Source organism: Cantharellus anzutake (assembly GCF_015039405.1).
Source record: "Cantharellus anzutake strain C23 chromosome Unknown EI90scaffold_69, whole genome shotgun sequence".
NCBI lineage: Eukaryota > Fungi > Basidiomycota > Agaricomycetes > Cantharellales > Hydnaceae > Cantharellus > Cantharellus anzutake.
Window position 1 is genome coordinate 220665 of NW_024067019.1, and position 70437 is coordinate 291101.

General features: G+C 49.3%; 7 protein-coding genes across 7 annotated transcripts; 4 read left to right on the forward strand and 3 right to left on the reverse strand.

Annotated features, from left to right (window-relative positions):
• Positions 1-10956: 10956 nt before the first annotated feature.
• EI90DRAFT_3077481 (EXS family-domain-containing protein) lies at positions 10957-12548 on the reverse strand. Its single transcript, XM_039061726.1, has 7 exons — positions 12459-12548; positions 12152-12311; positions 12086-12110; positions 11885-12022; positions 11735-11821; positions 11667-11684; positions 10957-11517 (listed from the first exon to the last, which is right to left on the reverse strand). The coding sequence occupies exons 1-7, from the start codon at positions 12517-12519 to the stop codon at positions 11452-11454; spliced, it is 555 nt and encodes a 184-aa protein (XP_038910998.1). The 5' UTR covers positions 12520-12548; the 3' UTR covers positions 10957-11451.
• On the reverse strand, positions 12450-13516 carry EI90DRAFT_2400601 (uncharacterized protein). Its single transcript, XM_039052973.1, has 7 exons — positions 13480-13516; positions 13340-13429; positions 13204-13285; positions 13018-13152; positions 12916-12968; positions 12677-12752; positions 12450-12619 (listed from the first exon to the last, which is right to left on the reverse strand). Exons 2-7 carry the CDS (start codon positions 13349-13351, stop codon positions 12564-12566), a joined length of 414 nt encoding a protein of 137 aa, XP_038910999.1. The 5' UTR covers positions 13352-13429; positions 13480-13516; the 3' UTR covers positions 12450-12563.
• Positions 13517-13993: 477 nt separating this feature from the next.
• Positions 13994-15144, reverse strand: EI90DRAFT_2400697 (uncharacterized protein). The gene is made up of 2 exons (XM_039052974.1): positions 14099-15144; positions 13994-14035 (listed from the first exon to the last, which is right to left on the reverse strand). The coding sequence occupies exon 1, from the start codon at positions 14816-14818 to the stop codon at positions 14174-14176; it is 645 nt and encodes a 214-aa protein (XP_038911000.1). The 5' UTR covers positions 14819-15144; the 3' UTR covers positions 13994-14035; positions 14099-14173.
• Positions 15145-43069: 27925 nt separating this feature from the next.
• EI90DRAFT_3020002 (uncharacterized protein) lies at positions 43070-45270 on the forward strand (the record flags this gene model as incomplete). Its single annotated transcript, XM_039057449.1, has 8 exons — positions 43070-43238; positions 43355-43446; positions 43523-43778; positions 43867-44170; positions 44233-44299; positions 44355-44392; positions 44620-44752; positions 44929-45270. 8 exons carry the CDS (start codon positions 43070-43072, stop codon positions 45268-45270), a joined length of 1401 nt encoding a protein of 466 aa, XP_038911001.1.
• A 1674-nt stretch (positions 45271-46944) lies between these two features.
• EI90DRAFT_3077524 (uncharacterized protein) lies at positions 46945-50399 on the forward strand (the record flags this gene model as incomplete). Its single annotated transcript, XM_039061727.1, has 10 exons — positions 46945-47073; positions 47147-47363; positions 47426-47592; positions 47645-48133; positions 48192-48350; positions 48407-48664; positions 48722-48870; positions 48928-49012; positions 49105-49476; positions 49531-50399. Coding segments are annotated over exons 2-10 (2699 nt in total), but the record flags the coding sequence as incomplete, so codon positions are not given.
• A 2146-nt stretch (positions 50400-52545) lies between these two features.
• On the forward strand, positions 52546-53886 carry EI90DRAFT_3077547 (Alpha/Beta hydrolase protein). Its single transcript, XM_039061728.1, is given in 6 exon segments — positions 52546-52673; positions 52729-52747; positions 52803-53242; positions 53311-53327; positions 53382-53743; positions 53754-53886. 5 exon segments carry the CDS (start codon positions 52613-52615, stop codon positions 53673-53675), a joined length of 831 nt encoding a protein of 276 aa, XP_038911003.1. The 5' UTR covers positions 52546-52612; the 3' UTR covers positions 53676-53743; positions 53754-53886.
• A 1368-nt stretch (positions 53887-55254) lies between these two features.
• EI90DRAFT_2401505 (uncharacterized protein) lies at positions 55255-57351 on the forward strand. Its single transcript, XM_039052975.1, has 6 exons — positions 55255-55663; positions 55716-56186; positions 56245-56403; positions 56460-56717; positions 56776-57067; positions 57121-57351. The coding sequence occupies exons 1-5, from the start codon at positions 55382-55384 to the stop codon at positions 56920-56922; spliced, it is 1317 nt and encodes a 438-aa protein (XP_038911004.1). The 5' UTR covers positions 55255-55381; the 3' UTR covers positions 56923-57067; positions 57121-57351.
• Positions 57352-70437: the final 13086 nt, after the last annotated feature.

Here is a 70437-nt window from a genome sequence, read left to right on the forward strand (position 1 = left end):
CCAAGTATCGCAAGACTCGCGGAGGAATATAATTCCCCAGAGAATAAGGGAAAAATCTCCTGGGAAAGTCTAGGCAAAGCTGCCTACTTAAAGTCCCAGTTCAAACCACTCAGGACTCCTGAGGAACATGCCACAAGAACTGTGGAACGGGAAGCGAAAGCTTCCAAATACTGGGAAAGAGATGCAAGTCTCCGTGCTGGACAACCAGCCCAACGACCACCCTTCCCCACGGGAAGAACGGTAGACCTACCATACTCTACACCTGAGCCAAGCAGCTCAGGAACACAACAACCTGCTCCCACCCAGGGAGCACCCACTTCGTCGAGCCCACAGCCCAACAATGTAGCCCAGGCTACATCATCACATCCGACGCAGCAATTGGATGTCCAGATGAACAACCTGGAGGAAAACCCTCCTCCGGGGCAATGACTCCACCCTTGAGAGAGGGGAAAGTGACACGGTAATACGCCATCGAGGCACCCGTGAAAACACCTTCCCCCAACTCGAGGCCCCGCACACAATACTGTATGCGAGGAACCGCAAGTAACAATTGCGGAAATCTCCACTCCATCAAAAGACCCACATCCACCACCACTCGTGTGTAAACACCACTTACAGTGCCCCAAAAAACCGTTGCAATGTTGTGCACCTTTCACTTTATAAGCTTATTGCACTCTGGGAAGGGATCCTAAAATTGCATAAAAATATGAAAATAATGCGCTAGTAGCTTATTAATAACTCCACCAATTCTCTAATAAATATGTCCATTTTTGGTAAAGTTATTTACTTTACAAAGGACCCATGTCATTGCAACAGTTTTTTGGTGTGCATTTTGGAGAAAGGAAAATCACATCAACTAGTATTTAGTATAGCCACCTTTTTCCCTAAGTACTGCCTCAATCCTCCTAGGCATACTCTCCATAAAATTCTGGCAGACACTTGGTTCTATCCTCTCCCACTCCTCCTGAAACCGATCCCACAGCTCATGAACACTACTTGGAGGTTCTTCATACTCCCCAAGCTTCCTCTTTACATGGTTCCATAAATGTTTGATTGGATTAAGGTCTGGGGGCTGGGAGGGCCACTCCATGACCCTAGTACCATGGTTATTGAACCAGTTCTGGGCCCTTTTGCTGGTGTGTTTTGGGTTGTTGTCCTGTTGGGAAAGGATGTGGGCTGGGTTCTTGTCATAATATGAGAGGGTTTGCTGGAAGTCCTCTTCCAAGATTTGGCAATAGAGCTTAGCATCCATCTTCCCATCAATATTGCATGCCATTCCAACTCCATCCAATGTAATACATCCCCAAACCATGACAAAACCACCACAAAACATTTTTGTTCCTTGCACCAGCCTGTCTGTAAGAGGTTCATCCACCCATTTCCACACCCATTTCCTCCCATCTGAGCCCAGGCGATTCACCTTAGTCTCATCAGACCACACCACTCTCTTCCAATCCTCCAGAGTCCACTCTTTGTGGCTGATTGTGAAGTCCATTCTCTCATTATGACATCTGCTGAGGAGTATGGGCTGCTTCTTCTTCGCCACTGCTTTCCAACCAGCCTCCTTTAGTTGCAGACGAACAGCCTCAGTTAAGAGGCTAGTGCTGGTGACTTTTTGAAGAATTCAGGTCACTTGTGCAGCATTGTTGGCTTTACCAGAGTTGATAAGATGCATTGCATGACAGATATTGGTGTCTGAGAGCTTAGATGGGCAACCACCACCGGCTTAGGAGTGTCAGGACAATGTTTAGACCAAATATGGGTAACAGTGGAATGGTGGACAGCAGTAATTGATAAGCACTGTGGCCAGAATCAATGAGAAAAAGCACTTGTTCAATTTTCAAAGCAGCCAATTGATGCATTTTAGAATTGGGGATTACAGCTTGAAATCCATGTGCATTTATGCTCCAGCAATGTTTATTTGTTTACTAGTGTATAGTAAACAATATTACATGACCTATCACATGATATTTCCAGTTTTAGTTCATTCTGGCAGCACACCAAAAAACCGTTGCAATGACATGGGTCCCTTGTGAATTAGATAACTTTACCAAAAATAAACATATTGCTTACATAATTGGTGGAGTTATGGACAAGATACTAACACATGTTTAACATATTTATTTGAAATTTTAGAACCCTTTCCCATTGTTTAATAAGTTCTTGAAGTCAAAAGTGCAAAACATTGCAACAGTTTTTTGGGGCTCACAGAACAAGTGAGGAACACCAAAGACATACAACCTTTGGGTCGAAATTCATTTTCGACAAACTCCACCAATTTTTTTTTCTCTCTCCCTGCGATACCAATGTATCGCCGTTCACTTCAAAGTAACAGCCCACACTCATTCATTCCTTAAACCCCCTCTCTTTTCTTCACCGACATGTACAAAATCGCCCACTTTAAAGTGGTGACAACAAAACACTCATTGATAATTCCAAACTCAATGTAAATCAATTATTAAAACTCTGTTTTATTCACTATCAACCTTGTATGCATCGCAAATGCAACGCAAGGGGGAGAATGTCAGGGCAATAGCCCCGAACCCCGAGCCACATGTAAATTAGATACATATAGTCACATGGGCAAGCGGGAACCTCTGGGTAACTGCTTACACACCACTGTAAAATACACAAACTTGTATCACTTACGGCCTTGTGTGCTAAGCTACCCTAAGACCTCACAATGTGAGCCCAAGAAAATTTGAGCCATTCACCCCTGTACTCGACATACTAGGGTGTAAAGTGGACTCAAATGGAATCCATGCAGATTCCGATAAACTAGACAAAATAAGGAACTGGCAGACACCAGAGAACCACACCAAGGTTCTTAGATTCCTAGGTCTCATAGAGTACCTAGCAAAATTCCTGCCCAACGTCAGTGCATATACTGGACCGTTGCAATCCATATGTACCAGCCATATGCCATTCCGCTGGAGCGCCCTACATGAAAAGTGTTTCATGCAAATCAAAGTAATTGCGTGCAAGACGCCGATTCTAAAGCCAATAATCCAGATTCAACTCCTTCGGAAGACTGAGACAAGTTCCGTGTCTGGGTCATCACCGACGCCTGCCCAGCTGGTGTCAGGGCCATGCTCGCACAGGGTGAAGAGTGGCAAACCTCTAACCCTGCTGCATTTATGTCAAAGAAATACACCCCAACTCAACGGGCGTATTTCGCCTATGAGCTGGAAGCTCTAGGCATTCTGGAAGTGCTCACCAAGTGGCTCGACGAGCTGACTGGTGGGCGAAAATTCACTGTGGTCACTGACCACAAGGTGCTTACTTACTTCAAAGAGAAGAACCATACTGTGCCATGTCACATTCACTGGCAAAATTTCTTTCACGGTTTCAATTGTGACATTGTGTATGTACAGGGCCACACAAACAAAGTGGCTGACACCCTGTCGTGGTACTATGAATCCTTGTCAGACAAGGATGTCCACTACGATGATTACATATCCGCAGATATACGGATTGATAAAGAGGGCGATGACTTGCCCTTGGCATGTGCTGAAGAAGCATGAGAATTGTTACACCTGCACAGGTTAAAACTGCAGTGCATACACCTGGCTGCGTCTCACTCTATCGGAGATGCTGAGGAACCACGAGATCTCGAGGCATCCGAGCTCAATCCCCCTGACAATCGTCAAGGGAGGAGGGAGCTTTCCCTCAAAGATGTACTACCACCATTGGCAGAACTACGTCCTCATGTAGAGGACAACGCTTTCATCACAAGTGTGAAAGACAGCTACTCCAGGCACACTGCTTGGAAAGGAATCCTCACAAAACCCGAGGAGTTTCCTAAGTTCTCAATCGTCGATGGCCTGATTTTTTGTCTGAATGATTCAGGCAAACCACGGCTTGTCCTCCCTGAATCTATTCATAAAGGGGAGAGGATCACGGGCATCGCAATCAAGCATGCACACAGAATCCTTGGTCACCTTGGCGTCAAAAAGATGCTCAAGTATGTATGCAAACACTACTGGTGGTCTTCAATGTCAAAAGACTTCGAGAAATTCTGCATGTCCTGTGGGACGTGCCAGACAACCAAGAAAAGCAAACTCAGATATCCGGGACTGCTGCACCAGCTCCCGGTCCCTGAGAAACCTCGGGAGTCAATTGCCATGGCATCAGACCATTCCCGATGAGCCTGAGTTATAACTACCTTTGGGTAGTTCTGTGCCGTCTAACATGCCAGGTTCACCTAGTGCCTGTGACGACCCAGGTCAAGACAATTGAGCTGGCACATCTGTTCCTGCAACATGTCATGCATTTGCACGGCATGCCAACATCCATCATGTCAGATCGCAACACAAAGTTTGCATCTCAATTTTGGACTGAGTTACACCGACTAATGGGTGTTAAACTCAAGTTAACCACTGCGTTCCATTTTCAAGGGGATGGCCAAGCAGAACGAGCAATCCAGATGGTGGTCCAGATCCTTCGGTCATTCGATCAACCTGATCAACGAGATTGGGCTGTGCATATGCCCATGGTAGAATTTGCATTGAACTCAAGTGCGAATAAATCAACGGGATTCACCCCATTTGAGTTGGTATACAGATATGTACCTCCCACAGATGACCAGTCTCTGCCATCATCCGAATTGCTGGGGGTAAAATCCTTTGCCCAGCAGGCCCTGGACAACATCCAGGCTGCTCACAATGCTATTATTAAGAGTCGTGTAGAACAGGCTATCCAGGCGAACCAACATCGGCACCCTGATCCCCCCAAACTGAAGAAGGGGGACTATGCATATCTTTCAACGAAAGATCTGAACCTCCCCAAGGGGAGGGCACACAAGTTGTTGCCAACTTATATTGGCCCTTACGAAATACTGGAGGTATTTGAGGATTCATCAAACTACATCCTCAGGCTTCCCCCAGTGTTGACGCAAAGAAATATCTTTGCGAAGTTCCATGTCTCATGGCTCACACCCCATGAGCCAAATGATTCTGTGTTATTCCCTGGGCACACTGTAGAAGTATTTTACAACTTTGGCAACGACCCAGAATGGGAATACCAGGTTAAGGAAATCGTCAACCATTGGTGGGACGACAATAAGTCTTTATGGTTCCGTGTCCGATGGGGACTTGGTGACCTTACTTGGGAACCCTTGGCCAACGTAAACGATCTAATTGCGTTGGATGACTACCTAACAGTACAAGGGGTAGAGAACGTCAAGGAACTGAACCGTCAATGACAGGATCAGATGCCGGACAATAGATCCAGCGGACCATCAAGACCACGGCATGAACGTTGCCTACCGGTCCGATACCAGTGGATATCAATGCCTTATCATGGCCAACTATGGCGTTGAAGCCATGAGTTGCCTAAACTGGCAAGTCCGGGAATATCTGAATAATAGCAACGAAAGCGGGATCAAATCCTGCTTCCTACCATCAAATTTGAAATCGCTCAAATGAACACGACTGAATCCCCCCTCACTGATTCTTCCCTCAACCTTTCCCCCATCAAGGAGGCCCTTGTAGACACCAGCCCAAATTCCCCACCTGTAAGTCCCACCACGAATGCTGCCATGTTGTCAATGGACGATAACTCCACAGTCGCTCAGACTGTCACCCCTGAAGCGCCCAGCACGGGTGTTTTAACCCCAAAACAGGACCCTTTGGTCCTGCCCACTTGCGTAAGCGCGAGTGAGAAATACCCCCACCTGCCACGTTCCATGCAGACAGGGCTCGATCAACTCGAAATGATTATGGAAGTTGTGTGGGCCCGCATTGAGAAGAAACTCGAGAAACGTAAAGAGACTACGTTCGAAGATGAACATAGGAATGATGAGCTCAATGAGCTCAGGAATAAGTATGAGATGCTGCAGAACGAGGCCAACAACCTGCATTCTGAAAACGACCGTCTTCATTGATGGATCGAATCCCTCCAAAAGGCCAACGATGAACTCAACGAGGACATCTTTAGAGTCGCACACATGGCAAGGGGACGCCCTGCGTCTCCCAAACCCACCCCGATTCAATCTTCTGCTCCCTTGTCATCACGGCCCACTGTCCCCCAAACCATCGTTATCCCCGGGGTTGGCCTGGTGGATCCTGCGTCAGCCAAGTCTGCGCCGTCGTAAAAAACCACCTCTTCCAAGAGATGGGCTCCCACATCTGACGATGACGAGATGGAAGGCGAATGGGTCGTTGACCCTGATGCCCCCTTCGAAGAATTCATCACGAACCGTCCACCTGGTTACCACTACTATGAGTACTACGATGCCAAACTCACTGAAGTGCATGGCAAACCCCTACCCCCATGTCAGGGATGCATCCGGGGTGGAGGGAGCCCAGATGTGGTGCCCGGCAGAGGGACCCTCTTGGGGTGCAAAGTGAGTGTGCGTGCTGGCGGGCCCAATGCAGGACAACAGTCCCTGGCCACTTATACTGAAGTGGAAAAGGTGAATTATTATTGAAAGGGAAAACTATGCTAACTTACCTGAAGTGGAAAAGGTGAGAAGGTTACTTCTTCAGTTCTGTCAGGGCACGGACGGTTATCCGGCTGGCCCGGACCTCTATCCGGATAGGTTGAGTACCCGTAAGCCGATATCTGCGTGTGATTTGCCGTAGTTAGAATGCAGGCTGTATTCAATGCGCTATTTCCGCTATCGCATCATCCCTCACCCGTTATCGCCCCCTTATCCGCATGATCTATTCTCCTATTTCATGTCGCTTCTCTATCGGCTACCATGTGTTCCCAGTGTAGCCGCGCTCTTATGAGTTGCGGAACTCATGTATATAAGGCCTTATCGCCAGCTGGGTTGGCCCCCCCAGCTTTTACAACGACTAGTTTCCCGGGGAGATTCTTACGCACGAACTGATGCGCGGACTCTGACAAGTTCCCACTTCAGGTACATTTATGTACATGCGGCTTGAGTCACATGATGGGTGCCACATCATCCTCGGAGACAGCCGCAGCCATCCAGGTGTCCCCTTGGGGGATCCCGAGGGCATCCAGTGCAGGCGCGCATGCTGGGCACAGCGGGGAGCCATCCAGGGTGTCTGGGCCAGATGGGTCAATAGTACATTGATGCAAGGGAAAGTGGTCCATGTAAATAGAAGGAATAAACAGGAAGAGAATGGTGGGAAGAGTGAAATAAAGAGAAGGGAAGAAAGAGAGAAAGAGGGGGAAGGAGGAAAGAGAAGGATGGGCAGCAGGGTAGCAGGTGAGGTGTGGCCAGGTGGACCCGGGTCAGGCGGGTGTGCCCTGACACCCCACCGACATATTGTCGATCGGTGGCCCTTCCTACCCGCTTCTACAACATTGACCATGTCGATAGAATCAAATTCCCAGACGCGGCTGCACTCCTCCGCAACAAAGAACCTAAGTGGTTTGAGTTGGTTCGAAACTACATACACACCGAAGAAGGTGTGAGATTCTACGCTACAATGTACCATCTTGCCTGGTCGTTCAAGATGGGCAAGCCCTCACAAAAGGACATCGACACCTGTACCAACTGGTACAGGGTGGCTACAAACAACCGCACCTCACAAATGCGTATGTCGCACAATGACATTGAGACGGAGGCGAAAAGACTTCCTGACCAGTACCCCCCAGCTTGTATTGCACGGATGTACATCCTTGCATGTTGATGGATAAAACCAATGACTGACGACACTCATGAGCGTTGAAAGAGGGCTCGCGGCTCTCTATGCTGACTAAGCTCGTGGGGCCAAACTCTCCAAAACCTCTACTTTCTCTCTTGACTTCGCTATGCTCAATCCTAAAACTCCGTGGTGGGTTCTCCGGGATTTCCGCAAGGTCCGGGCTCAGCGTCCACTACTCACTCGTTGTGAGCTAGATCACTGCCCTTATTCCTACTGTTGGAATTCCACACACTCACACCCACTCTAGCGTGTCCTAGCACCTTAGAGAAAATGGGGGAGGGGAGAACTTCTCTTCAAAAATCCGGTATGTACAGGATTATAAGAAATAATTATTTTTAGAAATAATAGATGGTGAATATTGGTACCATATGGCACCTGGGTACCTTATTAGGCAAAATAATAAAAAGGGTAACAGTAACAATAAAAGAATATCAATCAATAACTGAAATGATGGCAAAATATGAAAATAAAAGAAAATAAGCGATATCTCAATGGATTTGCGGAATTAAAAGCCTAAATTGGAAATGTAGCCGGAGATAACTCTCACGCAGCCAATGGGCATTTTTACCAATTTATTAGACGCCGTGGGAACGAGTGAGGCTGGAATTCTGGGTTGCCGCTTGAGATTCCCACGCCCGCACATGCCCGTGACCTGCTGTGCCTAACTTGCCCAACATTGAACTCCGTCAATTCTCCACCGATTGGGACGTTCTTGGTATCGTCAGAATTGTACGAATTAGGACTATTTTTGGATACCAAATTCGTATCGAGTTGTCGCATGAATGGAAGCGGTTTCTGAATGTTGGAAGCGGGTATCCAAGCCGGCTCTGTGCGTGGGCGATTATCCCGCCTACAGCGTCGTAAAATTCAACGTCAGGAACGAGCACTTATGTACTCGAACCCTCCCCCAATGTCGTACTCAAACCCACCTATGATGTACACGAGCCCACACCCTGTGGTGTATTCGAACACCCCACCTCCGCTGCAGTACTGTCAGGGCACGCTGCTGCTGCCGCCACCTCCTTTCCTTTTGTCTCATCCTCTCATTCTCTCTTCTCTCCTTCTTCTCTTTTTCTATCTTTATACAGATGACCTCTCTTTCTTTCCTACACTTGTAGCACAGATGTGTCCAACGCTGAGCACCCCGTAGGGGCACCACAACGCCAGACGCGCCACGCACTCCTACTTGTATTTCCCCTCCAACACTTGGGATCGACTGTGGAGCCACCCATGGTAACCCGGCTTCGTCTGAGGGTGACGTGGCACCTCCATGTGACCCATTCACACATGTATATAAACTAAGCCGAAGCAGGACCGAAGAAGTAACCTTCTTCTCATTTCCCGCTTCAGGCAAGTACCCTAGTTTAGTCTAGCTTCCCACCCTAATAACAATACATTTCCCGCTTCAGCCTAAGAAGCCACACAGGGATGTAAGCCCGAGTGAGGGCTGCCCACTATATGGTCCCACTGCCCCGCTGCTGTCTGGGCCGCTAGCGCCGAGCGCTACACCGCTACCTCTGCCTTCCTCGAGCCATCCCTGACAAGTACCCCCCTCCAATGTATGCACACTCATCGGTGTACGAATCCGCCCACACACCACCAGTGCGTGGGCATGCTCCCTCCACTTCCCATGGATGAGGCCATCCCACGCACCATGCCCATTACTCGCACCGTCATCAAGATGAGGATTCATCCATGAACAATGCTGACATCGAGACTCGTCACTACAACAACAACTATCTCAGTGACGATGTCACTGTTGATGCAGCTAGGTCCACATCAACTCATAGGACTACGTCGAATCGCCCATCCGGCTCTGGCCCATCCGGGTCCGCACCGTGTAAACAGATGAGGAACTGATCCCCTCATATCCCTACCTTCGTCAATGACAATGCCGTCATTGATTACCCACTTTCATCAACAACAAGGCCGTCGTTGATTAATAACTTCTTACCTTCATCAACAACAATGCTGTCATTGATTATCTATTTTGTACCTTTCCTCTTTCGTCAACGACACCATCGTTGATTATTCATTTTTCTCTTCGTCGACGACAACTCTGCTGTCGACGACCTCCACTGTCAACATCGTCACAGTGGACGATGGTATTTAATAAACTCACAATGACGAGAAAGTCGTTTCATCGTTGACAACTCTGTCGTCGAGATCTGGGTGCATATGTTCCAGGAGAAACTCTGAGTGGGCTTCGCCTACAAACTACTATTATAGCCTCCTGCAATGAGTGTGCCCCCGTTTGCATACATCTTTCATATGTAGAACGTTAAAATTCGATTTCTTTAAAATGCTTGCTTTCCCTTTGTGTATGTATGCTTGTACCCTGTCTGTGATTTAATATCGCAAGGGAGGAGGATGTGAGGCCCCAGCCCATGTCTATATTCCGCCCACAACATCAGTTGATGTTGTGTTGTCTAATAGTTATGTCGCGACGCTAATTTAGCATCACGGAAGCTTCTCTATTTATTTGTGCCGAGAATGCATTAGATTGTATATAAACCCTCGGGGTAGCTGTAAAAGGCAGATCAGCCTTTTACCTCTACCCCGTTGAATATACAGCTCATCAAAGCTTATGTTTAGACGGACTAACTGAGGCCTGAGGCAAATGGGGGAACGGAACGTTACCGTCCCCAAATAGTAAGCAGAACCTTTCAGAGATTCATCCAACGCCACCATATGAGAACGAAGATTTTGTCTCCTATCCTGACTTTTATGAAGTCTGACACATTACTGTGCACCCAAATCACGTTCAAACTGTATGCAATGTTGATGCAGCCTGAGTTCATCTTTGTCTCATGTCCCCAACTTCACTTGAAAACCTGAGATGGTTTGGTTACACTGCTAGAATCCTACTATAAATTCAACTGAGCCCATGTCTATTGATAACACAAGTGATAATTGCTTCGCCTTTGGTGTCTCCGAAGTACAATCAAAGGGTGTCACTGTCGGAAATTAGGTAATATATATCTAAGAATTGCGAAGCAGCAAAAAGAACCTGGGAGCAAATTCCTTACAAGCTCGACCATTGAGAGCCTCAAGTCACAGCTTACATCATAGCGTGGGGTGGTGGGGGCCCCTGTTGAAAATGCCCTGTTTGGGTGGACCCAGCCATGCAGAACAGGTACCTTCGAAATAATATTACATTAAATCAAACAAAGCAAGACAATGGAAAGTCAGAAATATCAGAAGAATAGCGGTTGTAAAGTAGCATGTTATTACGCTCAGTATAGTATCAAACACAGTGGAGCTTTATTGCTCAGGCGGCTCTTGTGATTATCCAGAAATTGAAATGGCTAGAAATCGGGTCAAATCTAAGTCCCTAATATCTCAGATGTTTTAAGAATCTCTATTTACAAAGAGTATTTTTATAGCGCATACGAACAGTTTCAGAGGAACATGTGGGTCTGCAGAGAGAGAGTAGACGCCATCATAAAGCTCTTGTGGTTACACATGATAGTTGGGTGAGTGGTCACGGCACGGCTTGTGATGACTAGTTGCATGCTTCGGTCAATCAACACAAATGCCCAATCTACACATGCAACATCCGCGAAGCGAAGAGTTAGTTCACACAAGTTTGTCTTATGGAACCTCGTGGATGTGCCCTGTATTCATCTGCGGTAAACGCACAGATGGGAGATTGAAGTCCCGCAGGCGTCCCGAGAAGGCCTTTTTCAAGCCAGTCGAGGCTCGATTGTCGTCCTCGCCTTCATCTTGGAAGGTGTACAGCAGTGGAATCTCCCGCGTTGCCTGGTACTGGTCCATGTTACCCAGCTGTTCATTTTCCAGACGGTCTTCATGTGTCAAAATGTCAAGTTTACAAATTCAGACAGATGGGGCACCAGGGATGCACAGATATTCCAGTGGGCCCTGCGAAGAATTCCTAGAAACACAACAATGAACATTCTCGGCGTGATGTTCAGCCCCGAAGGCACCAGAGAGTGAGAGAACCAAATAAAACAAATAAGCACGTTGGATACCTAGCAACTACCATCAGGACATATCCAGTAATAATACTGCCTTAGTGCTCACGATTGCAAAATAATAACGCTGTCCGATGAAACGTGAGCAAGTTACCATAGCTGGGCCTGGTGGCGCACCGGAATATAGTTCCTGTATAAGAGCTCGGTGCGGAGGAACCTGTACTCTGCCATCGGATCAAGTAAGGACCAGTCTACGAGCAGGTCCTAGGGAACGTGACATTCAGATCAGAGAGCTTGATGAAATGTAAAACCAGCGATAAACTGTACCCATGCTGATGTGTAGAGTGACATGACTGATCCACTAAGGCAAAGCAGAATGAAGGCAGTGTCTCCGATTTTTGTGCCGTTGTGCCTCCACAGGTAGTAGAAAACATAGTACATCACACTCGATAGATAATTTCCGCCCTGAGGATACCCACATCAGAAGACCAGGCAAGTAAATGACTGCTATGATGGAGTCAGACTGACATTGATCATGTGCATGCGAAGTCCGCTGTCGGAATAACGTTTAGGCATTGAACAAAACGTATCAACGACAGCATGCAGCTCAAAACAAACGGTGTCTGCCAATGATGCACAAGTCCGCATTTTTCATAGCTATCGGGAGCCCAGTCATTGTGGACTGAACATGCAAGAGTCCAGAGGGAAGCAAGGGAGAATGTAAGACTGCAGAATTGGTCACCGAGCCAGAAGTCTGCGAAAGTATGGATCAGAGCTGATTAGCATTGGGAGTAGTGACATTTCTGCTTGCCTGAAAACTTAGAAGATGGACACCCCATTACATTCAGCATGTCTGTAGGCTAATTCCCAACAAGAGGATGTACCTCGACAGGGACGAGACCAGAGTCGAACAATGTCAAGAATTTCTTCAAAAACCAATACCTTGATGATCTTGCGAACATAGGCAACGGGTTCAGAACAAAACAAATCGTGAATCCAAGCCAGACTATCGCGCAAGTATGAGCAAATGGCAAATATTAAGCGGATAAAAACAGGGAGTACCTAATGGCCAGGTAGTTGCAGCAATGTTGCCAACACGACTGAACGAGAGTAGCGCACAGTAGGATAACGTAAGGAATGCAAATGAGGGTATCTCGACGTATTGACGAGGATCGATCATTGTCCGGACATCAAGCTCTAGGCAACAACATAACAGGGTGTCAAAATATGGGTAGGATAAGTTTTGTGGTGAGCTTACCGAAGATGAAACCGTAGTTGATCCGATGTCGTTTCCACACAAGCATGTTGACTCCAATAAGTAATGCTAGAACGACCGGTAGCAGGAATCCACCTTAAACCTGTAAGAGCGCAGCCCAAGCAGGGATTGCTTCCCGAGTCTCCTCTTGGAAGCCTACGACCGAGTCAGTTGAAGTCAGCAATGTGATTATATCGTATAGCACTTAGGAATATCACGCGAGAAAGCGCAGCAATGCCCAGTCCGGTGTATAATCCGGACCGGAAGGATCGAGTGTGTTGGGGGTTTCCCTGCATCGTGTCTCGAAGTCTCTCTCGTGCAACTTTCTTATCACCATCAGCTGACGGGGAATTGAGTTTCTGAAGTGCGCGGTAAAGCATTCATCACTTACTGAAATGCAAAGCATATAAAGATTCGATGTTGGAGATCATTTCAAGCATCTTCGTCTCTGATGCAAATGCGCAGTTGTCAACCTATCACCGCACCAATGAACGGGCATCAAACTAGGGAAGACGGAAGGTAATCACTTTCTCAGTCATGTAGGGCTGCTGTGCGGGAATACGGGTCACTTTCTGGGACTTCTTCAACGCTTTCCGGAACCCAGTTAAATTGAGAATCTACATGGATGTTAACACACAGGATGAAGTTAGCTCCAGACCTTGCGCACCCGATAATCATTCAATAGTTCGATTCCACTGTATGAACGTAATAGGTTCGGAAATCTGACGATTGGAATAAGAACATACCGGTAATGTTCGCGAGTGGCTTTCTTGAGTTTCTTCTTATTCTGATGATACAGATCAGGATCACGAGGGGGTGGAGCTCCGCCGATTTGCTCTTGGGTACTAGAAAACTCGTCCGAGGGTCCCTCGGCCCGTGTCCCACCCTGCGAAGTGGTGATAATATGCAACGCATCTCCTACAAGACCCCAATGTCGGGAGGCTGCAGCGGAATTGTCCTGTACCTCCTACCTCTATCGTCAACTCAAGAACGACAAAGAATCTGCAAGCCTTTACACACGTGATAAACTTTACGATGAGCCTCGAGTTCGCGCAGTTGCTCATTCAGCAAGGACGAGAATATGACGAGTTCCTCTAACTTTTCAAGGTGGAATCTTTCGACTTTATCCAACTCTTTGTCTAGAATATCGAAAAAACGTAGCTCTGGGGGCGGCAAAGTGTGATATATTTCGTTTAAGCTGCAAGTCCTCTGTACGGATGTGCCTTTATATGCGAGTGAGTAATAATGATTCAGCGCCAAAATATAGAATGAGAACGTGGTCTAACCAGTAGTGGTAGAGGCTCGATGACGAGCGTTTGCAGGGGATACCCGAAAGTAGGTACTTATTTGTGCACTCAGACTCAGACGGCACCTAGACGTGTTACGTGGGTCTGTCTGCCAGTCCTGCCAGATGAAGTGGGTACTCTCCCATCTGCAGGGTCCTGCAAAGCCGGTGGTAGCTCCGTCATAGGAGACGTAGGCTCTGGTTCCCGCGCAGAAGACATTCTCGTCAAAGGTGGGGAATGCCTGTGCGAGCCATACGTTGGGAAGGGGAGTCTGTTGTCGCTCAACCGATCCGCTTCTCTGCCTGCTCTAGACGGGGTGAAGGAGTGTTCAGAGGCGGGAGGCAGTGGATTGGCGCCGCGGAAAGTCAACGGAGAACCCCTTGGCGTTCGCGCACTAGATACCACTACGCCGTCTGGTCCTACCCCTGGAGCCGTCGCTCCTGATCTTACCGAGGTTCGTGAAGATGGGCCAGACCTTGAGCGCTCCAGCTGGACACCGGAAATTTCGCGAACACATCTCTTAAGTTTGCGATAGTCGCTGAGAAGCCATATTAGTAGTCGATTTCCCACAACCAATCTGTTAGCCAAAAGCGCCCACATATAGGCCCGTTTCCATTCCGGAGTCTTGGCAGGGGGAAGCAAGTTGTCAATACGACGATACTGACTCTGTGCAGTTTTCCAACGCACCTGGGTGTCCTCGAGATAGCGCGCAAACTTCATCGCATAGCAAAAAACAGCAAGATCGAAACGAGTGACCTCTTTCCCATATCGTCTGATAGCCAGGCATGGTCGGAGTCAAATTTCGAAAACAACTGAGCGCAACCATATCCTAGTACGAGATTGGTCACAAGCGAGGTCCCACAACAATATTCGCTCCAATTAAATTCAGCCAACTCCGCTACAATACCAGACTCGTACCCAGTCGTCGTCGCTCCGTGGACGCGCACTGCGTACACGCAATTTCAAGTTGGGTTTATATTAAAAGTCACAGTCACCTTTACATGATGCATGAGTAGTCATCTTTTGTATTGAAGTCACATGTGCCGGAAATAGAGTTAAACCCGATCACCTACTCCGAAAACCACTTCGCTCCAACGACTGACACAAAAGTTGGGTGGCCCGACCGCGAAGTCATTAAACTAGAAAGGTAAAAGCAAAGCGAACAGCTAGTACACGCACGAGAAAGTGAAAAAAAAAAAAAGAAAAGAAAAGAAAGAGAGAGAGAAATGAAAAAGGGGCGGCAATGTCGACCAGGGGGTAAAAGCTCAGGCAGCACCAGGGTGGGCGTCATGCCGACCCCGAGCCCAGGGCCGTCGACCATGAGCGCCCAATTGCCATCTTATAAAACGCCGAGCGCGGCCTAGGCAATTGGGTTTATGGGTAGTTCCGCAAGAACTAGGACAGTTCACAGGAACATCCACACAGCCTACGCGCCGTAGACTAGGTGTCCCACTATAGACTCGCAGAGTCAGGAGGTTCTACCTCTATCTGTCTTCCCCCCTGACGAGGGCACAGCCCAAGCAGACAACAAAGCCCGGGACCCCCCAAAAATCAAATTAAATTAGAGCCCTATGAAACCTACCAATCGCCCGCCTCAGCCCTAACCTCAATACAGTGCCCATGAAACCACAAGTACCACCTCCCTAATGCGCACCCAAATGATGCCCTAACCCACCACTAGCCACCGATCACAACCGAAGCCTGGCCCGTCACCTAACAGCTACCCAGGCAGTCCCCGGCCACTATTGGCCAAGATGGCCCAGCAGGAAACGCTCTCCCTCACCCCCTTACCCAATCACCCTGTCCCTTTATAACTACGCCGATCTGCGTCTCAACCATATGACTCCCCAACAACCCCTCTGAGAGCATATGCACGACACACCCAAACTGCACCATTAAGCTCGACCTGGTATCCCAAAAGCGAGTTTCAGATCTCCCGAGCATTCTGGAGACACCCCCTCTCATACCTCTGCAGCCCCGGCTCCAGTTTCCCCACACCCACGATAGGAGTAGGGCCGGGAGACTCCCCCCCAGCCACAGTGGACGAGATCTCAAGGGTAGTTATGACAATGTACAACACACTGACGAAAACCCTGACCAACAACCTAAGTGCGGAAAAACAAAAAATAAAAATAAAAATAATTACCACCTGCCATCCCACTGCAATAACCTGTACAACCTGTGTGAACTAACCCATACCACAACCAAATGAGCATTACCTAGGCCACTCCTGAATTGCGTAGTCAATTTGCCCACTGATTTAAACCAGAATCGCCGCTGCCAAATCTCCACCCTGGCATGGCTACAACATCTGGGCAAGAAACCCGCTACACCCTAATATCTCATAGAATCAACTTTCCCCCACTAGAATCAAGGGGCACCACTATCCCCCCAGGCCCACCCGTAACACTCTGAACATTCGCCCCCAAAACGCCACTGGTAAATGACCCCCGATGACTAAACAAACCGACCCGACCCTGGCCCACCCCACATGCCTAGATTGCCCCCCACCCAGATCCGGGAAAACCCAAACCCCCCCCTAACCGCCAATCGAAAATACTGACGCATTCTAGCAGCCGGGAATAAAACGGGTAACTCCGCAGGAACTGTGTCAGTTCCCTCCCCCCCCAACAAGTTCCCCGCTAAACCATGGAGGTAAATATCCCCCTGTTCACCCCATAACCTCTGACAAGGTCCCAGTCTGAACAGCCATCCATACCCCTCCATACAACCTTCCAATCCCTACTGAGGGCTGAGGACGAACAAATGGCAGCAGCCATAACCAATGTGCCACAAAATTTCACCGTCACTATAGCTGACCGGGATGAGGAGATCACCCACGACTCCGACTCCGACAATACAGACACCTCCCAACCCAACCCCCTCTTCGGGAAGAACTACCAAGGAAGCGGTAAAAACCAAGACCCTACTCCAGCATCTGAAAATGAAATGAGGAAACACGCAAGATCACCCACCGCCACAAGACTCCAGGGCCCTTTAAAGGCCCCCCCCCCGCTTTCTCCCCCCTAAAGCGATGAGGCCCCTCCTCACCACCCCCCAGAACTTCAAACCCTCCCTTGTGCCCACCCCTGATGTCTTGGACTTTGAGTCTGGAGGCTCAGCGGCTTTCCTAAAAAATATAAACCCCACCGAATTCCCTCCATCCCGGAGCCCAGCCATGGACGGTGATGGATCCCCCATTGCCATGGACCACCCAACCTTCATGCCGGTACTTGCAGAAAAACCCGATGACGGAAGAGATGACCTCAACTGTTATAAAAATGGGGCCTAATTGGCCCATTTCTATAGCGTTCGGGTGCAGGAGGGGGCCGTGACATTGAGAAGATGTTACAATTAATGTAACAGGTGTTATCGGGGTTTTTGGGTAGTAATTGTTGGTTTTTTGTTGTTATTATTTACATGTCACGTGATATTGTACTGCATAGAGCCCATAAGAGGCTAAAAATGGGAAAATCCCATTTCCATAACATCAACTGGCTACCTCTCAGCCCTGGCCTAGCCAACTTTTACGCACACGGCTTCCGCCCAGGTCGCCTCCTTGAAGGAGCAAACCCTGACCGTGCCAAAGCCTGGCTAAAAAAGGCAGGTGCCATTCTAGTCCTACCCCTAGATGCCGCCCACAGCGAAGAAAACACCAGCAACTTCCAGACCAACATGGAAGCTTTCCTCGAAAGAGCATTCCCACACCAAGTAGGAGAAGTGAGCATTATCCCCCTGTCCCCATTGACCTCAGACGTGGCGGAACCCCCCAATACGCTAAACTGTGGGGCTTCTTAATTGATGGCCTGAACCCCCAATTCGCTGACCTCCTCATACGCGAACACCTATGGATATGCAAGACGTTTGGGTTCATCGCTATCGGCACTAGATTCAAGCCTTCTTCCTTCATGATTTCAATTGTAGGAATGGGCAACAGGTTGAAGGACGTGAACAACATTAAAGATGCTGTCAAGCAAACTATCACCAAATCACCAAGCCCCTTCCGAACATTCCTAGAGGAGGCAAGCATGACAACTGACCAAATAAAGGAAATTGTAGACAGTGTCAGAGTAATCCCAAGAGGATATGCCCCCAACGGAAAGGAATATAACGAAAACACCGAGGAAAAAAGAAGGCTGACCTCAGACAAATCGGTAACCATGTGGGAGCTGCATATAGACCCTCCCTTCAAGACCCTCAAAGAGGCACGAGAAACCGCACATGACCAATGGTCCCATATTTTCAAAATGGCCTCGTTCGTAAGTGAGAGAACCCAAGCCAGACACACCTTCAACAGACAAAGAGTCTGTAACACCTGTAAAGCCTCCGACCACTTATTCCACTGCTGCCCGATCCACTCTCACTCTGCCTGGAATCAACGGTACCCCAAACAAGATGCCGACATGGAAGCAGATACCGACAGCAATGCGATCCCCTCCAGCTCTAGTGGAGGTCCATTCCCCTCCCTCCCTTGACACCTGCCTTATTCAAACTTCCAACGTGGAAGAGGACGTGGCCGTCCCCCCACCCAATATGGCTCACGATTCCTCTCCTTTGTCCCTCCAAAATACAACTTTGACTGATATGCACCTTAAAAGGATTTCACCCTGAACCGTGGACAAATGGCAAAATAAATTAGATAACCAAAAGAGCCCCGCTCACATCACGTAGTTACTCTGCCCTGTCCTGTAAATACTTCCCTCACAAACACTATGATTCAATTGAAAACCCTAACTAACCCATAACCTCCCCTCCTCCCCACACCCTACTGAGCCCACACTTACTGAGCCCACGGGCGACAGGAAAGCCCAGTAGCTTGATCCCAAAACGCCCGAAAATACCCTGAACCCCGGCTGGCAATCGGATCGGGAAACACCAAAATGCCTGTAAAAAGATCAACCCCCCAAAGCCCAATCACACGGCGAATACCCAACTGGTAAATAGACCACAGCCCCCGGTGCCCAGAGGGCAGAGAATTTATACTGTTTTATCAAAACCCAATGATGGTCACCAGGGATCGGAAAACAGACCAAAAACCCCAGCCCCACATATACCACTCCGCCTAAGAGGTGGAAGACCCCCAACGACCCCAAACGGCCACCTCTCCATTGCGGCCCTCAACATTAGAGGAGCCAACAGCCCACAGACTAAACAAAAATGGAACCTTATCACAAATAAAATGAAGGATAAGATCACTGTGATGTGCGTATCAGAAACCCACATCGACTCACCCCAAGAAGACCTACTAGCCAACCGGTACAACAATGAATTCCACATCATCCACTCCTTTGACCCGACCCACACCAGAGCCGCCAGCATTGCAATTATCATCAATAAAAGCATCATAAAAAAGAAGCCAACGGAATCGACCAACCTTATCCCTGGACGAGCCATCCTCACCATGATCGAATGGCCACCTGGCAACAAGATCACACTATTAACAATATATGCCCCAAACACTAGAGGGGCAGGTACCGAGAACACCGCATTCTGGCAGAAACTAGGTGAACTCACAGAAAACATCCAGGTCGACATTGCCCTGGGTGACTTCAACATTGTCGAAGAAGCAATTGACCGTTCCCCCCAACACGAAGATGCGAATGCTGCAGTAGTGGCCCTAAAAGAACTCCTCTACCTCCATGACCTAAAAGATGGATGGCACCAAGCAACCTGGCACCCACAAAAAACTACACCTTCGGACACTGTACAGGAACTCATATGTCACGAATTGACAGGATCTATGCCACAAATGAAATAATAAATAAATCACTCACCTGGAGTATCAAAAACCCAGGCATCCCAACGGCTGACCACCAGCTGATCTCAATAGACATACATGATCCCCACGCACCACACATTGGCAAAGGCAGATGGGCAATCCCAAACTACCTAGTAAACGACCATGAATTCCTGAAAGGAGCCGAAGATCTTGGGAATGAAGCACTGGACAAAACCAACCAACTCACCGCACTAAATACCCCCGGTGTCATATCCATTCCCGGCCATCGACTTCCGGTCCCTCCGATTCCTCCGTTCCAACTCCGCTCCTCCCTCACTAACCTCGGAGCCCCCGTTATTCCGCAATCCTCTCGGTACCCCTCGATGGTCACCACCCCCCCATTCCAATTTATTACCTACGCCTCCCTAAGTACGGAGCCCCAAAGACTTCCGGACAGCTCCGACGTCCGCTAGCGCACCCCCGCCTCCGCTGAGCAATACACTCGCCTGCCCTGCAGAGTCCACCTTCGGGCTTATCCCTCCTTTCCGTTTCTGGGTTATCGCCTGCCTTTCCGCTAACCCCGTGAACCGACTCGTCGGTAATATTCAGTCGGCTAATGGTTAAACCCCGTTAGCTCCGCTCCGTTCGGCTCCGCCAATTGCGGAACCGTCTCCGCTGTAACCATATATATATCCCACTTGTACATAGGTTACGCCCCAGTAGAAAAATCAACTAGAGTTCCCCCCTAGGTTCTAATTGCCAGTCAGTAAGTTAGGGCACGGACGTGTCACTAGGCACAGCGCTCCTGGCAGAAGTCGCTGAGGCCGAAGCCCTCCGTTACGGAGACATTCTTTCGTCTCAAGTCTGGTCTCTGACAGTATTTTTCTACTCCCTGACTAGTACACGTCTTGTATGGCACCAAAAGTCCTTCGCACTCGTTCGCAACTACGCACATTAGTCCCCAACTCCGCTTCACCTTCCCCAGAACCCTCTCAGCCTGGTCCTAGTCGATTGGCGAGAAACCCAGTTGAGTTTCGAAGCTTTTCTAACCTTGAAACCCCTCTCCCATCGACTCCGATCATGCGCCCCGTTAGGAATCGATCACCAGTCGCAGACTCCGACTTTGGAGACACCACGGAACAACCCATAGATCCCGCCCACTTCTTTGGACTCGGTTCCGAGGTCCCCGACTTCGTCAACCCTCCTCCTGCTGATCCTCCCATTCCCACTGTCCCAACCACTGACGATCCCGAACCCACCTCCAACGTGGCCACTACACAACCGGCCCAAGCCATTGCCAGTCTGGCTCGTCACACCGGACGACGACGACGACCACCATCTTCTGCTCTCCGGACCAAGGTCCGTGAACCCGAACAGTTCGACGGAAAGGATCCCCGAGAACTCCGAGTATTCTTGGTCCAATGCGAGCTCAACTTCCAGGACTGTCCCCTCGCTTTCGCTAGCGACCGCGCTAAAGTCATATTTGCGCAGTCCTACCTCAAGGGAATGGCCCTCGATTGGTTCGAGCCGGACCTGTTATTTGACCAGAATTCCACACTTCGTCCGCGATGGATGAACGACTATCAAGAGTTCGTTAATGAACTTCAAACTAACTTCGGCCCTCACGATCCTGTGGGCGACGCCGAGGTTCAACTGATGACACTGGACATGAAGGACGGGCACCACATCAACAAATACGTCGTCGAGTTCAACTGACACGCCTCCCAACTTCACGGTTACGGAGAAGCCGCGCTTCGTCGTTTCTTCTATAACGGATTGCCGGAACGTATCAAGGATGATATTGCCAGAGTAGGTAAACCCTCTACTCTCTCTGAGCTTCGCACCCTTTCCCAAACTCTCGATGCACGCTATTGGGAGCGTAAATCGGAAGTTACACGTCACGCGAAACCCTCTTCCTCTAACGTTTTCGACAAGTCCACCGCCGCTTCTCGTTCCGACCCCGTCCCTTCCTCCTCCGTTTTCAACTCCGCTTCCGGTAGTAGGCCTCCGAAGGACAATAAGAAGTCCGAGGCCAGCTCCGCCAAACCGGACCTCTCATCTAAACTCGGAGACAACGGTAAGCTCACACCACAAGAGCGTAAGCATTGTCTCGACGAGAAACTATGTATGTTCTGCGGTCAGTCTGGCCATATGGTCAAGGATTGTCCCAAGTCTTCTTCTCGCGCCTCTAAGGCCCATTCGGCCCAGACCGAGGAGCAAGGATCCGCTTCCGCAGAAGCAAAAAATTAGTCCGCACCCCCGTGGACTCCGCACGGACCGGGGGTTGCGATCCTTCCTTCCGTGCGCTCAAAGAAGTGCATTTAAACGCGTCTTCCATTTCCGACTTATCCTCCCTCCACATTCCCGTTTCCTTCTCTCTTTCAAATGGTCTATTTTCTCCTTTCAATGTTGACCCTTCGGGCAATGTTCTACCCGTTGTAGATAGTGTTGCTGATGTACCACTCTCTCCTCCGCCCCCTCCGACTACTTCCGTAGATCGATCCACCTCTCTCCGCTTCTCTTCTTCTTCTTCTCTTCCTGTTTCTCCTCCGTCCAATAGTAGGACACAAAATAAACTTTTCCACTCCTATGAGAACGTACCCGCACTCGTAGATTCTGGGTCTTCGGACTGCTTCATCGACGACACCTTCGTAAAAAAGCTGGCCTTGAAGACATACCAGATCAAACCCCTACAACTACGCCTATTCGACGGTAGCACCAACTCAATCATAACCCGTGCCGTTGATATTCCCCTCCGCTTCGCTTCCGGAAACATCACCCCCACGACTTTCTTTGTCACATCGCTGGATGGATCATGTTCCCTAGTCCTAGGACACAACTGGCTTACCCGCTACAATCTGTTGATTGATTGGGTCTCAAGCAGTATTACGTTCCGAACTTCCGAACCTACCAAGACAGTCACTCCGAGCTCTCCCCCGTCGTCTCCGGCAACACTGCCGTCGTCCGACATCCAACCATCTGATGTTTCGCCAGCACCTCAGTCGCAGGCTGTTACCCCTCCACTACCATCTATCGAGTTCGTCAGCCGTTCCGCATTCGCGAAGGCTTGCTGACTTGAAGGATCGGTATCCTTCAGCCTAACCATCCCTTCCGAGGAAAGCCGCTTGAGGGCTGCCTCATCCCACACCGATTCCGTCGACCTCTCGGCCGTTCCGAAGGAGTATCACGAGTTCGCGGATGTGTTCAGTAAGAGCAAAGCCTCGATGCTGGCACCGCACCGTGAGCACGACCTAAAGATCGACCTTGAGGAAGGCACCTCCCCACCCTTGGGTACCATGTACTCTCTCTCTCCTTCAGAACTCGAGGCCCTCCGGGCGTTCTTAGATGAACACCTGGCCTCCGGTTTCATTCGCCCCGCTACTTCCGCTCACGCGGCACCGGTCCTCTTCGTCCGCAAGAAGGACGGATCCCTCCGTCTCTGCATCGACTTCCGAGGGCTGAACAAGATCACCAAAAAGGATCGCTACCCACTTCCCCGCATCTCCGACCTCCTTGACGCACCTAGCCATGCCACGGTCTATACCAGACTCGACCTCCGGCATGCTTACCACCTGGTTCGCATTGCAGCAGGCGACGAATGGAAGACTTCCTTCCGCACGCGCTATGGTTCCTATGAGTGGCTTGTCATGCCATTCGGTCTCACGAATGCACCTGCGGCTTTCCAGCGATTCGTCAACACGATCTTTGCCGACCTCCTGGACGTTTCTGTGGTAGTCTACCTAGACGACATCCTTACCTACTCGAAAGACATGGCTTCGCATCAGGAGCATGTCCAAGAAGTTCTTAGGAGACTCCGCAAACACGGCCTATACGCCAATCCGAAGAAATGCGAGTTCCATACGGACACTACGGAATATCTCGGTTACTGCCTCTCTCCTTCCGGACTCACCATGTCCATCGAGAAAGTCAAAGCCGTCCAAGATTGGCCCGAGCCCCGTAAAGTCAAGGATGTCCAATCCTTCCTTGGCTTCGCTAACTTCTATCGGCGTTTCATTCACCAATACTCCGACATTGTGGTCCCCTTGACGCGCCTCACGCGTAAAGGAGCCCCCTGGCTATTCTCCGACGATTGTCGCGCTGCTTTCAACACCTTGAAAGAAGCCTTCACCTCCGCTCCTATCCTCACACATTGGCTACCCGACGCCCCCCTCATCGTAGAAACCGACGCCTCCGATTACGTGATCTCCGGAATCCTTTCCATTCGCTGTGATGACGGAGAGATTCGCCCCGTCGCTTTCTGCTCAAGAACACTCTCGGCGCCAGAGCTCAATTACGATACCCATGACAAGGAACTGCTCGCCATTCATGATGCGTTCCGATCATGGCCTCATTACCTCGAAGGTTCAGGAACCCCAATCGACGTCGTCACCGACCACAAGAACCTCGAGTATTTCTCCACCACCAAACTCTTGACCCGGCGGCAAGCCTGCTGGTCAGAGTTCCTCTCCCAATTCCACATGACAGTCCGATTCCGTCCTGGAAGACTCGGAGTTAAACCAGATGCGCTGACAAGACGCTGGGACGTCTATCCCAAAGAAGGGGATATGGACTACGCTCGCGTCAATCCGCAGAACTTCCGACCGGTCTTCACTTCGGAGCAGCTCACTGCGTCCTTACGAGCCACATTCCTAGCTGCCACAGTAATCCGAGCAGCCGTACTCGTTGACACAGAGGCTCTTCATCGAGACATCCTAACCTCCCTCTCCTCCGACACCTCAATCTCTTCTCATCTCGCTTCCCCCAACCTCCCCAACTCCCGCTGGTCCGTTGATGCCGAAGGCCTCTTAAGGCTGGACAATTGCATTTACGTGCCGGATTCTAACGATCTCCGTCTTCGTGTTTTGCGAGACAAACACGACCACCAACTTTCCGGACACTTCGGGCAAAACCGGACTCTGGATCTAGTGCGTCGTGAGTATACCTGGCCGGGCATCCGTAACTTCGTCAAGAGTTACGTATCCTCCTGCACTTCTTGTGCCCACGCCAAGGTCCCCCGTCATAAGCCTTACGGCTTACTCAAACAACTCCCCATCCCCGAACGTCCTTGGAACTCCATCTCCATGGATTTTATCGAACAGCTACCCTCCTCTTCCGGATTCACTTCCATCTTGGTCGTCGTGGACCGCCTGTCCAAACAGTGCATTTTTATCCCTACCCACGATACCATCACCTCTCCGGAACTGGCCAAGCTTTTCCTCCTCCACGTGTTCTCCAAGCATGGGGTTCCATCCCACGTCACCTCCGACAGGGGTCCGGAGTTCGTCTCTCATTTCTTCCGTTCACTTGGTAAGGCCCTCGACATCCGCCTCCACTTCACCTCCGGTTATCACCCGGAAGGAGACGGTCAGACCGAACGGATGAACCAGACGCTCGAGCAGTACCTGCGTATTTACAGTAACTACCAGCAGGACAATTGGTCCGAACTCTTGCCTCTCGCAGAGTTCGCATACAACAACGCTCCGAATGCCACCACGGGCGTCTCCCCGTTCTTCGCCAACAAAGGCTACCATCCGAACATCACCGTTCACCCGGAGCGAGACCTGACATCGGTACACGCCCAAGAGTACTCCGTCGATCTCGACTCCCTCCACCACTTCCTTCGCGAGGAAATGCATCTCGCTCAGATCCGTTATCAGGGCCCGGCAGACTCTCGTCGGAGCCCTGCCCCAGCTTTCGAAGTAGGAACCTCGGTCTACGTAAAGGCCAAGTACTTCCGTTCCACTCGACCTTCCAAAAAGCTCTCTGAGAAAAACCTCGGCCCATTCGAGATCATCGCCCGCGTTGGAACCCACTCCCTCACTCTCCGCCTGCTGGAAAACATGCGAGCCATTCACCCAGTATTCCATGTCTCGCAGATCGAACCATCCGTCCCGAACACCATTCCGAACCGCCACCAGCCACCTCCGCCTCCCGTAGAAATCGAAGGCGAGATGGAGTTCGAGATCGAGGAAATACTCGACTCCAAGATCAACCGATGTAGACGCAACAAGCTGCTCTACTTGGTCAAGTGGCTAGGCTATGAAGGGACCGACAAGGAGACACAATGGCTCCTTGCCGGTGAACTCGATCACGCCTCCGACCTCGTCGAAGCGTTCCACTCTCGGTATCCAGCGAAGCCTGGACCCGAAGCTCCTTAGGAACCCCAACTCCTCTCCCATTCCTCCTTTCCCCTCCTCTCCTCACTTCCGTTTTCACTTTTATTTCCTCATTTTCGCTTTTCTTCCTGTAAGTGCAGCTCCCCTCGTCTTACTAATTCTGGGCCTTCAAGGGTTCAGGCCTAAGAAGGGGATACTGTCATATCCATTCCCGGCCATCGACTTCCGGTCCCTCCGATTCCTCCGTTCCAACTCCGCTCCTCCCTCACTAACCTCGGAGCCCCCGTTATTCCGCAATCCTCTCGGTACCCCTCGATGGTCACCACCCCCCCATTCCAATTTATTACCTACGCCTCCCTAAGTATGGAGCCCCGAAGACTTCCGGACAGCTCCAACGTCCACTAGCGCACCCCCGCCTCCGCTGAGCAATACACTCGCCTGCCCTGCAGAGTCCACCTTCGGGCTTATCCCTCCTTTCCGTTTCTGGGTTATCGCCTGCCTTTCCGCTAACCCCGTGAACCGACTCGTCGGTAATATTCAGTCGGCTAATGGTTAAACCCCGTTAGCTCCGCTCCGTTCGGCTCCGCCAATTGCGGAACCGTCTCCGCTGTAACCATATATATATCCCACTTGTACATAGGTTACGCCCCAGTAGAAAAATCAACTAGAGTTCCCCCCTAGGTTCTAATTGCCAGTCAGTAAGTTAGGGCACGGACGTGTCACTAGGCACAGCGCTCCTGGCAGAAGTCGCTGAGGCCGAAGCCCTCCGTTACGGAGACATTCTTTCGTCTCAAGTCTGGTCTCTGACACCCGGAGTTCAAGACTGCTTCCTCCACTTCACCCAATCCATTATAGCGTTAGCACGCAAACTTGCCAAAACCAAGTCAGGCAAGCTAAACTCAACTCTTATCCATCTGGAGAAACGCAGAAACAAAGCCGTCCGGAAACTGAGCTCCCCCTGAACAGCACGCCAGTTAAAGGAAACCCAATACCAGATGATGATGCTAACCGAAAGGATCCAGGAGGTGGAAAGAACCCGGCATAGGAATAATAAGACCACAGCCAATACAAACAAGCGCCTCTTCACTGAATCAATAAACAAATACTGGTGCGGGTGGGGGAAAAATAAAAGGCCACGTGACACTATATCCGAACTTCGAATCCCCCACTCCGACCCCCCCCCTGCTACACCTCCAACTCCTCAGAAATGGCCAAGATTGCCGCAGAACACTACAACGCCGTGCAATCAAGAGACCTCAACTTAATCCCCCCCCTCAGAAAGAGAACCCTGCATCACTGAATGCCTCTCATCTATCACAACCACACCTGCAACACAAACTGCTCCCATGGCTTCCGGTATCAGCTACAATGAAACCCTAACCGCCCTAAGACAGTCCCCAAACGGTAAAGCCCCTGGCCTCAACGGCATCCCAACTGAACTTTACAAGAAACTCCACAAAAGATGGGCAGCAGAGGCAGATGGCCATGTAGATATAGTTCAACTCCTCCATAATGTAATTAGTGACATCGAAATGCGAGGTGTTTCCTCCCCACAGTTCACTGCTGGCTGGCTGTGCCCTTTATATAAAAAGAAAGACAAACGAGAAATCGAAAATTACAGACCAATCACTGTACTAAATGCTGAATACAAAATTATGACAACAGCACTCATGAACAAAATAGCGCCAATCACCCCTAACCTCATAAATAAATGCCAGGCTGCCTTCATAAAAGGCAGAAGCATCCACGATCAGATTGACCTAGTCAACTGCATGATAGACCTGTGCGAAATCATCAGTCAAGACAGTGCAATAGTTGCCCTAGACCAAGAAAAAGCGTACAACAGGATCCGTCACGACTACCTCTGGCACACACTGGAAGCCACTGGGATCCCACCACCCACCATAAACTCCATAAAGGCCCTCTACTCCAACCCCGGTACCAGAGTGATCCTGAACGGCGAAATCAGTGATGAATTCTTAATAGACCGAGGAGTACGTCAAGGCGACCCACTGTCATGCCTCCTCTTCAACATAGCTATTGAACCCCTATCTGCTATGCTGAGAGAATCCAGTAAAATACAAGGCCTTGAAATCAAAACACCAGTACTCACACAAAAAGTCATTGTCTCCCTATTTGCCGACGACGCCGCGGTCTACCTCTCAAAAAACGACGATGTAACTAACCTATTCAACATCCTTGACACCTGGTGTACCGCCTCAGGAGCTAAATTCAACCAAGGAAAATCCATGGTTATCCCCGTCAGCTCAGCAACATACCGCAAAAACCTACTTGACACCAGAAAACTAAACCCCAACTCATCTAACCCCTTCCACATCGACATGACAATCCTCCAAGATGGCCAGACCACAAGGTATCTAGGTGCCCAGTGTGGTAACTGCCCTACCGGGATCGACCCATGGCCGGACATTATGGCCAAAATCAACACAAGCCTTAAACACTGGCAGAAAACCTACCCGACCATCGAAGGGCGAAAACTCATCACCCAAATGGTCATTGGCGGAATGACCCAATTCCACACCTCTGCCCAAGGCATGCCAGCCAAAATCGAAAAGGAATTAAACACCCTAATAAAAAACTTCATATGGAACTCCCAACTCCCCTCACTCAGCATGAGGACCCTGAACAGCCCTACTAGTGAAGGGGGAAGAAACGTCTTGAATATCCAAGCAAGGAACGAAGCGATTCACCTTATGAAGCTGAAAAAGATCTTAGATAGATCTCCTGACAGACCACCCACTGCCGACAATGCCGAGGCCATAATAATTTGCTCACTCCCAAAACACACCCGCGACCAAGAGGCCCATGACCCCCGAATAATCGATGTCTTTACCCAACAGATCTTTAACAAACACCGCTATGTGAGCAAACCCTCCTGCGCGAAATTAAAGCCATACTCAACACTGGGGCCAAGTACAACCTAGCCCTCGATGATGTCAACCTCCCCCTGAACATCAGGCTGGATCTCCCAGCATGGTACCATATCGGAACAGAAGAGCACGTCAAATCAAGAGAAAATACGCCTGCAGCGAAATGCCTCAGAAACACTCACAACTGCCAGCGCACCGGCGACCTCCTCATCCTAGCGAACATCCTAGACGACCCACAACACAGACAATGGAACAAATCCTGCTCCTGCCCACCATGCACCAACTTCAAAACGGCCGGCTGCAAAAACCCCGAAACCTGCTACCAACTAGCCAACAACATGATATCAAACCTGAAACCCCAATACAACCCCCGCACAGCTCCCATATGTTGCCCTCCCCCCTCAGGTGACGAGAGGGCCATCATCGAATCCCACTCCCTCAACGGCCCCTCAAGTATTAAGGTTATCAAAACCTTCCCCGACCCAAAAGACCACACGTCAGACTACTTCCGCATCTTTCAGGAAAAGAATAACCAACCCCCCCCCCTCAGGCTCACCCCCCCAAAGAAACTAAGCACCGATACCATGGCATACACAGATGGATCCTGTACAGGAAACGGCGAAACTGATGCCAAGGTGGGCTTCGGAGTATGGATCGCTGTGAGGTCTTAGGGTTGCTCAGCACACAAGGCCGTAAGTGATACAAGATAGTGTATTTTACGGTGGTGTGTAAGCGGTTACCCGGAGGTTCCCGCTTGCCCACGTGACTATGTGTATCTAATTTACATGTGACTCGGGGTTCGGGGCTATTGCCCTGACATTCTCCCCCCTTGCGTTGCATTTGCGACGCATACAAGGTTGATAGTAAAATAAAACAGAGTTTTACTAGTTGATTTACATTGAGTTTGGAATTATCAATGAGTGTTTCGTTGTCGCCACTTTAAAGTGGGCGATTTTGTACATATCGGTGGAAGGAAGAGAGGAGGTTTAAGGAATGAATGAGTGTGGGCTGTTACTTTGAAGTGAACGGCGATACATTGGTATCGCAGGGAGAGAAGAAAGAAATGGTGGAGTTTGTCGAAAATGGATTTCGACCCAAAGGTTGTATGTCTTTGGTGTTCCTCACTTGTTCTGTGAGGGTTCGTGTGTAAGTCGTGTTTACACACGAGCGGTGGTGGATGTGGGTCTTTTTGACGGAGTTGAGATTTCCGCAATTGTTACTTGCGGTTCCTCGCATACAGTATTGTGTGTGGGGCCTCGAGTTGGGGGAAGGTGTTTTCATGGGCGCCTCGATGGCGTATTACCGTGTCACTTTCCCTTCTCTCAAGGGTGGGTTCATTGCCCCAGAGGAGGGTTTTCCTCCGGGTTGTTCATCTGGACATCCGATTGCTGTGTCGGATGTGATGACGTAGCCTGGGCTACATTGTCGGGCTGTGGGCTCGACAAAGTGGGTGCTCCCTGGGTGGGAGCGGGTTGTTGTGTTCCTGAGCTGCTTGGCTCAGGTGTAGAGTACGGTAGGTCTACCGTTCTTCCCGTGGGGAAGGGTGGTCGTTGGGCTGGTTGTCCAGCACGGAGACTTGCATCTCTTTCCCGGTATTTGGAAGCTTTCGCTTCCCGTTCTGCAGTTCTTGCGGCACGTTCCTCAGGAGTCCTGAGTGGTTTGAACTGGGACTTTAAGTAGGCAGCTTTGCCTAGGCTTCCCAGGAGATTTTCCCCTTATTCTCTGGGGAATTATATTCCTCCGTGAGTCTTGCGATACTTGGGAGTCCCAAGAAGTATTTCTCGGTTTCCTTCGCTTTTTTGCGAAGGACTCTGTGTACCTTGCCGCTTTTGAAGGCGGCTTCGGCCTGTTCGTACCAGTGTACGAATTCTTTCCCACTCACGCTTGTCCACCAAGCGTATGCGCCGTCATGTGCCGCTTCTGACCCCACTATTCTCCTCATGGGGAAGTTGGGGTCGATTGTTATGTCAACTGGAGCTTCAACTTTGCCAAACTCGTTGAGTTTGGCGGTCTCGTATAGCATGTGGACACTTCCCTGCAGGGTAGCTTGCCCATAGGGTGCTGAGGTACTCAGCGGCCCGCCGCCTCTGGCAGTGGTCCCCATTTTAGGGTCTGCCATCGGTTGCCTACCGCTCTCCCTCTTCCCCTTGACATGGGTTTGCCCCTCTGAGGGCGGGCCCTTATGCAACCCGGACAGGGTCGCCTGCCCACGGGGTGGCAGGATAGTCGGTGCCCCACCCCTTGATGTGCTAGTCCCCATGTGGGGTCGCGCCTCATGAGGCCCGGAACTGTATCCCCTCCCCCTGACCTGGGAGGCCCCCGTCATGATAGGTTTGGCAGCGAGGTCTGCCAGTGCGCATGCCTCTCTGAGCTCGCGTTTCAGTAATTCGATCTCTCTTTTTTGGAGATCAACTTCTCTCTCTGTGTCTTTCAGAGAGTCAAAGATGCCCTCAGCATCTCTCTGTGCTCTGTTGTATTCGCACCTCCAGCGGGCGCAATGGTCGCAGGCGTCTTCTGACGCCCTCGAGTTATCAGACCATGCCCATTTGGACGGTCTGGACGAGGAGCCGCTGTCGCTCCCTCGTCTCCCTCCTACGAGGGACTTCATCTCTTTCAGCTCCTCACGGAGCTGACCTGTCTGAGCAGCTACCGCTGACGCGATGGCTGATTCCCAGCCTGCATTTGGCTGGGGCGTTGTTGGACCTGGGCTGAATTGGCTAATCCAGGGGTTGATCTGGCCAGGGAAGTTCCCTGGGGAGTATGCCTGGGGCTGCAGCAGCAAATGCTGCCCCTGGAATGGCGCTTGTTGCGCCATCGGTGCAGTTTGCACCGTGTATGGTTGGAAGCCTCTTTGGGGAGGCTGGGGGTATGCGGTGCCTGTTAGCAACGCGGATGGTTGTTGGTTCGCAGCACTCATTTGTGCTGCGTGCGTCGTGTAATCCATGGCGCTTATCTGCGCCTGGTGTTGTTGTTGTTCTGGGGAGCCTTGCTCCCCGGGTTGTCGTATTTCGATATCCGGCGGTTTGTTTGGATCGAACCGAGGGTTGCCTCCCCCAGAGAACGACATTTCGTCGTTATGTTACTCGTGGTGGTGGGAGGGGTTTTCGTTCTTGCGTGCGTGGGATTCGCCGCAGTTGTGTGTTCTTTTGCATGTGAGCCTGTGGTTCACGTGGTCTAGGCGAGTTGCTCGCCTAGCCCATGTGATCTCTAGTACATGGTGTGGCTGTCCAGGCGAGTTACTCGCCCAGAACTTTCCCACGCTCTTGGCTGTGGGCCATCATCCCTCGGCTTTGCTTCCTCCGCCTCCGTTTTTGGGGGTGTAGTGATGCCGAGAGTTCCCTGTCTTCTTTGATAGGGAGTTTTTCTGGTTCCCTTACATTTTGTAAGGTGAGGTACTCGTCCAGGTGGACAAGGTCGTTGCAATTTCCTAGGGGTTCCCATGTGGTGTCCCCTAGTTCCCATTTAACCTTAAACCAGAGTTCGTTGTGAACCCACGTGTGGTTTAGGATTTCACGAACTACTGCTTCGCGATCGGGGTCTTCCCCAAAGTCGTAGAATATGTTTACTTCCCTATTTGGGAAGATTTCCTGGTCATTCGGCTCGTGGGGTGCGAGCCGGGATACATGGAATCTTGGGTGGATTCCGCGTTGTTCAAGTTGTGGTGGCAACTTGAGGACGTAGTTTGACGTTTCTGGAAATGTTTCCAGAATTTCGTAAGGCCCTATGTATAAGGGCTTTAGTTTTCCTGCCCTGCCTTTGGGTAGGTTCAGCTTATCCGTGGATAAGTATGCAAGCTCGCCTTTTTTCAAAGGCGGGTCCGGGCGTCTTTTCTTATTCGCCTGGATTGTTTGAGCAGCGCAATTATGTATTATCGCGTCGTGTGCTGCCATGAGGTTTTCCTTCGCTTTTTGAGCGAAGTCATTTACTCCCGGGTAGTCCGAGAGTGGTGCTGTTAGGCACATCTTTGGCATATGGCCGTAGATTAATTCGAACAGGGCAAATCCTGTCAATGTGTTCGAGCTCACATTGATCGCGAATTCCGCCATCGACAGTTTCGCTGCCCAGTCGCATTGGTCTGGTCTAACCATCGCACATAGTATTTGTACTACTTTTTGTATCATTCTTTCCGCTTGGCCGTCGCCTTGCAGGTGGAATGCAGTTGTGAATTTCAACTGTACACCGAGTACTTGGTGTAGTTCGTGCCAGAATTTTGACGTGAATTTTGAGTCTCGATCTGATATGATCGAGTGTGGGAGACCATGGAGTCTTACAACTTCACAAAGAAATACGAATGCTAGTTCTAGTGCGTTCGTTGTTGTTTTTATTGGAATTAGGTGGACGTTGGACATCAACCTACAGATGATTACCCAGAGGTAATCATATCCCAAGCTTGTTGGGAATGGACCTGTGAAGTCCATGGCTATTGACGACCATGGTGTCTCCGGGGTCGGGAGTGGGTGGAGCATTCCGGGATTTCTCCTGGTGCTTTTCTTTGTCGTTTGACAAGTTCCGCACGACCTGCAGAACTTGTGTGTATCCTTTCTCATCGACTTCCACCAGAAGTGTCGACGGAGGGTTTCCACTGTTTTCTTGGATCCTAGGTGTCCAAGTGTTTCGTGGATGTTCTCGAGGATTATTCCCCAAATGGACTTCCTTTCATAGTTCCCTTTCGGGACTACTATTTGGGTCGTTCCTCCTTCTCCAAGTCGGGTTATTAGCCCGTCTTTTACGGAGAAGTTTTTGAAATTCCTCGGGTTCTCTAGGATTTCCCGGTGGATCTGGCTTTTCAAGTATCCAGATTTTATTGCCTCAATGAGGTCTTCTTCTTCGAATTGTTTTCGAAGGTTTTCTTCTGGAGTTATGATTTCTTCCAGATTTTGGGCACTCCCCCCTAGAGCTTCCTCTAGGGTATTTCTCGCACGTATCGCTGCGAGTCTCTTTTTCTCTGAGTTTTTACTCAGGGTACTGCTTAGTAGCAGTTCTTCGTATTCCTCGATTCTGTCGGGGATGATATCTCCTGCATCTCCGTCCAGGCGGATGTCCGCCGACACATAATCGTCGAAATGCAGATCCTCGTCCGTTGACGAGTCGTAGTATCGTGAGAGTGCATCTGCCACTTTATTTTTGTGGCCTTCCACGTATTTTATTTCGCAATTGAAACTTGCGAAAAAGGCTTGCCATCTCAGGTGTCTCCCTGAGTTGTGGTTTTTCGCTTTGAAATATTCCAAAGCTTTGTGGTCCGTGATTACTGTGAATTCACGGCCTCCCATGAGGTCATCTTGCCATCTCATGAGCGCTTTGAGGACACCCAGTGCCTCGAGCTCGTAGGCGAAGTACCTACGTTGTGTGTTGGTGAACTTTTTGGACATGAATGCAGCCGGGCGGCAAGTCTGCCACTTTTCGCCTTGTCCGATTAATGCACCCATGCCTGCTGGGCATGCATCTGTTATGACCCAGACGTGGAGTTTGGTCCTCTCTTCTTCTGAGAGGCTTTCTGGTGGGTTCCACTGGACGGGCTTCAGGATCGGAGCCCTGCATGCTAGACGTTTGATTTCGTTGAAGCATTTCTGGTGGAGTGGTGTCCACCTGAATGTCTGCTTGTTTGAGCAGATTGTTTGCAGTGGTCCTGTGTAACCGCTGACGTTTGGCATGAATATCGATAGATATTCTACCATTCCCAGGAATCTTAGGACTCCTGTGTGGTCTACTCAGTTGCGGATTTTTTCCATTTTATCCGCTTGAGCGTGGATGCCCTGTTCGTCCACTCAGCTTCCTAGAACGTCTAGGATTGGGGCAAATGGCTGGAATTTTTTCCGGCTTATGTAGAATTTCGCCCCTTTTAGGCAAGTGAATAACCACAATAGTGCTTTATTGTGGTTTTCCACCGAGCTTGTGCTGGTGAATATATCGTCGAACCAGACGTGTAGGCATCTGCCTACTTCTCCTCGTAGTTCCCAGGTCAGTGCGCGCTGGAAGGTGCAGGGAGCGTTGCAGTCTCCTTGCTGCATCGTGTTCGAGTTGTACGTCCCGTGGGGCATGGAGAATGTCGTCCTATGGACATCATCTGGATCTACGCATATTTGTTCGTACACGTCCGACATATCGATTTTAGATCGGTATGTTGCTCTGGTGACTGATTCCTGGATCAGTCGCATGTCTGGCATTGGTGTGACGTCGAGGATCGTGTTTGAGTTACGGTTCCTCGAGTCTATTACCGTGCGCAAAGATCCATCTGCTTTGTGGATGCACAGTAGCGGGCATGCTCGCTCGCTGTTCGCGGGATACCACCATCCTGCTTTTACATAGCGATCTATTTTGGTCGCTAGTGCTTCCTGCAGTGCTGCGGGACATCTCGGGGTGTTTTCCCGAAATTTCTTGTTCGGATCCTTCAACGGGATTCGATGGTTCACTTCCCTCAGGGGAGGCATTTCTAATGGCGCTGGTGCCATTACGGTTTCAAATTTTTCTCTCCACCACTCCCTGAGTATTTCAAACTCGGGGTTGTTCATGGAGAGACCTTCCAGGTGTGGTATGTCTGGAAGTTCTAGTCCTTCCGGACTAGGATTGGGCCAACCTTCAGGGTATTTTCTTGTGATTACCCTGAGGTGTGTTTCACTCCCGCCTCCCTGTCAGGGAGGCTTCTTTTTTGGTTGTTCTCGGGCTCTTGCTCGAGTTTTCCATCCGTGTGATCTCATCACACGGTCTTCACTTATTCCAAGGGTGTCTATGTTGCCCTTGTTCGCCGTTCTCACTTTGTGGGACCGGAAGTCTAAGCTTACCTGGTTTTTGTTTAACCAGGGGGCACCGAAGATGGCATCATATCTGTCGATGTTTATTACATCGAAGTAGTGTTTTTCTACGTGGCCGTTGATTTCAACGTCCACATTAGTTCCGAACAGGATCTGTGATCTTGTTCCTTTCGTCCCCATTTGAAGGACAACTGGGTTCTCCAATTGGAGAATTGGGATGTGGACCGTGCAGACAAAGTCCGGCGATAAAGCGTCCATTTCGGCTCCACTGTCGAATAGCGCATAGGCTTTTATGCCTGCTATTTTTATGTGAGCCGTTAGCGTTCTCTTCGTTGAGAGCAGTCTGTTTGCGGGGTATTTTCCCGCGTCTTTTGAGATGCAGAATTTCGCATTGAACAAGGGGGACTGGGTTTCGATGGACTTTTGGTCCTTCTTCCCTTTGTCCTTGTTTTCCTTGGGTACTTTGGTGTATTTCCCCAAGGCGTCTTTTCTTGGTGCTTCCACCAAGGCTTCGGCGACTTTTTCGTCTACCGTGTTTTCTAACTGGTGTGCTACAGCCAGTTTGATTTTATAATTTATGTCATCGTGGTCGACGACTGACATTGGGCCCATTCTTATGGTCCCAACGTTGACTTCCTCACCCTCTGAGTCGGGTGAGTATTGAGGTCCTTCGTATGGGTCCTCTACTTCGAAGCTTGATGCTTCGGAGTTGCCAGAGTTGTTCTCTGGTTTCCCATCTGATGAGTCTTTCAACTCTTCATCCGTTGAGTTCACGATTTCCATGGTGTTAGAACGGGGCGGAAACGGACGACTCCGGAGTGGAATCGGAGACTTAGCATGGAGGGACCTTGGCCTCAGCAACTCAAGCGGAGCGCTGTGCCATTGCTGTTTGTCCATTTGGTCCTTAATTTCACAGTAGGTGAGCAGGAAGTCTCTAGGGGGCATTTCAGGTCGATTTCGGACTGAAACCAGACGAGTATGTACAAGCGCCGATATATATAAAGAAGGGGCAAAAGCACAAGGAGAACAAAGGGTGACCGAATCGGAACGAAGATGTCCGAATGGGAACAAAGGGTAGAGGGAGCGGAGCGGTACCGAAGGTCATAGGGCAAGACCTGTGATACGTCCGAAAGGAGGTAGAGAGGGCGAGGCCCAGAGGGGCAGGAGGATGAGGGGAAGTGGGGGTGATGACTAACTGGCTAGAATAGAAAGAAGCAGTAGTCCAAATAGGGATGAGGGGAAATTGCGAGAAATACATTACAAACGGCGAGAGTGCCGGAGGCGGTCCGCGAAGCTCGGGGGTTGCAGAGCTTACGGAGCTTACGGAGGCGGGGTTGGAAGTCCGAGGAATATTGGCAATGGTGTTTACGTAGTATGAGGTCACCAATGCAATGGACTAAGACCGAGGTGGAGTCAAAGTCCGAGGTAGGGACTATGACGGAGGCTCGGAGTAAGGTACGAACGGTGTCCGAGTGCGAAGTACGGAACAGCGGTGGACGGTCGTAACTTGGCGGAAAGGTGGCGGAGGAGTAACGGAAGGAGGAGAGAGGGGACAGGTAAGGAAGAGGGAGTGGCGGAAAGGAGAGTAGTCAGGTCCGAAGGTGAGTATTGGAACGGATGGGGGAAGCGTAGGGGGATGACGGGAGGGTGGAGGTGTTGTGAGGGGGGAGCGGAGTTGTAGGAAGGGTGGCGAGTGGGGCGATGCTCGGTCCGAGATGAGTATCGGAGCGGACGGAGAAAGGGTCGGAGAGGTAAGAGGAGGGGTGTGTTGCCAAGACCGAAGGTGAGTATCGGAACGGCAGCGGTAGGTTATGACTCCGGAGGTGAAGAGGGTGGAGGTCCGGAAGTCGGGTCGGGGTCGGGTATGCACGGATATGACACATGGCAGCTATGCGCCTTGGTTTTTCATCGCTCGTTATATTGTGTCTTGGGCAATCTTTTGTTTGCCCTATTTTGCCGCATTTGCCGCAAATTGGAACTGACTTTTGGTCAGTTTTCCTCGAGTTTTTCGAGGGTGTATCCTCTTTCCATCTGGGTTTCGGCTCTTCCGCCTTCTTTCCTGATGGGAGGGCTCTGCCGCAGCTCGTGGTTGCCATGGTAGTTGTTCGGGTGTAGTAACCTGATTTGTAGGCTGAAGACATCTTCAGCCCGTCAATTATCTCGTCTACACGAGATATTGCTTTTAACATCTCCTCATTTGAGGAGAAGTCTGCTCTGATTCTATCATGAGCAATCATTTCCCTCTTCCATTCGAGGGGGATGTAGTTTAGGAACCTGGGGTTGAAAGATGCCTGGTCTGGCGGCGTCACCATCTGGGATGCTGCTTTTGACAGTTCTAAGTAGAACTGTTTTAGGCCTTTTTCCGCTTCGTATTTGACGTTACGGTATTTCTTTGTCGCGTTCAATGCGGCGGAGGCTTTGATGAAGGTTCTCATCAATATGTTGAGAACTTCGAGGAACATGCCCTCGTCTCCTCTGAGGAGAGTTTCGTCTCGGAGTCTAATTCCGAGGTCAAACGCGGGCCCCCCTAATCCACGAATCAAGCAGTCCAGGTGGACTTCGTCAAATTGGGGACCTTTGCATCCTCACAAGGCAAGGAATCCCAGTAGTTCTGTGAACCACTGCCAGAACGATTCCATGTCGTTCTCCCCTGACCATTTCTTGTCAGGGAATGCCGGCCCATTCTTTAGGGCTTCTGGTTTCACTCCTTCTGGGTAGGGAGTGAGTATTCTCACTTCGGCCATTCTTATGGCCTTTTCGTACCATTTCTCCAGGTACTCTTCTTGCTCCCCTGCCTTTGCGGGGTCGCTATCCAATGGAGATCTCTCCTTTGGGGGGGTTTTTGCTGGGGGAAATCTTCCTCGCAGCGTTTCTTTGGTTTCAGGCGTATTCGCCTGAAGTTGTATTTGTATTCTCTCATTGTTTTGAGAGGGTGTGAATGAGTTACCTCTCTGTTCGAGAGGTCCGTCATAAGTGGACATTTGGCCGAACCTTTGGTATGTGCCAATTCTCCTTCTGATTTCTGAACGATGCCTTCTTTCGGCATCGTCTTCTCCTATCCTTGGGAGAAGGATCTCCTTAGCGTCTCTGTTGAGTCGCTGATGATATTCCAGTGTGCTTTCGCTGGTAGTTCTTTTCGTGAATTTTTCACGAGTTCTATTTATGTCCTGGACCGTGGTCCAGGGGTGTTTATTTGTTTCCTCACTTTTTTGTGAGAAATTTATTTCCTTCAGCAAATCTGTTTGTTCGCTGATTTTTTCAGTCAACGCATCGATTGCGTTGGCCATTCTTTCTAGAGTTATCTCTAGACGAGCTGTGCTATTATGGTTCGTTTCCTCGATCTTTTTTTGGATCGAGTTTATCGCGTTTATTATGCGCGATTCCTGGTTTTCCAGGAGGAAGTTTGGTTGGGCGAGCAGCGACTCTCCCCAGTTGACATTTCCGCTTCTGGGGGTTCCAGAATGGGTTCTTGGAGTGAACACTCCACGCTCACTTTGTTTAGGCGAGGCCGTTGCGGAGGGTGCTTCCCTTTCATAGAGGGGTCTGTTCACTGGTTTCTCCTTACTTTTACGTAAGGCTTCCTCAGCGAACTCCCTCATTTCAGTTCGCCTCCTCTTCATTATCTCGGAGACCTCCTCCGAAGTTGGCGACCTTGCCTTGTCTGGCATGGTGTGTGGGAGTGTAAACAGCGGAAGTTCTTTTGGAGCTTCCACGCTCTGGGAGATCCTGCTCTCAGGGCGTATTTTCGCGCCTTCTCGGGCTTTCAGCCTGAGGAGAAGTTGATCTTCATTTTCCGTCCTCCATTCGGACGGAACCTGGAACAAGTCCAGTAGTTTTTCGGATAGCCAATGCAGGGGCTCTTCCCTTTGTTTCCCTTTGTCTGCCTTTGGGGCTTGACTTGGGGACGTGAGGGGGGACTCCAGGGGATAGTGGGGCCCTGGGGTTTCCTGCAACTCTATCCGATCAGCTTTTTGGGCTGATCGTTCGGCGCTTACGCATTTTCCGTGCAAGTCGATCACCTCGTGAGGAGGTGAGGGATCTTCCCCAGCTTGGGTTAGATCGGTTTGTTGTGGAGTTCTGGGGGTATTTTGCCCCGCACTTACTCCACGTAAGTTTCTAAAACCTTCAGGGACCAGCCCTGAAGTGGTTGCTAATGCCGGATCATGTTGATCCTCGTCGTCGTCTGACGACGGCTTTTGGTTTGAATCTCCCATGATGGGAGATTGCGGTTTCTTAATAAACCGCTTGTTTCTTTTTAACGTCGCTGCAGATGCGACCTTGCCCTTGCGGGCGTGTTTAGGCACCATAGGCGCTTCCGAGTCAGATGTTAAGATTATAGAGATGTGGGTTGTGTTGTAAAACACACCTCAAGCACTTAAAAAAGTGTGAGGTCTTAGGGTTGCTCAGCACACAAGGCCGTAAGTGATACAAGATAGTGTATTTTACGGTGGTGTGTAAGCGGTTACCCGGAGGTTCCCGCTTTCCCACATGACTATGTGTATCTAATTTACATGTGACTCGGGGTTCAGGGCTATTGCCCTGACAATCGCCCCCAAGTGCCCAGACAATGCAAGCCTCCCAGTAGATCGGGTCTTCCCCCAGACAAACAACTCCGCTGAGGTACTGGCAATAAACCACGCAATTACCACAACACCCCTAAGAGCCAGACTCCACATCAAAACCGACTCAAGATGGTGCGTGAACGCACTAACCGTAAACCTTGAAAAAGCCGAGGACCAAGACTACATCAGCACTCCCCAACCCCTAGCCATCAAAAATACCATAAACTCCCTCCGAACGAGGAATGGCATCGTCTCGATCGAGTGGATAAAAGGCCATAACGGCTGTGCTGGAAATGAGAATGCCGATGAACTTGCAACACTGGGATCCATGAAAACCCCCGACAATGGCTCAGTCACCCCCAACCTCCCCCTCACCCAGAACGGCGCAAGACTAAGAACCCTGACCCAATCGACTATCATGAAACTAATAACCCGAGAGTCAGCCAAGAAACCCCACAAAAAGAACCACAGAGCAACAGAAAACATGAACCATATCAGAGACGTACTGAGAGACCTAAACTGCCCCACCCCCAACAACAACCTCATTTGGCTCGCCATCCTGAAAAACAAGAAAGATCTGAACCCCAACCTCAGAAACTTCCTGTGGAAACTTGTCCATGGAGCCCACAAAGACGGCACCTACTGGAGCAAAATCCCGGGCTACGAAGACAGAGGTCAATGCGTTAAGTGTAATGCCCTAGAATCGATGAACCACATTATCTTCGAGTGCCCACACAACCAGGGCCCAAAACTCTGGGCTGCCATAAAAATCATGAGCCTAATAAAAGGTATAGACTGGCCCGTTAATATGGGAATATACCACATAATGGCTGCCCCACTAACTGTTATCAAAAATCGTAACGGCACTATAAACCACGGCGCGTCCAGATTCCTCAGAATCGCCATCACCGAATGCGCCTGGCAAATATGGAAACTGAGATGCAAGAGAGTCCTCAGCGACGATGAGACTGGACAACCAAAGATCTCACTGAACGAAGCCATGAACACCTATAAAGCCGCCATAAACGAAAAACTAAATCAGGACAGGAACCTCACGAATATAAAGAAATACCGCAACAGAGCCCTCCCCAAACTCGTTCTACACACTTGGTGCGGCACCCTAGAGAACGAACTAAGCCTCCCTGAGAATTGGCTGAAGTGCAATGGGGTTTTAGTGGGTATACCGGACCCCCTGCAGTCACGGGAGCCCCACACAGAGCGATAACCACTTCGCCAAGTGCGGAAACGCATTTCCCTGTGGTGGCAATTCCTGTCATACAGAGGCACCCATCATCACTGCCCTCTGGAAGGCCCCGCCCTTCCCTACAAACCTTCAGGCATCCTGCCCGCAAAAGCTACTGAAGGTTCCACCAAAAAAAAAAAAAAAAAGTTGGGTGGCGGTGTTTTTCAGCAGCATCCGGGACTGAATTGTTGAGTCCACACAACTTGTGCGCAACAGATTGGGTTGTAGTCCGGTGCATTTTTAGTGTCAACTCACATAAGATTTGTACCCGACCCACCCCAAAGGGTATGAAGGGCTGTGGAGTCAATAACCTGAACATGCAGAGAATTTAAGCCTTATATATTACTTTGAGAACATTACTGTGTTGATGCAAGTTAGTGCAGATGGTATAGCGTTCACTGAGGCTATGCACTTTTTTTGCTTGCTCGGGTTCGACTCCCACTTGGTAACTTCCTTTTTTCATTCATTCCTCACTTCTTGGTGATATACGGAAATTTGTCGCATGTATGAAAGGGGTGATGCATGAAAAAAAGGAAGTTACCAAGTGGGAGTCGAACCCAAGCAAGCAAAAAAACTGCATAGCCTCAGCGAACGCTATACCATCTGCACTAACTCACATCAACACAGTAATGTTCTCAAAGTAATATATAAGGCTTAAATTCTCTGCATGCTCAGGTTATTGACTCCGCAGCCCTTCATACCCTTTGGGGTGGGTCGGGTACAAATCTTATGTGAGTTGACACTAAAAATGCACCGGACTACAACCCAATCTGTTGCGCACAAGTTGTGTGGACTCAACAATTCAGTCCCGGATGCTGCCGAAAAACACCGCCACCCAACTTTTGTGCCAGTCGTTGGAGCGAAGTGTCGCGCGCTTGTTTTCGGAGTAGGTGATCGGGTTTAACTCTATTTCCGGCACATGTGACTTTAAGTATTCAATACAAAAGATGACTACTCATGCATCATGTAAAGGTGACTGTGACTTTTAATATAAACCCAACTTGAAATTGCGTGTGCGCAGTGCGCGTCCACGGAGCGACGACGACTGGGTACGAGTCTGCTACAATACCGCTACGGATCGAACCCAACCCCAAGGTAAAACCTGTAAAGTAGAATTAAAGGAAAAGAAAGAGCTGCCACGAACCATTGTCGAATCGGTGACGCTTACATAAACCCTTAAACTGGGGTTCTTGATTCACGCGCCAGATTCGATTAATCGGCTTGCTCGCCCTCGGTTCCAGTACAACACTCGGCAACAACCTGAGGATTCTTGGCTTAGTGCGTATGCAGGCTCTGTGCATCAAAAAGCCCGAGTGCGATCGGTCTGTCAACTCGATAAACCAGTCCCGGGAGCAACCGCCACTACTGGAACATGGCCATGCCGGTCTCGGCATGCCTTGCTTCATCTAAATCCATGTCAAGTGATTAGATTGTATTAATATAGGTGACATCACATATCATTCTTGTCGTTGTTTTTATTCCTCTGGGGCCTGCTCAGCTCCCTTCTTTTCACTAGCCTGCTCATCCGCTCTTCTTTGTCTCGTTGAGCACTCAGGCTGCGTTCTGGCGTCAGCTTTCCTACCGTGCAACCACCAGCACTTTCTTTCATCGCCTCCATTCTCGCATCGTCAGCAGTGGCTACGCTTAGAAGCAGAGCTAGAGCTTGACAAATAGTGACAATTTCCAAGGCGATGGCACTCCAATCCAAAAGACCAGGCACGTCCGATTCAAACCGTACACAAGTCCAAGATCTTTCAAAGAGCGACAGTGGCGATGTCCCTGGCGGTTCGAAGCACAAGTCGGAAGAGGCTCAACCGGGGCAGCTCTCTAAGCTAGAATTAGTGCCGTTCTCGCATGGATGTAAGCTTCCGTTCAACTGGTTCGCGTATTTAATAGTTTTATTTACCCATTTCTGCTGCATCATTGGCCTCGTCCATTTCGCTTAATCTTTGATCATAATTTCCATCTCGCCGTAGTCTGGTCGCCCGAAGTTGCGATGCAGCGTCAAATATACATGAAAGGTATAGCGGCGACCGTCGTACTTCTCATCTTCGTCATGTGGATAGCGGTGTATGCTCCCCTCCCTTCTCTTGACTCCGTTTAAAATCTGAGATCTCCGTCCTTCCCGCTATTCCGACTCACAGACCCTTTTTCTTTGGCTCTTTGGCGCACCAACGTTCCTACTCCTACAAGCTCTCCTCCTGGTTTATAAACAAAGACTATTACTCGAACGGAACAAAGGGAGAAATCGGCCTCTTTTCCAGAATGCTTTTGAGGAGAACATAAGGTCGAAGACGAAGGCTAAGTTGGGATGGAGTATACCAATCGCCGGTGACCGGTGGGAAGATCAAGAGATCCAGAGAGGGGTCTTGGAGGAGAAAGTTTGGGTAGCCGTTGTTGGTGCGTTTTCCTCCCCCTTTATGTTTAGTTTTCCCTGGTGTAAATGTACCATGAACACTGACGTCACCGTCACCAAACTATGCAACAGTACAACCACTGGCTTCCCAGAATTTAACACTCGCCCGTCTAACGGGCGACAGTACATACAACTCCTCCGCCATCATAACAGTCTATTACACCCAAGCTCGAAACGAACTTGCCTCTGCCAATTTCATCGTTCCTTATACACAATCATTATTGGTTTCCACTATAAGTCGGTTTGGGGTTGTGAGTGTTGGAGAATTCCTTGGGAATTATGGTGCGAATGGGACAATGATGGGAAATGTTGCGAGAGCTCCACAAACATTGAGTGCGAGCGTTGGGTTTACGATGGTCAATTTGAGACCTTATAGGTCAGTTATTCATCTCCACCTTTCCTCATTTCCCGGTTTTTTTCATTTGAGCTTTGATGCAGTACTCCTGTTGCTTCGGCACTAACGCTCGTGGGGTCCATTTTAGTCATTGTCTTTGCCTTTACAATCGTTCGTGACCATTCTATTCCCCTTTTACCGATCTCGTTGACGTTTTCATTATCAGACCATGGCAGGCTACGCTGCCCGTCAAGCAATCGAACCGTACCTTAAAATCAAAGAACTTCTTATCTTGAGAATTGCGGTTCCTACTTTATATCCCTCTGTCTCTTGCTTATTCGATGGTTTCATTGGCGTTTTAAGTCCCCTTTGGAGCGAAGTATGTTTTATCATATTTAACATCACTCACTTTAACTCCCACATTCGTCTATGATTGCCTCGAATCAACATTTCCCCGCTACTCCGCCGCTTCCCTGGTTCGTCAATTATAGGTATTCGTACGCGGGGGGCTACTTTTGTTTTTGGGCGATCACTTATTTGAGCATGACGGCACTTGGACTTGGGACTGAAGCGATGGTGACATTGCTCACACAACGATTCATCACGTATTTTTTGGTGGTATACGTAAGTGGCTCTTCTCTGATTCGGTGTTATCTTTCTCATTGGTGGGAATGGGAATAATTAGATCATTTCGAATGTTTCCACCGCATCTCTCCCCATTGTTCTCGAGCCGTGGATTTACAAATACGGATATGGTTTTCCTATCTAGTATGACCGTCGTCCTCTTTTCAGTCCTCCAGCTTATCACTGATAAACCCTTCACGGACAGTAACGTAGGTCAAGCGACCCGTACTCTCATCTTCAACACCAAGAACCACTTGGGCCTTAATGCCGCTGTACTCATTGGTTGGATCTTACTCTCCATGTGTACCACCGTGCTTTTCCAATACCTGGTGCGAAGAGTTGCCATGAAGGATTATCTCAGTCTTAATAATGGGAGGAAGGTTGGAGAGGAGGAGGTTGGTCTTGAGGGTGGCAATACTGGGCCAGAGTCACTACCCCTGTCCGAAGATAGAAAGAGACAGCATCCGCCTAGAATAGAAAAGACGAAAGAGATTATGGATAGGGAGGCGAAGGAGTAAATTCTCAGGATTTACATATTGCTGGGGGCCTTATCTTGGGGGTGTGTAGAGTCAGTGTCGTATGCTCATGTATGAGGGCGACTCATCTTCATCTTGTTATTGTCGTGCAGCTCGCCAGGCCTTATTGGTATGCAAACCCGCTTTCTCTTGGTACTCGATCCTTGATGTTATTGCCATTTCAGGTCCGCAACACTGACACTCGCCCTCTCCTCCCCTCCATACCATCATCAATTTCCATCCTAGTCATCCACGGCACGAAAGATCGTATCTTTCACTACGCAGAATCTAACTATCTCACCAGACATATCAAACATGCACAACGCATCGCAATCGATCCAAGTGGCAAGGTGCCAGGGAGTGTGCCCTCGGGGGCGTATGGACATTCATGGTATGAATATTTTGAGCCCCGGGTCTGGGTTAATGTTATACAAACATTCACCAAAGGGGGGTGTAGAGGAAGAGAGGGTCAAATTGTAATATGTGTGGCATGTCATGAGGAATCGCCGGATCGTACATGGACGCGACATGGACTGGAGGGATCTTGGGGTGTGAAGCCACACTCTCCTCATCCTTTGGCGTGGTCAGAACAGCATGTCGCCAGTCCAACAGGGCAACCCTGGAGAGTGTATATCAATCTGGCAAACGCTAACCGAGGTCGGATCCAATAACCAGAAAGGCCATTGTAGCCAAATTGTAGCGCCACTCAACGCCACTGCAACCGCCGAGTGGAGCCGGCAGCAATGGAGATGTGTCATGGTGCACCGGAAGTAGCGAGCATCTCAAAATACGCGTACACTGCAGCCATGCGCTGATAATGTCGATGCTACTCGGGTGAACCACTCAGAGCCGATGTTTTGGACAGCTGATCGGCGTGGTATGCAAAGGACCACTACCGCTTTCAGTAGGAAAAGACGTCAGGAGAGCTGGTGATCCGTCTAGAGCCTGAAGCCTAAGGGAAAACAGCCACATCGGTTCGAATCTCACGCCGCCTCCGCACACGGTTAGTCGATGACTAAGGAGAATGAGAAGAACACACGCTTGAACGTTGGAAAAAGAAAGCGCATGGAGTGGCCCCTTGCGTCGTCTTGTTTGGCAGATTCCGCCTGAGAAGGGGAAGCACGATATAGAATCAAATCGAAATGCAACTGCTTCGAACGGGAGGGCGGCCCCAGACAGGAGGAAGAGCGGCATCTAAGCTACGACATGCCTCAGGCTTACATGACGCCGCACAGCAGGACGGACGATACTGAAACGAAGAAGTAGAACATGAACAATGGTATGTCGTGCTCAGTGCGCACAACAAATCCTCCAGTTAACGTTGCGGTTAGTTGTTGGGTGTTATTTGGGTCCAGGGCCGACGGACCTGCCCCCTTCAACTGGGGATGCTCGATTTGGGAACCTCTTGCCAATGGCCGTTCGATACATGTCTTGCTCGATTGCACCCGGAAACTACATGCAAGCGCATATCTCGGGCGTCCTCATGAACCGTTGAGAAGTCATGGTGTGGGTATGCATCTGCTCCGCCGCCCATCCGTACCTTCTTCGGTACACTCAGTAATATTCCGCAATGGGATTAAGTCCAACCTTCACAAGCAAATGAAGAGCTTCTTCCCTGCCTGCATCCACGTGGTCATTTCCCTAATACCCCCCACCTTTTCCACACGTCTTCTCGAATCTTCGCCTCTGCTTCGTAGACATTGCTGATCTCTCCCACCATTCCTGATAGATAATTTTGACGGGATCGGACACCTCGGCGACGGACGGCTTCAACGCCACGCAACTTAAGGTCTCAGATAATTTGCAGTAGATTGATACCTTGCTCTTTTTTCCCTCCGCTGCGGCTCCCAACGGTGATGGCTTTGTCACAATGCTGACAAGCCTAGCGCGCGCCTAGTCCCATTTCCAAGTCATCTTCCACCTCCGATCTCTTCTATCTAGAAACATGAACGTTCCTACATTGGTTCTTCCGGAGGACGAAGGCTTGGCCCAGACCTCTATTACGTCCGCTGCAACAACGCCAAACCACCAGGACTCCGGAAATGTTGTTGCTGGCGCTGGAAATGCCACCGAAAATGCCACCAGTTCCGTCGATAGTGAGTCAGCTATTTGCAGAACCTTGGGTCCTTCTTGTTCAAGCCATCGACCTCCTTATCAGAAGCGGTCGCTATGTTATTACCGACTCGGCGTGGCGCCGCCGAAGGATATTTCCATGACACGATTCCTTCCTTCGCTTCAAGCTCGACTTCGCCAAGCGTTGTGCCGGCAGCGACCGAGCCTCCTGCTTTCCCAGAACCAGCCTCGGTCGACGATTTTCTCTTCGAAGTAAGAATCAACATTATGATGCCTTAAATCCTCACTCATCCGAATTTTAAAGCTTGATGAGGGAATCGAGCCCTCACTCGAGCCCCCTCTGCCCGATGCCACATCTTCTACAACGCTTCGTGACCGACTTAGCGTTCCATTTTCCTGGTCAACACCCACTTTATCCGATGGTTCATCCACAATCGCCCCATCTTTTACATCTTCTGCATCGTTCACATCGTCTTTAAGGAAGAAAGTTGCAAGCATTGCGTCGGCAGGCGCTTTCTTCGCCGAATGCTTGGACTCGAAACCATATCGAATCTTTTCTGTCCGAACGTTCTGCGAAAGCTTATTCAACAGTCGTCGTGCTGCAAATGCCAGGATTGTGTCCGTTCAACGATATGGCGATCTTCAAGGGGTGCCGCATCGATTCCTCATCCTGCATGTGACTCGAGCCGACGGAAGGGAATTCTATGTTCGGTTGGATCGCAGACGGGACCACAAAGTCCCGTTGTGGTTGTTTGGAGTACGGGATTTGGGAATGTCACACGCGATAGATACGGTATGTAACGAACCCTTTGATGTCTTTACCGCAGCTGAGAGGCGGTACTGCTCAATAGGCTGCTGTTTCTGGCAGACTCGACCACCTTCTTGATTTCACCAACACCAAGTCCGGCGTAGAGGCTGTCATGGTCTTCCCTACTCCTGCTCTTTTGATCGTGGCTGCGCAAATTCTGTATGCTATCGCAGCGGAAGCTCCTGATTACAAGCTAACCAAAGTGAGCGTCGGTGTCCGGCCCTGTTTCATCATCAGTTGACCATTAGTTCCATATAGGAAAATTGTTGGTTTTTCGCCTCCACCGCCCAGGAAATGTTAGTGCGGATGTTTGGGGCAAAGTATGAGAGAGGGTCTCTTAACCATCCCACAATCGGTTCTGAGAGACGAGAACGGATTAAAGTCCTGACGTATTCGCACATTACAAAAGACATAAATAACAAATTGGAGACCATTCTAAGCTTCGCTGATTCAATGGACGACTCAAAACTAAGGAAGGCTATAAAGTCCGTCCTTGATACTATAAAACATCACCTTGTAAGAGAATGGCCCTCGTGTCGCACTCAGTGTAACTGATCCTGTCCGAGCCATCAGCCCGCTTATCATACTTCCCCACCCGATGCATTCCAAATCTCCACATCCACTCAAGCACTCCTTGCTGTATTGCAACGGACATTACACGAACACCTACATGGAATCTATGGAATTAAAGGCGCACGGATCTTCTCGCACGATTTCACCGAGTTAGTAAATCTGAACGGCACTGTATGCGAAATTCCTGTTAACTTTCTGTTTTCCAGTAAATTAGTTCAGATCATCCCATCATTGGAACAACTTCAAGAAGACGCTCCAATATCGAGTATCATACACCTCTTAGAATCATCTGTATGTGAATCACGCTGTCGGAGTCATGGACCGTCTAATCTATCCACTAGCTGCGGGAAGGTCTTGTAGTGCATCGCCGATCCTCAGTCACGTATGATTCGCTCAAAAGTGACCTCAATTCAATTTCCAAGGCCCGTCCGGGGAACGACGTGGTGCTTTGGGCGTTGGGGTTGCTTGGGCGATGTGCAGTGCTGGATCAGTTGCCAATACTATGGCGTTTCCAAGCAGATGCAGAAATTGCTGATCTCCAACATGAGTTTGAGAGGCTGATGACGACGCAGCTGAAGTTTGTGTGTCATCGTTGGATTCCTCTCCTTTGTAAGTTGGACGAGCCCCACGATGATGAAATAATGAAGGCCCTTTCCGGCGCTGTCCCAGTGCTTCTCCACTGGATTGCAGCAATGGGGATCATGGGTGAAATTGACCAAGCGTGCCAAAGCATGAAAGAACTACAGCGATGGCTAGTGCGTCAAAAATTACTTGGATACTAGCGTATGGCTCACTTTGGCGTTTTGAAGGTCGGCGTTCAAGCAGTCAATAGTATAAATCATGTAATTCGCGACCTGCTCTGTCTAGTCGAGCGATCCCGGAGTGCATTAGCGGCCTCGTCCTTATCTATACTTGGAAGTAGCCATCCATTTATTCCATCAGGTAGCGCGTTGGATGCAACATTTCCAAAGAAGTGGGCTGTTGAATGCCGTATTGTTTCTTGTGGAATGTATAGCAACCAACCATGGTCACCGCAAGCGGGGATAATCCACAGTCCAAGTGAACCCCGCTCTGTGGTATTTTCTCCAGATGGCTGTCATCTAGTCTCAGCCTGTAGGGATGGCATTGTGCGCATCTGGGATGCGGCGACGAGAGCGCTTCTTCGGGAAATGAAGGGACATACTCGTGAGGCCAATTCCGTTGCATATTCACCAGATGGCATTCATCTGGCCTCAGCATCGGATGATCGCACTGTGCAGTTCTGGGATGCGGTAACGGGAGCATGCCTTCGAGAACTGAAGGGACATACTGGCGTGGTGAGATATGTGACATTTTCCCCTGATGGCCTTCGTCTGGCCTCGGCTTCGGACGATCGCACTGTGCGGGTTTGGGATACAGCAACAGGGGAGCCCCTCCAGGAATTGGAGAACCATGATATATCTGTCTGGTCCGTTTCCTTTTCACCAGATGGGCGTTATCTAGCCTCAGATGATGGCAACGTGCGTATCTGGGATGCATCAACAGGAGCACTTCTTCAAATACTGAAGGAACGTGCCTCCACCGTCTATTTTGTGAAGTTTTCGCCAGATGGATGTTATCTGGCCTCAGCCTTATCGGATAATACCATACATGTTTGGAATGTGGCAACAGGAGTCCCGCTTCAAGAGCTGAAGGAACACACCCAGTCCTTGGATTTCTCGCCGGATGGCCATCATCTGGCCTCGGCCTCAAACGACAGCACAGTGCGCATCTGGGATGTGGCAACAGGAGCGCCTCTTCGAGAGCTGAAAGGGCATACTGGTGGGGTTTCCTCCGTGAAATTTTCGCCAGATGGTCGTTATCTGGCCTCGGCATCTTTTGATGACACTGTACGTGTCTGGGATGCAACTATGGAATCACCCACTCGAGGGCCAAAGGCAACGAAAGGTCATGTTCACACCATATCCTGTGTGAAATTTTCGCCTGATGGATGCCATCTTGTTTCGGCCTCCAAAGATGGCAGAGTGTGTGCCTGGGACATTGCCGACAGGAGTTGCATTGAGCAGACACAGCTCAATGAGATCTTTCGTCCCCGCCAAATGCTATTTTCCACCGACGCCTTAACACTCCGCATCCGAGGTCAGAAAAAGACAAAATATTTCAGCTTTCCAAAGTTAAGCGACCTATCCAACCCAATTTCAACATCCTTCCACACATCTTCACCCACCCATCTCTTTCTTGATCATAATGCTCTTTGCATCAAGCGCGAAAACCTTACCCTGCACATTTGTTGGCTACCCGACTACTTCAAGCCTAGCTGTCCAATCACGGAACACGGTAACCATGTCAGCATTGGTGGAAAGCGAGGGATGATCGCATTCATCAATTTAAATGGACTTGTACCCCCGGCCTCCATTTAGCACTTGCGTGGTATGACCACGTTGGTTTTAATTTTTCGGGGCATATACAAGGATTGTAACTGCCAATACTGGTTTCTAACTTAAGTGGTGTCTTTGATTTTAACTTATAGCAATCGGAGCCGAGAGTTTACTGGCATCCTATTATCAGGCCCCGGATTGGATTCTTGGCATATGAATGTAATCGCTCCTTTTGACCTATTGAGTTGACATCATTATTTCCTTGTGTCGCCCGGACACCTCTTCCTTGCACGCTCATGGATATTGAGCCGTTCACGCGGGCGCAATCGGGGGATAAAGATGAGAGTATTGGGCTCCTATTATTTGGTCATTGAAATATTTGAAAAGATGCCCGTCCAGAGAATGATGCCACTTTGGTTCAAATTCCATCACAATCAACGCCGTCTCTGCTACAGCACACTTTAGTTCATGATTCACGATGACTTAGGAGAATGAGAAGGACGCATACACCATTGCTACTGAACGTTGGAAGAAGAAAGCACATGGAGAGTGGTCCCTCGTCTTGTTTGGCGGATTTCACCTGGGAAGGGGGAGTATGATATAGATGTTAGGTCAGAGTCAGATCGAACGTCATCGCGTTGCAGATACGCAACCACTTCAAACAGGAGGGTGGCCCAGACAGGAGGAAGGGCATGCAGAGCGGTATCCAAGCTACGACATGCATTTACTTATATGATGGCGCGCTGTGGGCCAGAGTAGCGACGATACTGAAACGAAGAAGTAGAGGGTGGTATGAAGTGAGTTACCGAAAGAAATTGCACAAGCGACCCGTACTCTCATCTTCAACACCAAGAACCACTTGGGCCTCAACGCTGCTGTACTCATTGGTTGGATATTACTCTCCATGTGTACCACTGTGCTTTTCCAATACCTGGTGCGAAGAGTTTCCATGAAGGATTATCTCCGTCTGAATATTGGGAGGATGGTTGGAGAGGAGGTTGGCCCTGAGGGTAGTGATACTGGGCCAGAATCACTGCCCCTGTCCGAAGATAGGAAAGGACAGCATCCGCCTAGGATAGAAAAAGATGAAAGAGATTATGGATAGGGAGGCAAAGGAGTAAATTCTCAGGGTTTCCATGTTGTTTGGGGCCTTATCTTGGGCACACGATTCACAATTCACGGTTTTCACACGTTAGACGGTCGAATTTAAGAGCAGGCCAAACCAGTAGAGTATATACCGACACGAGCATTTGTATCATGTTCGCACTTACCAGTCATCCCACTACGTGGTCTTGATGTAGGGTGCCTGCTTTCGGAGCTTTGACACCGACAGCTCTGCTGACAGCAGCTGTCGGCCACATGATTCGGTGAGGCAGGGGAATATCCGGGAATAGCCTTGCCGGGGTCCGGTTATTCCACCAACATCATGACACCCCAGGTTTTTCCTCTTGCGAATGGAGCGCAGTTGGGGTACGAGATACTAGGAGCCGATCACCTGAAGAGAGGTGTCCGTCCCATTGTCCTCATTAATGGCATGTCGGGGCGATATGAAGATTGGGAAACTCTCAGCATACCCCTCAGTAAATTGAGACCTGGTGGGCTGTTAATATTTTCTAATGGCATTTTGCTCGCTCTCATACACTGTGTTAGTATTGGTATTCGATCACCGGTATGGATTATATGAACAACTTGGTGGCCCACGAATGCAGACCGGCCTCATGTAGAGATTTCGGAGCTTCTATAGTGAAAACGAGCAAGCGGGAAGAAATTACCACGTTATCGATGGCAGAAGATGCAATCGCCCTCATCGATCATCTCGGATTCAGAGGCATAGATGCATGCGGCGGGTCGATGGGGGGCGTTATTCTCCAACAAATCCTCATCCTCGCTTCTACCACACCAAGTGCAGTTCCTTTCCGGATACACCATGCTCTTCTCGCAGCTACAACGACAAAAATTCCTCGCGGTGACCCGGAGTTCATTGAATATCTTGCCAAACCTCCTCCGGTCGATGGACAACTTACGGATGAGAGGAAAATGGCGATTGCGAGACCTATGGTTGAGCTTGGCTACGATGTAGATTTTCTAAGGACACCTGAAGGAAAAGCGAAAGTGGAAAAACTCTTGCCTTCAATGATCCTTAAAAGACCTTCGAAACAAATTGGTGTGTAGAGTTGTGTCGTATGCTCATGCATGAGGGCGACTCATCTTCATCTTGTTATTTCCGTGCAGCTCGCCAGGCTTTATCGGTATGCGAACCCGCTTTCTCTTGGTACTCGATCTTGATGTTATTGCCGTTTCAGGTCCGCAACACTGACACTCGCCCTCTCCTCCCCTCCATACCATCATCAATTCCCATCCTAGTCATCCACGGCACGAAAGATCGCATCATTCACTACGCAGAATCTAACTATCTCACCAGATATATCAAACATGCACAACGCATCGCAATCGATCCAAGTGGCAAGGTGCCAGGGAGTGTGCCCTCAGAGGCGTATGGACATTCATGGTGTGAATATTTTGAGCCCCGGATCTGGGTCAATGTTGTGCAAACGTTCACCAAGGGGGGTGTAGAGGCAGAAAGGGTCAAATTGTAACTTGTGTGGCATGTCATGAGGAATCGCCTGACTGCACATGGACGCGGCATGGACTGGAGGGATGTCGAAATCTGAACGAATCAAGAATGATTTAGCCACCCTGTTAGTCGTGGTTTCCAGCATTGCGCCAAAGTCATGGCCAGAGCGACTTGGCACACAAGGACCGCGAGAGAGAACCTCTATTTCAATAGTAACTTGATGTGGTTAGAACAGCGTGTTGTCAGTCCAACAGAGCAACCGTGGAGAGTGTCAACTTTAAGGGAGCTGACAAACGCTGACCGAGTTCGATAACCAGAAGGGCCATTGTAGCGCCACTCTACTCCCCGCCGATGGGATTGTGTCTTGGCGCACCGGAAGTAGTGAGCATCTGAGAACATGCGTACATGCACCGCAGTCTAGTCAGCCATACCTCTACTTTAGTAGAGGCTGTCCTGCCTAAGCCATACCCCGATAGTGCCGATGCTACTCCAACGTAATCCACGAGTCCGAGCCGATGTTGGTGAGTGTTTGGGACAACTGATCAGCGTGGCCCAATTAAGCCTTGCCGAGCGCCTACAAGGTACGCTTACTGTTTTCAGTAGGAAAAGACGTCAGGAGAGGAGGTGATCCATTTCTAGGTAATACAGCCACATTAATAGTTCGAATCCCACGCCGCCTCCGTAACACGCTTAGTTGATGACAAAGGAGAATCATGCTTGAACGTTAGAAAAAGAAAGCGCATGGAGAGTCTGATGGAGAGTGGCCCTTGTTTGGCAGATTCCACCTGAGAAGGGGGAGCACGATATAGAATCAAATCGAAACGCAACTGCTTCGAACGGGAGGGCGGCCCCAGACAGGAGGAAGAGCGGCATCTAAGCTACGACATGCCTCAGGCTTACATGACGCTGTACAACATGACGGACGATACTGAAACGAAGAACTAGAACATGAACAATGGTATGTCGTGCTCAGTGCGCACAACAAATCCTCCAGCTAACGTTGCGGTTAGTTGTTGGGTGTTATTTGGGTCCAGGGCCGACGGACCTGCCCGAGGCTGTGGTTTCAATTGCCTTCAACTGGGGATGCTCGATTTGGGAACCTCTTGCCAATGGCCGTTCGATACATGTCTTGCTCGATTGCACCAAACTACATGCAAGCGCATATCTCGGGCGTCCTCATGAACCGTTGAGGAGTCATGGTGTGGGTATGCATCTGCTCCGCCGCCCATCTGTACCTTTTCGGTACACACAGTACTATTCCACAATGGGATTAAGTCCAACCTTCACAAGCAAATGAAGAGCTTCTTTCCCTGCCTGCATCCACGTGGTCATTTCCCTAATACCCCCCCACCTTTGCCGCACGTCTTCGCCTCTGCTTCGTAGACATTGCTGATCTCCCCCACCATTCCTGATAGATAATTTTGACGGGATCGGACACCTCGGCGACGGACGGCTTCAACGCCACGCAACTTAAGGTCTCAGATAATTTGCAGTAGGTTGATACCTTGCTCTTTTTTTCCTCCGCTGCGGCTCCCAACGGTGATGGCTTTGTCACAATGCTGACAAGCCTAGCGCGCGCCTAGTTCCATTTCCAAGTCATCTTCCACCTTCGATCTCTTCTATCTAGAGACATGAACGTTCCGACATTGGTTCTTCCGGAGGACGAAGGCTCGGCCCAGACCTCTATTACGTCCGCTGCAACAACGCCAAACCACCAGGACTCCGGAAATGTTGTTGCTGGCGCTGGAAATGCCACCGAAAATGCTACCAATTCCGTCGATAGTGAGTCAGCTATTTGCAGAGCCTTGGGTCCTTCTTGTTCAAGCCATCGACCTCTTATCAGAAGCGATCGCTGTGTTATTACCGTCTCGGCGTAGCGCCGCCGAAGGATATTTCCATGACACGATTCCTTCCTTCGCTTCAAGCTTGACTTCGCCAAGCTTCGTGCCAGTAGCGACCGAGCCTCCTGCTTTCCCAGAACCAGCCTCGGTCGACGATTTCCTCTTCGAAGTAAGAATCAATACTATGATGCCTTGAATCCTCACTCATCCGAGTTTTAAAGCTTGATGAGGGAATCGAGCCCTCACTCGAGCCTCCCCTACCCGATGACACATCTTCTAAAACGCTTCGTGACCGACTTAGCATCCCATTTCCCTGGTCAACACCCACTTTATCCGATGGTTCATCCACAATCGCCCCATCTTTTACATCGTCTTTAAGGAAGAAAGTTGCAAGCATTGCATCGGCAGGCGCTTTCTTTGCCGAATGCTTGGACTCGAAGCCATATCGAATTTTTTCTGTCCGAACGTTCTGCGAAAGCTTATTCAACAGTCGTCGTGCTGCTAATGCCAGGATCGTGTCCATCCAACGATATGGCGATCTTCAAGGGGTGTCGCATCGATTTCTCATCCTGCATGTCACTCGAGCCGACGGAAGGGAATTCTATCTTCGGTTGGATCGCAGACGGGACCACAAAGTCCCGTTGTGGTTGTTTGGAGTACGGGATTTGGGAACGTCACACGCGATAGATACGGTATGTAACGGACTCTTCGATGTCTTTACCGCAGCTAAGCGGCAGTACTACTCGATAGGCTGCTGTTTCTGGTAGACTCGACCACCTCCTTGACTTCACTAATAAGAAGTCGGGCGTAGAGGCCATCATGATCTTTCCCACTCCCGTTCCTCTGGTCGCGGCTGCGCAAGTTCTGTACGCAATCGCAGCAGAATCTCCTGGTTACAAGCTAACCAAAGTAAGCATCAATGTCCGACCAGGTGTCCTCATCAGTGATCCACTAACTGCATGTAGGAAAATTGTTGGTTTTTCGCTTCCGTCATTCAGGAAATGTTGCTGCGGAGGTTCGGGGCAAAGTATGCGAGAGGGTCTCTTAACCATCCCACAATCGGTGCTGAGAGACGAGACCGCATCACAGTTCTGACATATTCGCACATTGCCAAAGACATTAATGCCAATCCAGAGACAATCATAAAATTCGCTGATTTAATGGTAGATTCAAGGCTAAGAAAGGCTGTCAAGTCTGTCCTCGATACTGTAAAACAGCATCATGTGAGAGAATAGCCTGCATGCCGTCATTCACCGTCACTGATCTAGTTTGAGCTATCAGTCCGGTTATCACAGTTCCCCACCCAACGCATTCCAAATCTCCACATCCACTCAAGCTCTCCTTGCCGCATTGCAACGGAAATTACACGAATACCTACATGGACCCAAGGCGCACGGATCTTCCCAAACGATTTCACCGAGTTATTAAATTAATTGTGAACGGCCTATTTTATGCAACTCCCGCTAACTTCCTGTTTTCTAGTAAATTAGTTCAGATCCTCCCATCATGGGAACAACTTCAAGATAATCTCACCACTCCAATATCGAGTATCATACACCTCTTGGAATCATCTGTATGTGGATCACACTGGAGTCGGAGTCGTGAACTGTCTAATCTATCCACTAGCTGCAAGATGCTCTTGCACTGCATCGCCCTTCCTATGATTTGCTCAAAAGTGACCTGGATCCATTTTTTGAGCTCTCTCCGGGGAAAGACACAGTGCTTTTCGCATTGGAGCTGCTTGGGCAATGTGCAGTGCTGGATCAGTTGCCAACGCTATGGCATTTCCAACTAGATGCAGAAATTCCTGATCTCCAACCTGAGTTTGAGTGGCTGATGACGACGCAGCTGAACTTTGTGTGTCGTCATTGGGTCACTCTCCTTTGTACTTTGGACGAGCCCCACGATGATGAAATAATGAAGGCCCTTTCCGGCGCTGTCCCGGCGCTTCTTCACTGGATTGCGGCAATGGGAATCATGGGTGAAATTGACCAAGCATGCCGAGGCATGAGAAAACTAGAACAATGGCTTGTAAGTTGAAAATTTGACTATTGGTTCATTGCTCACCTGTGTTTTTCAGGGGTTCGATGCCAAAGCCGTCAGCAGTATATGCCACGTAATTCGCAGCTTGCGCCATCTGGTCGAGCGATCCCGGGCTGCATTAGCGACCTCGTCCTTATCAATACTTTGATGTAGCCATCCGTTTGTTCCTTCGGATAGCGCATTGGGTGCAACATTCCCGACGAAGTGGGTCGTTAAATGCCGGATTATTTCTCATGTAATGGACAGTAGCCAACCATGGTCACCGCAACCGGGGATAATCCACAGCCCAAGTGAACCCCGCTCTGCGGCATTTTCTCCAGATGGCTGTCATCTAGTCTCAGCCTATAGGGATGGTGTTGTGCGCATCTGGGATGCGGCAACGAAGGCACTTTTTCGGGAAATGAAGGGACATACTGGTGGGGCCAATTCCGTTGCATATTCACCAGATGGCATTCATCTGGCCTCGGCATCGGATGATTGTACTGTGCGTCTCTGGGACGCGGTAACGGGAGCATGCCTTCGAGAACTGAAGGGGCATACTGACGTGGTGAGATTTGTGACATTTTCCCCTGATGGCCTTCATCTGGCCTCGGCCTCGTACGATGGCACTGCGCGAGTTTGGGATACAGTAACAGGGGTGCCCCTCCGGGAATTGAAGAATGATAATATCTCTGCCCTGTCCATTTCCTTTTCACCAGATGGGCGTTATCTAGCCTCAGATGATAGAAACGTGCGTATCTGGGACGCATCGACAGGAGCGCTTTTTCGAACACTGGAGGAACATGCCTCCAGCGTCTATTTTGTGAAGTTTTCGCCAGATGGATGTTATCTGGCCTCAGCCTTGTCGGATATGACCATACATGTTTGGAATGTGGCAACAGGAGTCCTGCTTCAAGAGCTGAAGGGACATACCGCTCATGTCAGGTCCTTGGATTTCTCGCCGGATGGCCATCATCTGGCCTCGGCCTCAGACGACAAAACAGTGCGCATCTGGGATGCGGCAACAGGAGCACCTCTTCGAAAGCTGAAAGGGCATACTAATATGGTTTGGTCCGTGAATTTTTCGCCAGATGGTTGTTATCTGGCCTCGGCATCTCTGGATGGCACTGTACATGTCTGGGGTGCAGCGATGGAATTACCCACTCGAGGGCCAAAGGCAGCGAAAGGTCATGTTGACACCATATCCTGTGTGGAATTTTCGCCTGATGGACGCCATCTTGTTTCGGCCTCCAAGGATGGCAGAGTGCGTGCCTGGGACATTGCCGACAGGAGTTGCATTGGGCAGAGACAGCTCAATAAGATCTTTCGTCCCCACCAAATGCTATTTTCCACCGATGCCTTAACACTTCGCGTCCGAGGTCAGAAAGAGACAAAACATTTCAGCTTTCCAAAATTAAGCGACCTATCCAACCCAATTTCAACATCCTTCCACAAATCTTCACCCACCCATCTCTTTCTTGGTCATAACGCTCTTTGCATCAAGCGCGAAAACCTTGCCCTGCACATCTGTTGGCTACCCGACTACTTCAAGCCCAGCTGTCCAATCGCGGAACACGGTAATCATGTTAGCATTGGTGGAGAGGGAGGGATGATCGCATTCATCAATTTAGACGGACTTGGACCCCCCTCCATTTAGCACTTGCGTGGTATGACGACCACGTTTGCTGAACATATACAAGGATCGCAACTGCCAATAATAATTTCTAACTTGACTAATTTTTAACTTTTAGCGATCGGAGGCGAACCTGTTCAGAGTTTACTACATATTAACGGGCTCTTGGTATATGCATGTAATTGCTCCTTTTGACATGTTGAATTGACATTATCATTTCCTTTCGTCATCTCAATGCCCTATTCATGATGACCAATCCTGATTATCCGATTACCTGTGGACCTGCGCCTCATGAATGAACACTTAGCCTCTCATCGGGCATTATATAAGGTCCGCACTCGGATACCTGAACAGGTAAATCTACCACTGGGCTAATTTACAGGGAGTGTGAGAGACGGTAAAAATGGAGGAAATCATGCACATGAATATTGAGAGGGGTACGTAAGACCCCAATTTGATGCGCAGAACCTAGGAATTTGTGTAGGATCCCTGGTCTGTAAAATATGACGGGGTAGAATGGAGATGTTCCACCGAGGGGTGTCACGCAGCGTCCATACCGCGCCACAGGTTTATAGGAGGGCACATAGTGATTGAGAGTGGACGATACTGGGATGAAGAGGTAGAGAATAACTAGGAGCGGACTCGTGTACATTGGCCAGCTTTCATAGTGGGTCTATCTAGGAGGTGTTGAACCCAACGCCCCCGGGCTGAGCAAGTACAGCAAGCCGAGACTCGCGCTGATGTTCATACACTCAGTCCGCTCGCAGCGCACAGTTGACTGGACAGTGACAGAGAACGGGCTTGACCCCTGGAGCCTTTGTGGGATCCGGCTCGGATCTCAAGTGCTTGGCATGGCTGTGGCTTTCAACTGGAGATGCTCGATTTGGGAACCTCTTGCCATTGAATGGCTAACCATCCAATACATGTGTGTTACTCGATTGCGCACAGACACTACATACAAGCGCACATCTCAGGCACGAAGCTTTGGTGTGAGTATGGATATGCTCCGCCGCCTAGCTGCAGTACACTCAGCAATAGGATCAAGTCCGACAGAGCTTCTCAAATCTTTGCCTCTCTGCTCCGTAGACGTTGCCAAGCTCCCCCCATCATTCTGATAAATATCAAGAATTTTAACTGGACTGGATATCCCGACCGCAACTTCGATGCCACTTGGGGTCTCAAATTGTTGAGGATAATCTGCAGGCTCTGGTGCCTAGTTCTATTTCCAAGTCATCATCTTCCGCCTCCGATCATCAGCAAAAAATTGTTATGCTCCTGAGTGCTCCGGAGTATCGAGAGCACTGGGAGAATCAGGAGGAGATTGGCCGGTCCAGGAACAGCCCATTTCCTCCGGAGTTGGCTAGGTACTCCAGGGCACTCCCAGGAGGGCCTGGAGCATTGCTTTGTGCACAAACATATCCAGCAAATACAATTTAAATGCTTCAAAGTGTATAGGGGTGAGAAGCTTCTGGGAGCTCCTGGAGCATTTGAAAATGAAAAGGAAAAAAAGAGGGAAGATCCCCCATGAATACCTCCTACCACAAGACTAACACAACAAGACACTGCTTAACATTTAGATCAAACACTATACTATATATCAAGGACACTGAGACTCACCAATACACAATCAAAATTTATGGCCTGATATATGTTGGAGGAACCGTGTGCTATGGGAGGCCGGACGAGTTTTCGTACAGCCACATTCCCACATCCGGGTGAGGAACTCGCCCGGACAGCCACATTCCCGCGGTAGCGTGACTACTTAGTCACAACACCTTTTCTCTTTTATATTATTTCGGACTAATCCGTGCCAGGCCACGGACATATTCATTCATTTGAATTCATTTCCTTTTCCCTCAGTTCTTCACGCATATTGGCTGAGACTGAGGTTAGTTAGTTACATTCCCTCATTGCTTTATCATTGTAACTTATATTATGTATATTACCTCTAGTCATTACTCATAGGTAATATATCTAGTTCTTCACGCATATTGGCTGAGACTGAGTCATTACTCATAGTCCAGCTCTGAGATCACAAGTGTCGCTCATCAACAATATATGATTAATCTGGCAACTTAATCACTTTCGGGCTGGCAGAATATGGGGGAGGGGGAAATGGGGGAGAATGAGGGGGGAAATGAGGGGGAAATGAGGGGGAGAATGAGGGGAGAATGAGGGGGAGAATGAGGGGGGGATATAGAGGGAAATGAGGAAAATTTGAAAAATAGGGACTTCTAAAAAGTTGAAAAAAATAATTAGGGAAAAAATCAAAAAAATTCAGGAACTGTAGTGCCTTTGAAGTGCTTTCAGGATATATAATTATTTGCAAAATTGAGGAAGAAATGATGGAGAAAAATGGAAAATACTTTTGGGGACCCGAAAAATAATGAGAACTGAATTGATGGGAAAGTCTGAAAATTGGATAGGGAAGTGAGGGGAAGCCTTGTAGCATTGTTATTTTCTGCTGTTCTAATTTTTCCTGATTGTTCTTGGTCTCACTCCCAGCTGCTACTGGATACTCCTGGATACTCCGGGAAGCTCCTGGGAGGGTCCAGGAGCAGCTAATGGAAAATACTTTTGGAGACCCAAGAACTGAATTGATGGGAAAGTCTGAAAATTGAATAGGAAAGTGAGGGGAAGCCTTGTAGCATTGTTATTTTCTGCTGTTCTGATTTTTCCCGATTCTTCTTGGTCTCATTCCCAGCTGCTCCTCAATACTCCTGGAAGCTCCTGAAAGCTCCTGGGAGGGTCCAGGAGCAGCTGGGAGTGAGACCAAGAACAATCAGGAAAAATCAGAACAGCAGAAAATAACAATGCTTACAAGGCTTCCCCTCACTTTCCTATTCAATTTTCAGACTTTCCCATCAATTCAGTTCTCATTATTTCTCGGGTCTCCGAAAGTATTTTCCATTTTTCTCCATCATTTCTTCCTCAATTTTGCAAATAATTATATGTCCTGAAAGCACTTTAAAGGCACTATAGTTCCTGATTTTCTTTTTGATTTTTTCCCGAAAAAATTTTTTTCAACTTTTTAGAGACCAAAATTTTCCTCCCACTGCTCCTGGCACATTACATACTCCTCACCACTCCCAGCTGCTCCTGAACCCCCTCCCAGGAGAACACTATTGGCTCCAGGAGTGCCCAATCTGCTGTTTTGTCTCCCACATGCTCCAGCCACTCTTGATGCTCCGGAGCATAACGGACTTTTGCTGATGATTTCTACAGTGGAAAATATTTACCATTTTTTGTCTGGTAAAATACGAGCTCAAACACCACTGGAGCGGCGGTAATATACCAATTTGTATGCAGTAATTGACCAGAAATGGATACCAGACCAAAAATGGTGAATAACATCAGGTTTTCTGGTGATGTACGATGTTTTTTATGGTAAATGGCCATTTTTACCAGATTGGTATTTGGTCATTTACTGATTTGTCATTGGTACTTTATGATCTTTGGCATGGTACAATATGGGTCAGAGAATATTCATTTATATGATAGTTAATACACATAGTGTGGCCATCAGAAGTGACCCACAGGCGATGCACGAGCAGTACAGTACCAAGAGAGATAGAATGGTAGTGGAAAACTCGAAGCATTCTATGCGAAACAGAGCAGAGGTGGGATTGGGCGGAGTTGAATGAGTCAGCAATAGCAGTGTGAATAAAAGTGAATGGAGTTAGCGCAAGTGACCAGAGAGAAGTACTGTAAAAAAGTAGTAGTTAGTACATGGGTTATGACTTTTGGGAGTGATAAGCGATGGAAGACATAGCTAGGTCAAATCCCTGATGGCTTGGGCATCGGCATTACTCTGCTTTTTCCCTTGCTGTTTGTTGTATGGGATGCTCCATGCTCGATTGCATCGCATGATGAGTTGTCAATACAGCTCTTCAGGTTGGGCATTCAGTGACCCACTCAATTTCATAGTCTCATGCTCAGGGTGTTTTGAAACAAGCTTTGAGAGTCAGTTAGAACGGAGATCTGCAAGAGCAATAAAGGGACCAACCATGTAGCTTCTCCAAGGGCGTCGAGTGTGTGTGAGACTACATGTCGGACATCATGCCCAAGAAGGCCATGTGAAAACTTGGCCTCGCAGATCAGGAGTTTTGATTTTCTGTGCAACAGAGAGATCCACAGATCGGGTGAGTCCCATGAGTATATGCTATACTTGTGAAGAGGAGAGTGCATCACAATCTAATGAAGGACAAAAGACATGATGTGTGATAGGATGCATGATAAGGCATGTCAGATGAGACTGATGATGTTGGAATTCCGATGGTTATGGCTCATTTGCCATGGAAAGCGTGTTGCCTCACTAGTGGAGCAATATAACAGGCTAAGAAGTCTCAATGAAGTGTGTTTTTGGGCAAAATACACGATAGCATTTAAAGTCAGGAGGAGGGCAGATGGTGAGAGGCAAAGGTAAGGACCTTCAAATGCAACTTACACGCCACAACTGTTAATGCGTCGCTCCAAACTGTCAACATGTCACTCCAAACAGTCTGCTGTAGATTCAAACCCCCATGTCTATCAAAGGACAGTACTGCTTATCAAGCATATAGTACTTGAATGCACTCTCCCGACTTCGAATTTCCTGGGCATCAAGGTGCCAACGACCCACATCCTGGCTCTCCTTTCTGATTGCAGAGCTGATGACAATGCTGCACTCACTCAAATCTCCTTCATTTCTCTCTCAGACACAACACAGATTATCACGAACTTAGCATCAGTATCATCGGTATGTGGCAGGTTTCGTTATAGAACAGCATCGCTGCGATGGGGAGTTGTAGGCCATAGTATTGAGCTTGCACAGCCCACCTTGATGTCGACGATGGTCGACTACATCATGCTTTACTGTAAAACTGGTGTACATAACATGAAATCCTACACTATGTGTCACGTCGCTCAATACCAATGACCATAGGATATCTGGTAAAAGATGGTACACAGAACTTGGTTACCAACCCTCATCAGGTGAGTTGGTACATTACCATTCCTCAATTACCACCCGAAACTTAGTAAATGGTCCTTTACCTACGAAAACTCGGTAATTTACCAGAGTTTACTTCCCACAGTGTTTCTTCTATCTGGGGACATGGACCTGATTCTTCCGGAGGACGAAGGTTCGGCCCACATCTCTACTGCAACGACAACCAGGCTACCGGAACCCCCGGCAGCGTTACTGGCTCCCGGAATGCGGGTGAAAGTGGATTCTGTTGGCGGTGAGTGGTATCTGCGAGCCTTGCTGTTCGAGCCTTCGATACCCTTATTAGAAACTCTCACCGTGTTGTCCCTATCCCAACATACAATTGCTGGAGACTCTTTCAATAACGCGGATACCATTTCGGTTTTTCAGTTCGACTTCGCTAGGCCCTGTGATCATCGATCCTCCCTTATATCCTGAACTAGCCTCCATCGGTTTCCTCTTCAAAGGATGGGTTTTGTAACCTCTTGAACTTTCACTCAATTTGACTCTAATAGCTCAATGCCGGCATCGAGCCCTCACTCGAACCCTTCCGACGATGATGACGCGTTTTCCATGAAAGCACCATTGCTTCGCAGTCGACTTAACACCCTCATTCCCCATTCCTCTACTTCTTTATCAGTGTTGCCCCATCTATTACTTCCTCCTCGGGGCCCGAACACCTTTCCTCCAACAACCCATTTTCCATAAAAACACCATCGCTTCGCAGCCCACTCAGTGGCCCCTTTTCTCATTCCTCGTTCCTCCACCTCATTATCAACCTCGTCCACAATTGCCCAATCTTTTACCTCGTCCTTCAGGAAAAAAGTCACAAGCATTGCATCGGCAGGCGCTTTCTTCATGGAAATGCTTGGACTCTCGGCCATATCGAGAATTTCCTGTACAAACTTTTAGTGAAAGTTTATTCAACAGTCCTCGTGCTGTTAATGCTAGGATTGTGTCTGTTCAGCGATATGGCGATGTTCTAGGAGTGTGACATCAGTTCCTCATCTTTCATGTCGCTCGAGCCAACAGGAAGGACTTCTACCTCTGGTTGGATCGCAGACTGGACTGCCAGGTCCCGTTGTGGGCATTTGTGACACAAGGTTTCCAGACATCAGGTGCCACAGATACAGTATGTAATGATGAACTTCTAACGATGGCCCCAGAGCTAAAATGTGGGACCCTGACAGGCTGCTCTTTCTGGTCGACCTGACCACCTCCTTGATTATGCAACAAAAGGGCCAGTGTAGAGGCCATTATGGTCTTCCCTACCCCGCCTCCTCTCATTGCAGCTGCGCAAATTCTATGTGCTATTAAAAAAGAGTCCCCACAATACAGGTTGACCAAAGTACATGCCAATGTTCACTGCTTGGCTATCACCGTTGATCTGCAGACACATAGTACAATTGTTGGTTCGTCGTCTCTACTGTCCAGGAAGTGTTGCTGGTGAGGTTTGGGGCCAACTATGAGCCATCTCATGGTTAATCGGCCCGATTTATTTACCAGTTACTTCAGTACATTCTTCAAGCTCTTTCCAAAATGTGAAGTCGTGCTGTTGGCAATGGAGCTACTGGGGAAATGCATGATACTGGATCAATCGCCAACGGAATGGCACTTCCACATAAATCGTGACATTTCCAATCTCCAGCCTGAACCCGGGAAGTTGGTGTCGACCCAGCTGAGGTTTGTGTGCTGTCATTGGCTCACCCTCCTTTGTGAGCTGGACTCCCAAGACGATGAAGTAATGCAGACCCTTTCCCACACCATACCAGCACTTCTTCACTGGATTGCAGCAATGGGGATCATGGGAAAAATTGATCAAGCATGCTGAGGCATGAGGGCTACAAGCAGGGAACATAGCAACAAGTGTGGGTAATTTGCTTCGTAGAGACAGTCAAGACAATAGGTTCAACGGCGCAGTGCAGGACAGGAGTCCAAAGTTGTTAACTCGATGACATGCAGCCCCAGGCCAGGAACAATCGTCACTCGGAGCAGAGCCAAAAGCTCATGCAGTCTCGGCACTACTAGCTGTCTTATGAAATTCCCTGCATCAAGTGGTAGACGTTGACTGCTTGTTTTAGCTCTGCTGTTGGTGCACGTCATATGTGTAATGAATCAAATTGATCTCGGATTTAAGTTATTCATCCGGAAATACTATCATGGCACGGCCTCTCAATGGCTTGTTGACCATAGAAGATAAATGACACCCCCAAGTAGTATGAAAACAAACAAGGAGAAGAGTCATCTCTTGGCGCAATGTTTAGCTACCAGTACCCCTTCACCCAAAGTAACAGAGTAAAGAACCCGGGGAACCACACTGAAAAGCAAATCATTCACCAGGCAACCAATGGTGTTTTAGGGTCTGATGACATACTTTGCAGATTTGGAATCATGGTGGTGGAGTCAGTGATGGTGAGAACACCAATCAAGGAGATAGCATAATGGTATGTAAACCTAATAACGCCCCTTAGTAGAATGGACAAAAGCCACGTGCACAATGACGAAAATGAGGAAATATATTTTAAAACCAACTAGAGATGTGAATACAGTTGAAACCGTGATAGGCCCTACCTGAGATAACCCATAAACCTGCCATCCCCATAACCCATAACGTGAATGGGGATTTTTATATTGAAATTTGATCTGTAACCCATAGTATGTGACATGTAAATGTTTAGTGACAGTTAATAATCACGGAATGACACAGAAAATATTATGAAAAGAGGGTATCCTTAATAGGAGAAATAGGATGAGTATTGTGGAACTGGTAAACAACCCATCGGAGGTCATCCACATCTTGTGTGCAATGGGCAACTCAGAAATGATAGAGTAGTGTGGTGATGACCCCAACAAATGTTGATCTGATGATAACATCTTAAATGCCATGTCTGAGGCCTGGAGAAACAAGGAAATGGACAGCTGTCAGGGCACACCAGCCTGACCCAGCTCCACCCGGCCCCACCTGACCCGGTACCCTGCTGTCCACCCCTCCTCAACCTCCTCCCCCTTTCCTTTCCCCCTCCTCATTTCTGCTTCCTTATCTTCTTTCTATTTTACTTCTTCTTTATCTTCTCTTTATTTTACATGGATGACCTTTCCTTGTATCAATGTACCATTGACCCACCTGCAGCATGCCCATGACACACCCGGGCCAGACACCTCAGGCAACTTCCTGCTGGGCCCAGCATGCATGCTCGCACCGGATGCCCTTGGGATCTGTTGAAGTTAGCAGTCCAACGCCACAGGTGGTCAGGGGCGGTAATCCACCTGGTACATCACTGCCGGATTGGAGGAGCTCGGACCGGACAAATTGAGCTTTGGGAGAGGCATCGGGGTGCTCCTGCAACTTGGTACTGGACCACAAAGCGTCCAGTTACCTTTGTAGTTCATTTCCTTTTGTCTCTCACATATCACTGTTGCCACTCATGCATGTATTTAAGGGCGAAGCCTGCAGATGCAGATACCCAACTAATTGACGGTATCCGACATCTCAGGCAAGTCCACCATCGTTGTATTTACAATACTACCAAACTAATTGACGGTATCCGATATCTCAGTGGGGCCCATTAACAGGTTATTAGCCCAGTCCCACTCTGCTGCTCTAAGTTGACCAAAGAATCCCTGGCACTGTTGGACTATTGCTCAAAAGTCATTCTGTCCTGACTTGCTGTTGTTTACCTGTTCTGGATCAGCTCCGAGGAACATACCATGAAAGACTCAACTATTGATAAAGCTGTCTTTGCTATTGCCAAGCTGAAAGGATGCAATGACTGGAACAGGTGGTCCACCAACCTGTTAGAACTGGGTGGATTTGGACGACTCCGGAGTGGAATCGGAGACTTAGTGTGGAAGGACCTCGGCCTCAGCGACTCAGGCGGAGCGCTGTGCCATTGCTGGTTGTCCTGGGGGTCCCTAATTTCAGATCTAGCAGAGGGAAAGTCTCTTGGGGGGAATTCCGGACTGAGGTTACAAGTTACTATGTATATTGTATATAAGGAGGGGTCCGGAATCAAAAGGAGCGAGGGTACTCCGAAAGGAGACAAAGGGAGCTGAAAGGAGGGTCAACACCGAGGGTCAAGGGTTTGACTCAATGGTGTTTCCCAATGGAGGAATGAAGGGCCAAGGCCCAAGGAGGAAGGAAGGAGGATGGGAGTGGGGAATGGCCAGCTGACTGAATAGAAAGGAAGCAGCAGCCCAAATAGGAATGAGGGAGTATAGCGGAATTGAATGGAACAATGCAATAGTTGCAAGGTCCAACATAAGTCCGGAAAGTCCGAACTCGGAAGTTAAACTCCGGAATATTGGCAAATGTAATTAAATGGAATGAGCTAACCAATACAATGGGTATAAGTGGAGGTGGGGTCAAAGTCCAAGGTCGGAGCTAAGACTGGAGGTTCCAGAGACAGAGACATGAAACAGGATTCCGGAGCGGAGGTCCGGACTCAGGGGCATAGGTGTTGCGTGCTTGTCTGGGAGGTGTCGAGGTTGAGGTCGGACCCGGAATGTTCCGGAGTCGGACCGAAGGTGGTGTTGGAGCCAGAGGTGGGATAACCTCTTGGAAGTCGGCAAGGAGGAGGTGGCAGAAGGGAAGTAGGACTCTGGAAGTCAGGTTCGGAGTTCCAGGAGCCCAGAGCAGAGGTCGGGATTGCACGGATATGACACAACCTCTGTTTCACCATGGGACACACCTGGGGATATTTAGAGGGAAGCCTGGCTGAACTGTCTGATAAATCAAAACCTGAACACGCTGAATGGGTTGAAGGAGAAAGCAATACTTGCTGAAGATTATGGCTCTCTCTCAGTGAACCAGTCCAAGACAATGTCTTCTGTCATGCCCAAAGTCCCACTATTACCCTGTTCAAAGCCTTGAAGAGTGCCTACCAGCACACTGGAGCCTCTGCTGAATACTATGCAAGAACAAAATACTATGAGGCAAAAGTCAGCGACTATGAATCCATTGTTGACTTCCTATCTGGCCTCATGAACCTCGCTCATGAGGTAAACAAACATGTTCCTGGCAACCGAGGGCACATCGAGGACCGAATGATCGCTATGCAGCTCATTGTCATATCCATCCCTGGCCATCGACTTCCACTCCCTCCGATCCCTCCAGACTACCTCTGCTCCTTCTTCACTAACCTTGGAGCTCCCATATTCCGCAATCACCTCGGTATCCCTTGATGGTCACCACCCCCTCTTTTCAATTTATTACCTACACCTCCCTAAGTACGGAGCCCCGAAGGCTTCCGGACAGCTCCGACGTCCGCTAGCGCATTCCTGCCTCTGCTGGGCAATACACTCGCTTGCCCTGCAAGTCCACCTTCGGGCCTATCCCTCCTTTCTGTTTCTGGGTTATTGCCTACCATTTCGTTAACCCTGTAACCCGACTTGTCGGTAATATTCAATTGGCTAATGTTTAACCCCGTTAGCTCCGCTCCGCTTGGCTCTGCCATTTGCGGGCCTGCCCTCATTGTAACTATATATACTCAACTTGTACATAGGTTACACCTCAGTAATAAAATCGACTAGAGTTTACCCCCCTTCAGTTCTGGTTGCCAGTTTAGTAAGTTAGGGCATAAACGTGTTACTTGGCACAGTGCTCCTGGCATAAGTCACTGAGGCCGAAGCCCTCCACCATGGAGACATTCCTTCGTCTCGACCTGGTCTCTGACACTCATCCACTGTCTTCCATCCTGCATGAGCACTCTGCAGACCAGGCTCATTCAGAATGCCCCAGCAGTGACCAATGACATGGACTGGGATCTTGTCAGAGACCAGGTCGAGACAAAGGAGTGTCTCCATGGCAGAGGGCTTCGGCCTCAGTGACTTGTGCCAGGAGCGCTGTGCCAAGTAACACATCCGTGCCCTAACTTACTAAACTGGCAACCAGAACTAAAGAGGGTAAACTCTAGTCGATTTTATTACTGGAGTGTAACCTATGTACAAGTTAAGTATATATAGTTACAGCGAGGGCAGGTCCGCAAATGGCGGAGCCGAGCGGAGCAGAGCTAACAGGGTTAGCCATTAGCTGATTGAATATTACCAACGAGTCGGGTTACGGGGTTAATGGAATGGTAGGCAATAACCCAGAAACAGAAAGGAGGGATAGGCCCGAAGGTGGACTTGCAGGGCAAGCAAGTGTATTGTCCAGCGGAGGCAGGAGTGCGCTAGCGGACGTTGGAGCTGTCCGGAAGCCTTCGGGGCTCTGTACTTAGGGAGGCATAGGTAATAAATTGAAAGGAGGGGGTGGTGACCATCAAGGGGTACTGAGGGGATTGCGGAATATGGGAGCTCCGAGGTTAGTGGAGAAGGAGCGGAAGTA

Coding starts and splice junctions, on each gene's coding strand:
- EI90DRAFT_2401505 (XM_039052975.1), top strand. CDS start 55,382: ATGTTGTTGCTGGCGCTGGAAATGCCACCGAAAATGCTACCAATTCCG. Junction 56,404..56,459: donor CTGGTTACAAGCTAACCAAA/GTAAGCATCAAT, acceptor AACTGCATGTAG/GAAAATTGTTGGTTTTTCGC. Junction 56,718..56,775: donor ATACTGTAAAACAGCATCAT/GTGAGAGAATAG, acceptor TTGAGCTATCAG/TCCGGTTATCACAGTTCCCC.
- EI90DRAFT_2400697 (XM_039052974.1), bottom strand. CDS start 14,818: ATGAAGTTTGCGCGCTATCTCGAGGACACCCAGGTGCGTTGGAAAACT.
- EI90DRAFT_3077481 (XM_039061726.1), bottom strand. CDS start 12,519: ATGTTCGCAAGATCATCAAGGTATTGGTTTTTGAAGAAATTCTTGACA. Junction 12,111..12,151: donor GTTTTGAGCTGCATGCTGTC/GTTGATACGTTT, acceptor TTATTCCGACAG/CGGACTTCGCATGCACATGA. Junction 11,822..11,884: donor CACTCTACACATCAGCATGG/GTACAGTTTATC, acceptor CACGTTCCCTAG/GACCTGCTCGTAGACTGGTC.
- EI90DRAFT_2400601 (XM_039052973.1), bottom strand. Junction 13,153..13,203: donor TTTATATGCTTTGCATTTCA/GTAAGTGATGAA, acceptor ATTCCCCGTCAG/CTGATGGTGATAAGAAAGTT. Junction 12,969..13,017: donor TTCTCGCGTGATATTCCTAA/GTGCTATACGAT, acceptor ACTCGGTCGTAG/GCTTCCAAGAGGAGACTCGG.
- EI90DRAFT_3077547 (XM_039061728.1), top strand. CDS start 52,613: ATGTCGGGGCGATATGAAGATTGGGAAACTCTCAGCATACCCCTCAGT.